This window comes from Crotalus tigris, unplaced genomic scaffold (genome assembly GCF_016545835.1).
Source record: "Crotalus tigris isolate CLP2741 ecotype Arizona unplaced genomic scaffold, ASM1654583v1 scf7180000018317.730465, whole genome shotgun sequence".
NCBI classification, from domain to species: domain Eukaryota; kingdom Metazoa; phylum Chordata; class Lepidosauria; order Squamata; family Viperidae; genus Crotalus; species Crotalus tigris.
The window spans coordinates 396,745-466,538 of NW_024096938.1; the positions used below are offsets into that span (position 1 = coordinate 396,745).

General features: G+C 46.0%; 4 protein-coding genes across 13 annotated transcripts in view; 1 reads left to right on the forward strand and 3 right to left on the reverse strand.

Annotated features, from left to right (window-relative positions):
• LOC120311132 (major histocompatibility complex class I-related gene protein-like) overlaps positions 1 to 2,886 on the forward strand; it is a 16,918-nt gene extending 14,032 nt beyond the window's left edge. Inside the window, exons 5-6 of the mRNA XM_039350306.1 lie at positions 1,486 to 1,575; positions 2,472 to 2,886. Coding sequence (XP_039206240.1) covers positions 1,486 to 1,575; positions 2,472 to 2,521 — 140 coding nt within the window. The 3' untranslated portion in view covers positions 2,522 to 2,886. The remainder of the gene's footprint in view (positions 1 to 1,485; positions 1,576 to 2,471) is intronic.
• Positions 2,887 to 11,050: 8,164 nt separating this feature from the next.
• LOC120311115 (major histocompatibility complex class I-related gene protein-like) lies at positions 11,051 to 24,910 on the reverse strand. Of its 6 annotated transcripts, none has more exons than XR_005557531.1 (9): positions 24,655 to 24,906; positions 22,764 to 23,039; positions 20,369 to 20,644; positions 17,593 to 17,874; positions 16,961 to 17,050; positions 16,416 to 16,448; positions 14,670 to 14,702; positions 14,356 to 14,510; positions 11,054 to 13,206 (listed from the first exon to the last, which is right to left on the reverse strand). XR_005557531.1 is itself a non-coding variant. In XM_039350288.1 (9 exons), the coding sequence occupies exons 1-8, from the start codon at positions 24,722 to 24,724 to the stop codon at positions 14,370 to 14,372; spliced, it is 1,080 nt and encodes a 359-aa protein (XP_039206222.1). In that variant the 5' UTR covers positions 24,725 to 24,905; the 3' UTR covers positions 11,054 to 13,206; positions 14,356 to 14,369. The 6 variants fall into 6 exon arrangements, 2 of the variants coding, with proteins under 2 accessions (XP_039206222.1, XP_039206220.1); XM_039350288.1 differs by having other exon boundaries at positions 14,356 to 14,389; positions 24,655 to 24,905; XR_005557528.1 differs by having other exon boundaries at positions 11,051 to 13,206; positions 14,356 to 14,389; positions 16,345 to 17,050; positions 24,655 to 24,910.
• A 5,390-nt stretch (positions 24,911 to 30,300) lies between these two features.
• Positions 30,301 to 48,867, reverse strand: LOC120311116 (patr class I histocompatibility antigen, B-2 alpha chain-like). The gene is made up of 8 exons (XM_039350289.1): positions 48,727 to 48,867; positions 45,603 to 45,878; positions 42,302 to 42,577; positions 40,287 to 40,568; positions 37,370 to 37,648; positions 34,157 to 34,246; positions 31,584 to 31,616; positions 30,301 to 30,892 (listed from the first exon to the last, which is right to left on the reverse strand). Exons 1-7 carry the CDS (start codon positions 48,788 to 48,790, stop codon positions 31,600 to 31,602), a joined length of 1,284 nt encoding a protein of 427 aa, XP_039206223.1. The 5' UTR covers positions 48,791 to 48,867; the 3' UTR covers positions 30,301 to 30,892; positions 31,584 to 31,599.
• A 6,945-nt stretch (positions 48,868 to 55,812) lies between these two features.
• Positions 55,813 to 69,794, reverse strand: part of LOC120311114 (major histocompatibility complex class I-related gene protein-like) — an 18,819-nt gene continuing 4,837 nt past the window's right edge. The window contains exons 3-9 of one of the 5 annotated variants that reach the window (XM_039350283.1): positions 68,553 to 68,828; positions 63,941 to 64,222; positions 60,949 to 61,041; positions 60,403 to 60,435; positions 59,473 to 59,600; positions 58,652 to 58,685; positions 55,815 to 58,260 (exon numbers count right to left, since the gene is read on the reverse strand). In XM_039350283.1, coding sequence (XP_039206217.1) covers positions 59,503 to 59,600; positions 60,403 to 60,435; positions 60,949 to 61,041; positions 63,941 to 64,222; positions 68,553 to 68,828 — 782 coding nt within the window. In that variant the 3' untranslated portion in view covers positions 55,815 to 58,260; positions 58,652 to 58,685; positions 59,473 to 59,502. Of the gene's footprint in view, positions 58,261 to 58,651; positions 58,686 to 59,472; positions 59,601 to 60,402; positions 61,042 to 63,940; positions 64,223 to 68,079; positions 68,165 to 68,552; positions 68,829 to 69,794 lie in introns of those variants that run through there. The other 4 variants (XM_039350285.1, XM_039350281.1, XM_039350284.1 and 1 more) reach the window with 4 other exon arrangements.

Consider the following 69,794-nt stretch of genomic DNA (forward strand, 5'->3'; position numbering starts at 1 on the left):
TCTAACATGTTAACTATGGAATTATAGAAATTAATTACTATTAATCATTGTTAAGTATGTGAACCCAGACAACACGTTGTTTACTACAGGGCTTTTCAACCTTTTCACCGATTGTACCACTTTTAGGATATGGCAATATCCGAGTACCACCAGTCGCCTAGCAAGGTGTCAAAAACTTGATAACCAAAAAAAAAAAGGAAAAAAGTGATAAAGTAGTCTTCCACTTACAACAGTTCGCTTAGTGACTGTTCGAAGTTACAATGGCACTGAAAAAAGTGCCCCCCAAGCCACAGCCGAGCAAGACACCTGCCTGCCCGCCCGGTGGCATTCTCATTCCCCCTCCCTTGCTACCACTTTTCTAGGATGGTCACGTACCACCTGCCAGGTGCCAATGTACCACAGGTAGTACCCGTACCACTGGTTAAAAAGCCCTGGTTTACTAAGCAACAAAGATAATTATTGTAAAAAATCAATTACAAACACACACACACACACATATATTTAACAAATTGCTGCTCTAAGAAAGAAATGTAGACATTTATGTAGAAAAAATGTAGACAAATGTAGAAATGTAGACAGGGGGGGGGGACATGATAGCAGTATTCCAATATCTCAGGGGCTGCCACAAAGAAGAGGGAATCAAGCTATTTTCCAAAGCTCCTGAAGGCAGGACAAGAAGCAACAGATGGAAACTAATCAAGGAGAGAAGCAACCTAGAACTAAAGAGAAACTTCATGACAGTGAGAACAATTAATCAGTGGAACAACCTGCCTCCAGAAGCGGTAAATGCTCCAAAACTGGAAGTTTTTAAGAAGAGACTGGATAAGCCATTTGTCTGAAATGGTATAGGGTTTCCTGCCTGAGCAGGGGGTTAGACTAGATGACCTCCAAAGTCCCTTCCAACATCATCATCATCATCATCATCATCATCATCATCATCATCATCATCATCATCATCATTATTATTATTATTATTATTATTATTATTTACATATTCACAGATATTCACCACTATTGCAAACATTAATTTGTAACCAGGGATTTATTGAAACAATGGTTAGCAAGGTGTCTTCATGCTACCATTAGAGGGACATAAAGAGGAGCCCCTTTGATAGGGATGAGAGGAGAGAAGGTGTAGAGAGGAAGTAGGGTATTGAGAGGAGAGGGGGAGGGGAAAAGAGTAGGAGGGGAGGAGAGAAAGAGGAGGGAAGTAGGGAATGTTTTAAGAAAGGGTGGACGCAGCCTGGGGGGAATGGGCGGGTCGCACCAATGGTTATGAATTTATCTTATTTTAAAATTGTATTGTATTTTTATAATGTTTAAATGGAAAAAATAAAAAAATTTCAATTAAAAAAAAAAGAGGAGCCCCTCAAAATTTTTAATTTGAGGAATTCCCAGTCTTTTGGCTGCATTAAGTCTCTCCACTAATAGAGATTATTGTTTGGGGTTCTCCTTCAATTATCTGCTCTTTTTTTCCCAATTCAGTTCCAGAATCCAACCTGGGGCTCATCGTCGGCTGCGTTGTGGCTGGTCTTGTCCTGGTGTGTGTGATGGTTGGGACTTTGATATTCTTCAGTAAGTATCCTTTTTTGGGTGATTGAAGGAAGATGGAAAAAGCCTTCTGAGTCTCTCCCTTTAGGGAGCTTCTTTTGGGCTTCATTCTCCCATGTTTTCCCAGCCCCCTTGAGGAGCTTCTGAGATCTGGGCTTTTGGGGGGACTTCAGCCTTGACTCAGCTTTAAGTCCTCAAGGTAGCAAGTGGATGACTTCTGATCTTTAAATGTTAGTCCCAGTTCAGAGCTGGGATCAGAGGTTGCATCAGTTTTCTGTGTATGTGTGTGTATGTGTGCCCAAATACAAAAGCAGCTCCTGAAGCTGCAATTTGTGCTATAGAATAGAATAGAATATAGAATAGAATAGAATAATGGAATGGAATGGAATGGAATGGAATGGAATAATGGATGGAATGGAATGAATATAATGGAATGGAATGGAATGGAATGGAATGGAATGATGGAATGGAATGGAATTGGAATGGAAATGGAATGGAATGGAATGGAATGGAATGGAATGGAATAGAATAGAATGGAATGGAATGGAATGGAATGGAATGGAATGGAATGGAATAGAATAGAATAGAATAGAATAGAATAGAATAGAATAGAATAGAATAGAATAGAATAGAACAACACAGTTGGAAGGGACCTTGGGGGTCTTCTAGTCCAACCCCCCTGTTCAGGCTGGAAACCCTATATCATTTCAGACAAAGGTTTGTCCAGAACTTTTGTTCTTTGTGGAGATATATAAATGATAATAATTCTTTCCTATGTCCCTCAAACGTATCTGTTTGTGTGTTTTAGTTTATATGTGAGGGAAGGAAGGAGAAACCTAGATTCAGAAAGAGCTGAGATTTTCCATCTATTCCCCTCTAGCCAAGAGACTGACCTCCCAATTTTCTTTTTCTTTTTCCAGGAAGTCACAGCTCCGGCCAGGGTAAGATGGAGGAAGCTGCTTCTCTATGAACAATTTTGCCTCTTACAGGAGTACTTGGGAGATGGACGAATGACAAGGAATTAATGTTTTTTAAATACACCTCATTGTGCCTGATTCTGGTGAAACCAGGATTTCTTTGGAAAGACCTGGAAGAAAGGATAGATACAGGTAGTCCTCAACTGATGACTATTTATCGAATGATGGTCTGGAATTACAATGACCTCAGAAAGGGTCATACGGTCCAGCACTAATTTGTCACCACTCTATGGCCTCATGGTCATGATCTAGATCAGTGGTTCTCTGTGGATCAGGACCCCATTTGGGGTCAAACGACCATTTCACAGGGGTCGCCAAACAACGCAATCCGCCATTTTTTCCCCCCTTTTCCTTAGCTGTGCTACTCCCTTTTATTCTATTGGCTTTTGAAAGCCAATAGAATAGACTCTCTTGAATAGAGTCTAATTCTATTGGCTTTCAAAAGCCAATAGGAATTGTCCAGGCTGTCTCTGCCCTGCTGAGCCCGCCAACAGTCCCATTCTGCAAACGGTGCTGCACGTAGTCCTCGACTTACGACCGGTTGAGTAGTCCTCGACTTACGACTGGTTTGGGGTCGCGGCATTAAAAAGGTTGAGAACCACTGATCTAGATGCTTGCAGCCTACTTGTATTTATGATCAGTTGCCAATTACCCCACAATCCTATGATCACCATTTGCAAACCTATTACTGCCTTCCCCCCAGAATCACTGGGCAACCCGGCAGGAAAGGTTGCAAGCTGCCACCACCTGCCAAGAGGACTCCCTGTCATCTCTGGGAGTCAAATGAAAGAGCTGCAAGGCAAGGAGAGTTGAACCCCTTCAGATCTGAGCTCCAATCCTGCAGCCTGTGGGAGGAATTCCCTTCCATGCATGGAGGGGAGCTGAACTGGGGAGGCAGTTCTTTGTCCATTTAACCAGCTGGGAGACTGCTTAATGATTGCAGCTGGGAGTGCCAGGATTTAAATTGTTAAACAAAGCAGTCACATGAGCATCTCAGTTAATGAGTGCTTCACTCAATGACTGATATTTTGGTCCCAACTGTGGTCATGAGTCAAGGACTATATTCAGGGTTGGATTCAACCGGTTCACACCGGGTAGCTAAATTTATCTGAATTTGGGGAATTGGCTGGCTTCTGGAAGTCCAGTCTAGACCTCAGGAGGCCTCCCAGGCCTAGAACAGCCCACCAGAAGTGCATGGATACCACTTCCGGAAGTCCATTCTAGGCATCGGAGGCCTGGAGGAGACCTCCCAGGCCTAGAACGGCCTACCAGAAATGTATGATGCCACTTCTGGAAGTCTGTTCTAGGCATCGGAGGCCTGGAGGAGACCTCCCAGGCCTAGAACGGCCTACCAGAAATGTATGATGCCATTTCTGGAAGTCCGTTCTAGGCATCGGAGGCCCAGCCCTGCATCACATAATAGAACTGGCTGTTCAGGTATTGGAATCCCACCAGTGACTATATTTAAACCCGTTAAGAATGGAATTTTAATTGATATTGTCACCCCTATTATGATGGTTCTCTGCATGGATTAGTATCTTAAATATGGATGGGACAATTGTGTTTTTTTTCTACTGTTTACTGATAGGACAAGTTGTGCATGAACATTTATTTTACATCAGCATATGAATAGTGTAGGATTGGAGAAGGGGGGGTCCACATTAAAAAGGGGCATTGGTAAAACTACGATTTCTTTTTTGTTTCTCTTGACAAAAGTCTCCATTTCCCTTCAAGTTTTAATACTTTTGTTCTCTTCTTGTTCCTTCTTTTACACTGCACAAAATCAACTGCTTGTACAAACTATAAAATAAAATGTAAGTTTTTCTACTGGGCTCTCTTCTCTACTTTCTTAGAGAGACCCCTCTTTATTAAAGTATTCTAATGAATTGCCTTTAAATGATCTTCCAACTCAGTTGCTTATTGGAGAAAGCAGAATCCGAGGCCAGATTTTGGCCATCAGTCTGTCTGTGAAAAATTGTTGGAAGGGGTTAAAAGAAGAAGACAAAATTCCTATGAAAAGGGAGCTACATTTCCTCTTCTCTGAAAATGAGGGGCTAGGCCAGGGGTAGGCCACCTTGGCTCTTTTAGGACTGGTGGACTTCAACTCCCAGAATTCCTGAGCCAGCCATGCTGAGGGGAAAGGGAGAGGTTTCCAAGCTGAGCCCTGCTGACTCAGGAATTCTGGGAGTTGAAGTCCACGAGTCATAAAAGAGCCAAGGTTACCTATCTCTGGCCTAGGCCTAGGCCGCTTTATGACTCGTGGACTTCAACTCCCAGAATTCCTGAGCCAGCATGGCTCAGCATGGAAACCTCTCCCTTTCCCCTCAGCATGGCTGGCTCAGGAATTCTGGGAGTTGAAGTCCACCAGTCATAAAAGAGCCAAGGTTGCCTACCCCTGGGCTAGGCCCTGGAGATTTGCCAATAATAATATATGATATTTATGTCCTGCTGTACTCCCAGTGATTCAGATGCCACAAAATTGCTGGGAAAATTAAGATCCTAGCAAGGCATTTCTCAGTCTTGGCAACTTAATAATGTGAAATTCAGAACTTCAGAATAACAGAGTTGAAAGGGACCTTGGAGGTCTTCTAGTCCAACCCCCTGCTCAAGCAGAAGCCCCTATACCCGGAGTGGTGAACCTATGGCACGCATGCCAGATTGGGCACGCAGAGCCCTTTCTGTCAGCACGTGTGCCAGAGGGACGCTCCCCTCCCCCTCTCCACATGCGCCTGACTAGTGGAAACTGGAGAGGGTAGGGAAACCGAATCCAGCAGCGCTCTCGCGAGAACAGTTGCGAGAGCTGGGCGGGGAGAGAGGAACCTATAAAAGCAGATTTTGGTGGGAGTGCAGCGAGTAAGCAAGCAGACAGCCTTTGGAAGCGATGGTGGGCATGAGTTTGGAGAAGACAAGTAGGACGCGGTGTCCGTTTGCGCTTTGCAGAAGGCTAGCAGGGGAGGGACACATAAGAATGACTTTGGAGAAAGAGAGAGAGAGAGAGAGAGAGAGAGAGAGAGGAAGGAAGGAAGGAAGAGAGTGAGAAAGAAAGAAAGAAAGAAAGAAAGAAAGAAAGAAAGAAAGAAAGAAAGAAAGAAAGAAAGAAAGAAAGAAAGAAAGAAAGAAAGAAAGAAATAAAGAAAAAGAAAGAAAGAAAGAAAGAAAGAAAGAAAGAAAGAAAGAAAGAAAGAAAGAAAGAAAGAAAGAAAGAAAGACAGGAGGGAGGGAAGGAAGGAAGGAAGGAAGGAAGAAAGAAAGAAAGAAAGAAAGAAAGAAAGAAAGAAAGAAAGAAAGAAAGAAAGAAAGAAAGAAAGAAAGACGGGAGGGAGGGAGGGAAGGAAGGAAGGAAGAAAGAAAGAAAGAAAGACAGGAGGGAGGGAAGGAAGAAAGAAAGAAAGAAAGAAAGAAAGAAGAAAGAAAGAAAGAAAGAAAGAAAGAAAGAAAGAAAGAAAGAAAGAAAGAAAGAAAGACGGGAGGGAGGGAGGGAGGGAAGGAAGGGAGGAAGGAAGGAAGGAAGAAAGAAAGAAAGAAAGAAAGAAAGAAAGAAAGAAAGAAAGAAAGAAAGAAAGAAAGAAAGAAAGAAAGAAAGAAAGAAAGAAAGACGGGAGGGAAGGAAGGAAGGAAGGAAGAAAGAAAGAAAGAAAGAAAGAAAGAAAGAAAGAAAGAAAGAAAGAAAGAAAGAAAGAAAGACAGGAGGGAGGGAGGGAGGGAAAGAAGGAAGGAAGGAAGGAAGGAAGGAAGGAAAGAAGGAAGGAAGGAAGGAAAGAAGGAAGGAAGGAAGGAAGGAAGGAAGGAAGGAAGGAAGGAAAGAAGGAAGGAAGGAAGGAAGGAAGGGCCCGCCAGCACCGCTGGCCAGATGCGTGGCCAGGCCTGCCCAGGTGACACCGAAGCCAGCCAGCCCATCTGCGGGACCGCGGGGGAAGGGGGGGACAAAGAGCTCAGTAGCTCTGAGGTGGGAGATAGAAAAACCATCAAAAATTTCATGAGCTCCAGTGGTTAGAGATTGTTTTGGTGGCATATCCTGATCTCCTCTGAGAAATTCATGAAGCTGAGAAGTTGAATGATGAAGAGAGAGGGCCAGGACAAGGCAGAGACTCACTCTGTGCCTTTCTCTCCAATGCAGGGAGCACCCAGGCCATTTAGCAGCCCCCCCCTCCCAGGTGAGTTACTCAGTGGGGGCTGCATGGGGGGAGAGGGAGGGAAGAAGGGAGCTTTGAGGTCCAAAGACCAATTGACGGTGAAGATACTTTGGGAAATCCCTCTTCTCTCCACTATGCATCTGAAGCACTGAAGGATGAGGAATCTGGGAGAGAGACTGAGGGGCTCTGAAGAATCTGAAAACTCTTTTTCTGCAAGGCCAGATGATGACCCCTATAAGGATCTGATTGCCTTGAATCAGGAGGCTCAGAGACCTGCAAAAAGGAGATTGGAGTGTCCCCAGTGCATGAGGGACAGAGGGGCAGATGAGGGGCTTTCTGAGAGTCCTGCAGCTTTGGATGGAGAGAGAGCTTCTCTCCCCTCCTTGATCCCATCTGGGAATCCCTCCTTCCAGATGCTGAAGGAAGACCTGGACTCTCTGGAAGCCATGAATCCATTTGCACTTTTTCCTCTGAGGGCAACAAGAACTAAAATTTGGATGCGTGTACAGGTAGTCCTCGACCTACAACAGTTTATTTAGTGACCAAAGTTACAACAGCACTGAAAAAAGAGACTGATGACCATGTTTCACACTTACGACCATGGCAGCACCCCCATGGTCACGTGATTTACATTCAGATGCTTGACCACTGCAGTGTCCCTGGGGTCACACCATCCCCTTTTGCAACCTTCTGACAAGCAAAGACATGCTGGGACATGCTGTGTGAATGTATTCATTTTTAATTGTTATACTCATTGTTTTAATTTTGTACGCCGCCCTGAGTCCCTAGAGATTGGGCGGCATATAAATTTTACTAATAAATAAATAAATAATGGGGAGACCAGATTCACTTAACAACCAGGTGACTAACAACACTTAGCAGTGGTTCCTTTAACAAACCTGACAGGAAAAGTCGTAAATGGGGCAGAACTCAACCAATTTTCTCACTTAGCAACATACACTTTTGGACTCAATTGTGCTTGTCAGTTGAGGACTGCCTGTATTTGAGGGGGGACATTGATGCTTGTTATATAACTTATGGGGCAGGTTCTCACCCATCTCAGGAGCCAGTTCCAGCCCTGGCCCTCCCCACCCGGCGGATCCCTCCCTTGAGGCTGCTCCTTCTCCTCCTTCCCTGGGCTGATCTTTGCTGATCCCCCAGCCTGGATGGTGGGATTCCTTCTCTGGGCTCCCTCCCAGGCTGACCCTGCCTGCTTTTTCCCTCCTCTCTGCAGCACGACTGGACACTCCCAGCATAAGGAGAGAGGGAAACTGTCAGGAAATTGTGCAGCCAGTGTCTAAATGGAGTCAGAGACGCTGACACGAACTTGTGGTTTTGTATAAATAAATATATTTTACATTTATACTTAACAACAAACAAGATAGTCAGGCATATCACTACACCACGAGGTAAATTATCAGGTAAATCACTGAAGAGCATAACAGAGCACATAAAAGGAAAAAGGCGGGAAAAAGGGAAACACCTCTTTTACACCCAGCAACCAATCATAACGCAGATTGCTTCATGCAGGAGCCCTGCACTCTCCAGCCAATCAACTACAACTGTGTTTTCTGACCCATTGTACAATTTTACTCTTCCAGCTATTAAATTAAATGTCTTAATGAAAGAAAAAGGGATCAACCTTCTTCTGAATTAGGCTGGACTCTTAGGGCTCCTTAGGCCCTTCCAGCATGCTGGAACCAGGATATATTTGATTTTATCAATTAATGAATAGCACTAATATGATGACTGAGGATCAGAGCAATAAAGAAAATGTTGTGCATTTCTAACTGTAGAATCGAAAGGATTCAAACTGGATTTTAGTACTGTAGATATAGTTTGTAATAATTATGTTGTTATTTTTGATCGTCACAGTGAGCTTTCGCTGATGAACATGGAGAAATGGGGAACAGGATTTCAATGACAAATATGAGTGTCGTCTGGGCAAATCTAGGAAGGGCTTAACATGAGACATTACTGAATCTGGACCAGTTGTAACTTTTTGGGTGGTCTTCAAGGGCAGCCTCATGTCAAGCACAGTACAGTTATGCAAACGGACTGATCATAGCATGAGAGACCATGACCAAGGCCTCCTGGTCCAGGAAAGGGTGTAATTGCTGCACAAGATGAATTTGGGCAAAGTCCCTACCCCAAGCCATGGCTGCCACCTGCTCTTCAAGCAGAAGCCTTGAGAGCAGGACGATCCCCGAATTGCGTAGCAACTGAATCTGGGGGAGCACAACACTATCCAGAGTCAACCCACCAGTTTTGGGGGGGGGCGTGTGTGCAAAACTCCAATGCCACTCGGTCATGCTAGAGTTGAGTTGAATTTGGTTCTTCCTCATTCAGACCCTCATAGCTTCCTGGCACTTCAGTCAGCACCAGAACAGCATCATCTTTCTAGCTAGGGGTGAAGAATAAGAATAGAATAGAATAGAATAGAATAGAATAGAATAGAATAGAATAGAATAGAATAGAATAGAATAGAATAGAATAGAAGCTGCCCCTAGGGCAGGGGTAGGCAACCTTGGGTCTTTTATGACTCGTGGACTTCAACTCCCAGAATTCCTGTGAGTTGAAGTCCACGAGTCATAAAAGAGCCAAGATTGCCTACCCCTGTCCTAGGGGATGCTGGACTCCGAAGTGCAGCTGCTGAATGGATGGTCTCCCTCCATGATAGCGCCCCCTAGCTGTGGAACTATGACCACTTCATGGCAGCCTTTCACCAACAGTTCAAAGACCCAGAGCACAAGGTTCAAACCCAGATCAACCACCTCACCCAAGGTTGTCGGTTGGTAGCCACATATACCCAGGAGTTCCGAGAGTTGGCATGCTGGCTGGCCTCATGACCTGAAGACATCCTGAAGATTACTTCAAAGATGGTCTCAATGATGACATCTAGCACACCTGCATCTCACACGGAGCCCCACGCACCCTACATGTCAAGGGGATGATTTAAGAGCTGGCCAGCTGATGCAATGATGGGAATGAGTCAGCAGGGTTTTTGGCTGTTCTATTTTCTGGAGTAAAGAAAATAAAATGAGAGCTCCTCACCGATCAATGGTTCAAAGATAATCACACCTCCCTAATGTGCAGGGATGGCCTGGCTTACAAAGGGGGGAAACTGTATTTGTCAGAAGCCTTCCGTCTTAATGCTCTCAAACACAGCCATGATGTAAAACAGGCTGGACACTTTGGATATTTGAAAACCCTACACCTCACCCGCCGGCAATTTTGGTGACCGGGGCTGAAAAGGGATGTGGAAAACTATGTAAAAAGTTGTACTGTATGTGCCACAATGAAAAGAATCCCAGGGAAAACCCCTGGTTACTGCAACCTGTGGCAGACCCTTCTCAACCCTGGGAAGAAATAGCTATGGACTTTATAGTAGACCTACCTGAAAGTAGTGGAAATACTGTCATCTGGATTGTAATAGAGCCTGTGTAAAAAGGGAGAGGGGCTTTGCTACTGCCCCCTTCCCATCCCTTTCCTGCTGTACTTCATGCTTGTTAGATTCTGCTCGTAGCATGTGTATGCATTTTGTTCCTAGTGATACTTGTATAGCATTGTAGATGTTGTAGATAAACCACCATTTGTTACAAACCACTGTTTGCAGTGTCTGCTGCTGGGTTGTGGCACATGATAGGACTGTGCACGCCCTGACACTACAACACTGGTACGTGCTGGCAGATTAAGTGGAGATCCACCTAGTCCAGGGGTAGGCAACCTTGGCTCTTTTATAACTCGTGGACTTCAACTCTCAGTGTCATGTGTCTGATTAACGAAACACTTCAAAGAACTTTCAGGCATTTTTTTAACCTAAAAAGCCTTTATTAGTGTTACAGAGTGTCAGCACTAAGATCTGAATTTCCCTTCCTTTGCACATAACATTCCAGGCATTTCCCCCTCCCCTGTTTTGGGGTCATGATTCACATCTTCCAATTAACTTGGAGGGCAAAGATCCACTTCAGTTTCTTTTCCCTCCACCCTCTTCTGCCCTGCGTTAACTCTAAAAATACCAGACAGGTCTGCATATTGTCAAAGCAAGAATATACAGTATTTGCAGCGTTGACACCCAGAAGGTTGCCTATCCGACATAGGCTGAGACACTTACTCTATGATGGGCCATGGAGGGTGCAAATCTCCCCCCCCCCCCGGAGGCATAAGGAACCCCTGCAGTTGGCGAAGGGTGAATCTGGATCCAGACTGCAATCCACGGCGTGCTTCAAGTGTGGAAAGAGGGACACTCAGCCACGGAGTGCCAATCCACTAAGCCCAGCCTTAAAGCGACCCAGGAAGAAAGGTGGAGAAGCCAACTCCAAGAACCCACGAGACGGTTCTGAAAGGAGTGGAGGTCATTGAGTTCACACCTCCTGATTATGAGGGGCTGTGACCAGCCCAGGTGAGAGACCGACTCCAGCACATTAAGAAATCTATTGCAACAATAAGAGCTCCCCCGCTTGCAAAAGAGGTCCAAAATTTATAATCTTGTACATCTATTTGCAACCAAATTGACCTATCATGGATTATCTATGTGAAAGGAAAAATAGTTAACAGGTTGAACAACAGGGAAGTTAAAATTCAAAGCACTCTAGTACAGTCTGTTATTATAATTTATTCATAGAAAGTCTACAGAGTTTCTTATTTACTGCAAATCACCCCGATCATGAGTCCAGGGTCAAATACCCTCATTTGGTTCTTAACAGTGAAACCGTTCCTTAGGTTTTTAATTAGGAACTTGACCAACAATTGCATCTAATTCCCAAAGTTCAGAGGTCTCTGTGGTAAACATCTCTGCAACATCCATTGTGGAATTATTCTCCTCAACAACACAGCATTTCTCTTGCCGAGAAAATGCAGTCCATCCTTCGTCTTTTCTCTGTTGTTTCAGAGTTTCTTATATTCATATTCTTTTCAATCTTTTCTGGCAAACCAAAATACATTCTTTGCATATGACTTGCAATAAATCAAATTCCAATTCCTCAAATTGCAAATCAGGTCCAACTGTTATTTCCTGCTTTTGGGTATCATCTTAATTTTACAGAACCGTTCTTGACCCATCACATTTTTTGTTTATATTTTCAAATACAACCTGTTACCGTTGGAAAGCTTTCTTTTCTCAGTTATTTGCAAAAATAATTTATCTCCTTTCAAAACATGAAAAACTTTGTTTTTTTCTTCAAAGACAAGAAAAGCAGATAAGCAACGGCTTCCACAGGTAAAGGAATTTTTTTCCCTTCAGGGTTAAAAAAATGGGAATTTTTCAATCAAAAATTAAGAGCTAAATATTGAGGCCCTTAAAAAAAGAAAGAATGAAAAAAGCTAGAAAGAGCAAGGTTTATAGTATAATCCTCTGTAAAGGTAAATGTAAAACCTACCTCAACCTCCTTATGGCAATTTTGGTAAACAATGAAACAGCAGGAAAAAAAGTTGTAAAATCCAGCAAGATTAGAAGTCAGCTACTCATAAATCAAGAGATTGTAAAGCTTGAAAAATGGCAATTAAAACCCAGGTATGCTTATGAAAACTTAGCAGCTGAAGGGAAAAGATGGTAACAGACCAGACCAAGAATTGCTGGCATTCAGCCCCTCCCCTCTTCCCCATTTGTGCATGATTGTCCAAAGGTTGGATGTCATCTTGGCCATCGGTAAAATATGGATATCATCTTGGCCATCGGTAAAATAAGGACCTAGTTTGTTGGGGGCCATATGCTGGCTCTGTAAACGGCTTAGAGAGGGCTGTAAAGTACTATGAAGTGGATATAAGTCTAAGTACTATTGCTATTCTTAGTGTCTCCTTTGAAAAACTGGGAGCAAAATAGGAGAAAAAAATAATCTCCTGTTTGCTCAGCATGTCATGATGGGGAGGGCTCCTGTTCCATTTTTCTAAACCATGAACATCCATAAATGGCAACATATTGTACATTCTTTCTATTGTATTATACAACTAATACAAAGAAAAATAAAAACACAGAAAAAAAAACCCTCCACTTTCAATCTGGGCATGTATAATGAAGATTAACAGTTTATCACTCTCCCTTAAAGTAAAACCAGCAACTCTGCATCCTATTCGTCTCCTCATTTGCTATGAAATCTTCTCCAATCAGCAGAAGCCCATTAAAGGTCATCAGAAATAACAACGTAGCTGCTACAAGCTATGTTACAAAGCTATTACAAGCTGTACAAGGCAGTTTAGTGGTTAAGGGATCAGGTTAGAAAGCGACTGTGAGTTCAAGTCCCACCTGAATACCTTTGATATCTTCAGCAGCTAATACAAACAAAATAATAATAATATCTACTAAACCCAGATTGAATCCTTTTGATTCCACAATTATAAACACATAAGATTTTCTTTTCTTCTCTGTTCCTCAATAAAACAAGGTCACTGACTCAATGATAAAAGCAGTGATGAAAGACCCCAAATACATCCTGGTTCCAGCATGTTGGAAGACCCTGAAGGGCTCCTCCTGAGAGTCTGGCCTAATTCAGAAAAAGACCGATCCCCACTTCTCTCCTCTCTCCTCATCCTGGGAGTGTCCACTCGTGCTGCAAAATGGAGGGAAAAAGCAGGCAGGGTCAGTCTGAGAGGAAGCCCAGAGGACGAATCCCACCATCCAAGCTGGGGGATCAGCAAAGATCAACCCAGCGAAGAAGAAGCAGAAGCAGCAGCCTCAAGGGAGGGATCAGCGGAGTGGGATTTACAAGAGGGGAGGGGCAGGGCTGGAACTGGCTCCTGAGGTGGGTGAGAACCTGTCCCACATATATGGATTCCTCCCCTCAAAACACAAATCCAATTTTAGTCCATTCTGCCTTCAAGAGACAAGTGCACATGGATTCCTGGTCTCCAGAGATCCAAGATTGTCAGATACTGAGAAATGCCACAATCTGGCCTTCAGGATAAAAATTTGGAGGCAGGCTGATCCCCCCACCTTTCCAGAGCCCCAATGAACAGAAGAGGGATTTTCCAAAGAATAACAACAACAATAATAATAGACTAGACTTGAATAAACAGAGTTGGAAGGGACCTTGGAGGTCTTCTAGTCCAACCCCTTGCTTAGGCAGGAAACCCTATACCCATTTCAGACAAATGGCTGTCCAGTCTCTTCTTAAAAACTTCCAGTGTTGGAGCATTCACAACTTTTGGAGGCAGGTTGTTCCACTGGTTAATTGTTCTGTCAGGAAGTTTCTTCTTAGTTCTAGGTTGCTTCTCTCCTTGATTAGTTTCCACCCGTTGCTTCTTGTCCTGCCTTCACGCATTTTAGAAAATAGCTTGACTCCCTTTTCTTTGTGGCAGCCCCTGAGATATTGGAACACTGCTATCATGTCCTTCCTTATCCTTTTCTTCATTAAACTAGACCTACCCAATTCCTGCCACCGTTCCTTATATGTTTTAGCCTCCAGTCCCCTGATCATCTTTGTTGCTCTTCTCTGCACTCTTTCCAGAGTCTCAACATCTTTTTTACATTGTGGCGACCAAAACTGGATGCAGTATTCCAAGTGTGGCCTTACCAAGGCATTATAAAGTGGTATTAACACTTCAGAGGATCTTGATTCTATCCCTCTGTTAATGCAGCCTAGCAATGTGTTGGCCTTTTTTGGCAGCTGCAGCACACTTTGCCATAAGTTGGTTCTTTATGTTTATCTCCCTTCCTCCCTCTTCCCCCCCCCCATACAGCCCCCAGTAGGGCCACTCACCTTCAAAGGGGCTGCTAAATGACCTGGTTGCTCCCTGCATTGGAGAGAAAGACACAGAGTGAGTCTTTGCCTTGTCTGGATCCTCTGAGGAGGACAAATCTCTCTCTTCGCCATTCAACCTCTGCAGTTTCACGAAATTCTCAGAGGAGACCAGGCTAATTATTTCAAAAGAATCAGACACAGAGAGAAGACAGGAAGGATGGATTAAGAGGCTCTTTAAAAAGTGGGGTCCTTTCCCTCTTTTCTTCCCCCCCACATCTTGCAAAGGGACAAAATGGCTCCTGAAGCAGCAGCAGCAGCTCCCTCCGACTCACCCTGGCTGGAACTGTTGGATCCTTCCTCACTTGCTGGAAAAGAGAGAAAGAAAAAGAGAGTAAAGAAGTTCACTCTGTTGGCTGATAGATGGAGAAACTCAGCTCTTTCTGACTCCAGCTCCCTCCCTCCCTTTCTCTCTCGCTCACAATCACAGGAGCAGAAATACGTGGGGAGAGTTAATAATAATAATAACAACAACAATAAAGTTGGAAGGGACCTTGGAGGTCATCTAGTCCAACCCCTGCTCAGGCAGGAAATCCTATACCATTTCAGACAAGTGGCTGTCCAGTCTCTTCTTAAAAACTTCCAGTGTTGGAGCATTCACCGCTTCTGGAGGCAGGTTGTTCCACTGGTTAATTGTTCTAACTGTCAGGAAGTTTCTCCTTAGTTCTAGGTTGCTTCTCTCCTTGATTAGTGTCCATCCGTTGCTTCTTCTCCTGCTTTGGAGAATAGCTTGACTCCTTCTTTTTTGGGGCAGTCCCTGAGATATTGGAACGCTGCTATCATGTCCCCCCTTGTCCTTCTCTTCATTAGACTAGACATACCCAATTCCAGCAACTGTTCCTTATATGTTTTAGGCTCCAGTCCCTTAATCATCTTTGTTGCTCTTCTCTGTACTCTTTTTAAAGTCTCAACATCTTTTTTACATCGTGGTGACCAAAACTGGATGCAGTATTCCAAGTGTGGCCTTACCAAAGCATTGTAGAGTGGCATTAATACTTCATGTGATCTTGATTCTATCCCTCTGTTAATGCAGCCTAGCACTGTGTTGGCCTTTTTGGCAGCTGCAGCACACTGCTGGCTCATATTTAGGTGATTGTCCACTAGGACTCCGAAATGGAGTTTGAACCAAACTGCTTTGGTTAAAAAGCATCAGAAAGAATTCTTAAAATTTATATCTACAGCCACATGGAACAATATGTAACGATTATCCACCCAGAAGGCACAGCTGATCTGAGGATCCAGAGGGATCCAAAGTTTCTTTTTTTCAACTAGTTCATACTTACAGAGTCTTCTGGCACGAGACCAAGAATAGATCCAGCTAGCATCCCCCAAAGCTCCTTTTTTCTCAAAATGCCTCCTCTTGATCCCTAATTTTGTTAGAGAATTTTAATTTCTCTATTGGTGAAAAATAAATCAGAAGCTCTCACAGCTGACTGCATTTAGTTGATTCAAATAACTTTATATGTATATAAAAATATTTACAATAGCATTCTTCTTTACAGCAACATAGCTTAATGAAGACTTCTTACAGAGACAGACCAGAGACAAAACTTTGAGACTGGAAATCCAGCTCCTAACTCAATACTCTTTTGCACAGACTCAGTAGCACTTTCTTCCCATTGGCTGACTGAGTTACCACATGACTCTTCCTGTTCATGAATATTCCAACAAATTTTAGGGAGCTTCTGACTGTCATTTGGCCAAGACTTTCCTTTCCGCCCACTTGGGAAACAGAGCAGCTTCTCAGCCAGAGGGACCTTCCACCAGCTGGGTCTTCTCATCTTCTGGAAGGTTCCCTGTCCCAGATGTTTCTCCTTGAGAACTCCAGCCTGGCTGTTTTAAAAAAAGAGTCCTCATTCTCCAGATTAGTTCTTGAGGAAGAGGAAGATAGCACAACTCTACAGCTTCCTGAGATTCTTTTTGTGTTTAAAAACACACACATATACACACCCTTCAAGTGATGGCATCTCTGGTCCCTGCTCTAAGTTGGAGATTACATGTAAAGAGGACAAGTCACTCACTTGGTACTGCTCTGTGGCCATCCTGATGTCTCTCTGCAAAGACAAAAATCAGTGAAAGCCCAAAAGAATCCACCAGAGATCATCCAATCTCTCTCTCTGCAAGAGGAAGAACCCCAGGAGATATTTCACAGTCAATCTGACCCATTAACAAAGACACAAAGATTTTCAAAAACCAAAAGTATCTCCTGATTTGCCCCAAGGGAGACCTGCTGCCTCCGAGATGAGGGAGGGAAAGGGGGGAAGCAGCAGCAGCTGGGAGGGGAGGAAGATTTTCATGGAAATCCTTCTCTGCTGCTCTTTGACCAAAGACTTTGAAAGGGACGGAACTGGGATGCCTCTTCCCAACACAGAAGAAGGCAGGATTGTCCCAACCTCAGACTCAGCCAAGTCAAGACTGGAGTCCCAGAAAGAGGCTGAGATCTCAGAGGCTCCCCAAGAGGGCTGGGAAAACAGGACAGGAGAAAGCCCTGAAGAAGCTCCCCAAAGGAAGAGACTTGGGAGGAACCTCCCCATCTTCCTTCCATCACCCAGAAAAGGATACTTACTAAGAAATACCAAGATCCCAACAATCACACCCAGCAGGACAAGGCCAGCCACAACGCAGCCGATGATGAGCCCCAGGTTGGATTTTGGCTCTGAAGTGGGAGGAGGAGCAGATAATTGAAGGAGAACCTCAATCAATCATCCCAATTAAATTCCCCAAATTAAAAACTCCATGGGCTCCTCTTCATGTCCTTCTAAGGAAAGCATGAAGGCGCCTTGCTAACCATTGTTAGGACGTGACCTCAAGTCGCTGCCTTCTTCTCACACCAGCCCAGCATGAAGGCAACTGAATTCATCTTTAGCTCTTCAGCTCAAAAACAGCTGTTTGCAACCTTGTGACTCTCAGCAGCTTACAAAACAAAAACTTCACCAGCACAATAATATAAACAAAATGTGTTAAACAACAGTTTTTGTTCTGTTTATAGGCTGCCTCTATATGTCATGACTCTGGGTGGAATTTGGCAGCCTGAAGCCAATTTTGTTTATTGTTCCCTGCAGGTACACCAACCTCAAACATGGGAAAAACCGAAGACTCAGGTATGCTCACATCTGGACACAGCTGGAGTGAGATTTCCCTCCCACATCCCTCCAGCCTGCCAAAGACCCCAGTCTTTCCCTCCCTGCAGACTCTCACCCTTCAGGGCCACGTCCAGAGGCTTCGGTAGGCCGTCGTGCTCCACGTGGCACCGATAGCGGCCCCTCTCTTTGGGATCGATCTGGATGCTGAGCCAATAGTGGTAGGTCCCATCTGCATTTGGGGCCACGGAGCCACGGAGGGTGTCCTGCAGCCAGACCTCCCCGTCCCTCGTCCAGGAGGCCTCGATCTCCCTTGGGTAGAAGCCCTCCAGGCGGCAGATTTGTGTCTCCATCCCATCCTCCACCTCAATCTTCCTGCTGAGTGTCACCTCTGGGGGGTCTGCAGAAACGGCACCCCCGGAATTAACTCTGAGCCCCTCCAGAGCCTGGAAGGTGGATGGGAAACTTGAAGGGGCAGGAAAATCTCCCACTACTTCCCACTCCACACCTGCAGCATCTCCAAGAGTTTTGGGAGATGCTCCAGATCTGGAAAATGCTCAACCGCAAGAACTCCGGATTCTGAGTCCTTCCCAGCCTGAAAAGCCTCCAGCAGCAAATTGAGGATCCAAGGAAATTCCTCTCTGGCTGCTTTGAACTCTGAGTGATCTTGGATTGTTTCCTTCAGGGGAGGGAAAGTGGAGCTGCTCTTTTAAGTTCCCTTTCAACAACAACAACACAGAAGTTTCTCTCTACTTTTGTGGTTTCCTTCTGCACCCCTGAATCTGAGGCTGCTCCAGGCCACTTTCCAAGGGACACAACCACAATTTCAAGAGGAAGAAAGCCAGAACACAACAAAAAGGGGTTCAGGGCTTTTGGACTCTCACCCTGGTTAATTTGGAAAAGAGATTCTGCCTATCAAAGGGAGGCAGCGACAGAGGTGAAGTCCCTGGAAGAGAGAGACAGTCCTTCTAGGCAGGCAGGGGTTGTTGGTTATTGTAAAGCAGGAGTAGGCAACCTTGGCTCTTTTATGACTTTTGGACTTCGATTCCCAGAATTCCTGAGCCAGCATGGAAACCTCACCCTTTCCCCTCAGCATGGGCGGCTCAGGAATTCTGGAAGTTGAAGTCATGAAAGAGCCAAGGTTGCCTACCCCTGTCAATGTACAGGGTGGTTATTCCCTAACGCAGGGGTGTCAAACTCGCAATGTCATGTGACGTGTTGTGACGTATCGCGACTTGTTTCCCATTGCCGGCAATGGGGTGGGCACTGTTTTGGCATGACGCATCCGGCCCGTGGGCCAGCAGTTTGACACCCCTGCCCTAATGCGTGCTGATCTCCCCCAGCTGATCCTGATCCTGGACCTGATCCTGATCAAGGAGCCCGGAGGGGAAGGGGTTGATCTGGTGGGGGGGAGGAGGAGTCTAGATGGGAAAATAATAACAGTAACAATAATCACAGGAAACAATTATGAGTCCCCCTATGAGGTGAGGGGGTGTGCCTGATGGTGGGGAGGGGATTGTTCTGAGGTAGTGGTGGCGAACCTATGGCACGGGTGCCAGAGGCGGCACTCAGAACCCTCTCTGTGGGCACGCGCGCCATCGGCCCAGTCCTAGGCCTTCAGCTGGGTTTTATAAAACCTTTTCACTTTAGGCCTCCACCGCTGTGTGCAAAAAAAAAAAAAAAAGGTTCAATCAATGAGTCAATTTCAACTTCTCACAGGAAAAAAAAGATCTTGCAAAGTTGGAATTGATCGATTGAACTTTTTAGTCCCACCCAGTTTGCCATTACTACCACAGCCACGCCCACCCAATGGGCCACACCCACCCGGCACTCGACGATGCATAAGTGGGTTTTGGGTTGCAGTTTGGGCACTCGGTCTCTAAAAGGTTCGCCATCAGTGTTCTGAGGAAAGGCTCGCTATGTCGGAATTGTGGGGATAAGTTTGAGGTTTCTCCATAGAAATTGTGGGGCTTTCTTTCCCCCCTGGGGAGATCACCATAGGGGAACTGATGATCTCTTATTAATGATAGAAGTGGAGCCACCTAGAGAGGTACCTTCTGGTATGGAAAAGATGGATAGATTTTATACAATATAAGTTGGATATAAAAAAAATATTATTTAGTTTTTGAATAATGTATAACTAAAGTTTAAAATATTTCATCGATATTTTTTTTCTTTTATTTTTTCTTTTTCTGTTTTTTCTTTCCTTTCTTCTTGTATTTTTTTTTTTTACAGATTGTTGTTAATTATTTTACAATTTGTTAAATTAACGTTATCTAGATTTGCTTATGGTTTATATATGTTTTAAGATTCTTTTAAAAATTTTTAAATTAAGCCTGTATTCAGCTCTGGGAAGATCGGGGGAGGGTAGAGGAGGGGTGGAAGGGTGTGGGGGAGGGGAATTTTTTTTTTTGTAAAACTTAAAAATTTTCAATTAAAAAAAAAGAAGTGGAGCCACCTAGTGGTGGGAGTGAGGGGTGCATCATCGGGTGCAGGGCAGGGAGGAAGCCCCCTGTGGGACATGGAGAGAAGGAGAGTTAATGGGGAGAAATTAAGGGAGCCCCTCACACTTGACTACAGTTTGGCTAATGGGAGATTTCCCTGAAGAACACAAAATGCCCTTGTTGCCTCATTGTGATTGTGAAGAGGACACCCCTGAGTGCTTTTGCTGCCCGATCCACACAGACACCTGCCAGGCAGAAGCTGCACTTCCTGGTCCGTTGAATGGCGGCCTGACAGTGGGAACCCAACAGGGCTTGGAGAGATTCTGGAAGGAGAGGAGGCGGATTCTCACCAGGGCAAACAGGCTCTAGACCAGGGACCCAAAGGGGACAAACATATCCAAGAAATCCAGCCATAAAGGAGGAAAGTCCAGCCTGGATCCAGATGGTCACCTGTCCTGAGCAGCGTCTCCTTCCCGTAGGACAGGTGCTTCTCCAGCCACTTGATGCAGACGTCCTCCAGGTAGGCCTTCCGTCTCTGATTATATCCTGGAAGAGCGTCCCATTTCCTCTGGGTGATCCGGGCCTGGGGGTCGGGAGCCACCCAGGTGAGGGTCTCCTTGTCGAAGGTGAGGAAGGTCCTCCCGTCGTAGCCGTATTGCTGAAACGCTCCTTTGCTCCCGTCTCCCCGGAGTTCACAGCCAACCATCCTCTGCCATGTGTGAAGGCCTGAAACCGGGGGCAAAATGATGGTTAGGGGAAACCAGTCAATCCTAGACGAGATCAGCCCGGACTGCTCTTTAGAAGGCCAGATCTTGAAGTTGAAACTCAGGTACTTTGGCCACCTGATGAGAAGGAAGGACTCCCTGGAGAAGGGCCTAATGCTGGGAAAGATGGAGGGCAATAGAAGAAGGGGACGAGAGAGAATGAGATGGCTGGATGGAGTCACTGAAGCAGGAGGCGTGAAATTAAATGGATTCCAGAAGATGGTAGAGGACAGGAAGGCCTGGAGGAACGTTGTCCATGGGGTCGCGATGGACTTCACAACTAACAACAAGATAGACAGAGACACTGCCTCCCTGCAGGTGCTTTGACATGGAGGGAGACACTGACACCCCCATTTCCTCCAGGGAAAAGGACCCCCCTCAAGATTGGGAGGATCCTGGAAATGGCCCTGTGCCCCCCCCCTCCAAGAGCCCCCACCCCACTTGGCCTCCTGGCCTCTCCTTCCAAATGGAGGATGAGCTCCTTTGCTTTTGGGCCCCCTCCTCATCCCTCCAAAAAGGGGGTGAAGGAAAGGGATCTAGTTCCCCCAGGTGGCTCTGCAATTGATCCCTTATTTCTCTGGGGTAGAAACAGACAGAAGGACGACGATCTGCTTCTCCTAGGATTTTCTTAGAATCCATTTACCCTTTTTTTTGGGGGGGGGGAAGGTTTCTATCTATTTTTTTCCTCAGTTTATATCAATGTAAATATAGAGACAGCTAGATAACTTTAAAAATATTGTTATTAACTGCCACTGGCAGAAAACGTCAGCTATGGAGGCAAAGACAATCTTAGAACAGAATAGAGCTGGAAGGGACCTTAGAGGTCTTCTAGTCCAGCCCCCTGCTCAAACAGAAGACCCTATACCGTTTCAGACGAGTGGCTGTCCAGTCTCTTCTTAAAAGCCTCCAGTGATGGAGCACCCACAACATCAGAAGGCAGGTAGTTCCACTGGTTAATTGTCCTCACTGTCAGGAAGTTTCTCCTTAATTCCAGGTTGCTTCTCTCCTTGATTAGTTTCCATCCGTTGCTTCATGTCCTGCCTTCAGGCGCTTTGGAGAACAGATTGACCCCCTCTTCTTTGTGGCAGCCCCTCAAATATTGGAATACTGCCACCATGTCCTTCTTTTTTTCCTAGTCCTTCGTTTCTCTAGACTAGCCAAACCCAAATCCTGCAACTATTCTTCATACGTTTTAGTCTCCAGGCTTTTCATCATCTTAGTTGCTCTTCTCTGAACTTTTTCCAAAGCCTCAACACCTTTTTTTTGTAGTGTGGTGACCAAAATTGGTGCGAGTATTCCAGCTGTGATCTTACTAGGATTTTTATAAAGTGATACTAAAGTGATTCACGTGATTTTGATTCTGTGCCTCTGTTTATACCACCCAGGATTGTATTAGCTTTTTTTTTTTGGCTGCTGCCGTATACTGCCGGCTCATATTAAAGTGGATATGAAGATTAAATGAAGACTAAAGTTTAATAAAGATTAAAATTATCTTATACTAATTTGGAAAAAAAAGAATAAACATATTGAAAACTTTTTAAAATCTGTGGAAGCAGCCTTTCCCTTTGAAGGGGCCTGCTTCCCCTCCCCCCATGGGGAAAAATGCATGCGCAGCAAACTGCCGTGCTTACCCCCCCACAAACCTCATAACCTCTTGATACCCTTTGTCCCAAGGAAGCAGCCAGAAGGTCATCCCCTTTTGACTTAATGCCTCACCTACCTAAACCGATAATACACTTAAGTTCCTTCCTATCTCTTCCTGTCTTTGTCAGTTCTTTCTCTTTTTGATCTACCTGTATTTGTTCTTATCTGGTCTTTGACCATGTAATGTGTTACTAGAAAATAGTTGCTTACATGACGACATTTTCCAATGAAGAAACCTTTGTCAGATTCTAATGGTTAAGCTGATGTATATAATAAGTATATAAGAAGCAATAAACTCAAGAGTTTGTCAAGCTGGGTCCTGCAGCTTCAAACCTCTGCTCAAGACATGCCTGCGTCTTTTTCTTAGCGTCTTACACCCCTCCAGTTCCTGATAAGGGGAATATGGGGCCGGAGGAGCCCCCCGATCGATCACTCACCTTTGCTCTGATTGTAGCGAGTCCTCGCAATCACCAGGTCTCTTGTGAACACCTCCTCTTCCTCACGTGCCATCTGGGTGTTTCTGTCCCAGTACTGGGGGTCCTCCTTCCCCACCTTCTCCATCCAGGAGACTCGAGGCTGCATCTTCCGGCTGTTGCTGTCGTAGGAACTGAAGACTTGACCATCCACATGCCCCACAATGACATAGTGGGGCAGCCCCTGACTGGGCTCCGAGATGGAGGTGACAAAATACTTCAGGGAGTGTGAGAAGGCGCCTGGAAGGGACCCAGAGGGGCAGAGTTAGGAGGCTTCAACTGAGGGACCCAGATCCTATGGTTCAAAATTTAAGGTAAAATTTTTACAAAATGTTTTATAGGTGGCATTTGGATCCTAAAAAGTTGTCTTGTATGTATCCTAATTTACAGCCTAAATGTTGGAGATGTGGTAGTTCTGACGCAACTTATTTTCATGTTTGTTGGACTTGTAAAAATATTAAAGCTTTTTGGATTATGATTTGGTGGAACATTCAAAAGATTTTTAAAAGGAAGATAAAGTTTACTCCTCAACTATTTTTACTAGGGGTTTTTGTGGATTTTGATGTTAAAGAAACTATTTTAATGTTGAATTTAGTAGCAGCAGCCAGGTTATTGGTAGGTCAATATTGGAAGAAAAATTCGTTGCCTACTATAGAAGAATGGACACTTAAGGTTTCTAATTTAGCAGAAATGGCAAAAATTTCTGCTTATTTAAAGGATCATACACAAGAAAGATTATTGTATGGAGAAGATGGATAGATTATATTCAGATGAAATATGGAACTAAAAAGTTCCATTTATTTTATGATTAAATTTTAAATAATAATTATTATTAATAGCATTTTATAATGGAAATTATTTAGTTTATTTATTGTTATTATGGTACTTTATAATAATTGTGTTAAAATGGATTTGTTTATAATATTTGTTTATAAGAGCTGAGGTGGCACAGCACTTAGAGTGCAGTACTGCAGGCCACTTTAGCTGACTGTGTTCAGCAGGTCAGCGGTTCAAATCTCACCGGCTCAAGGTTGACTCAGCCTTCCATCCTTCCCAGGTAGGTAAAATGAGGACCCAGATTGTTGGGGGCAATGTAAATATATATATACATTGCTTACTGGTGTACACCGCTTAGAGAGTGCTTGCACTTAAAGCGGTATTTAAGTCTCATAAATAAATAAATAAATAAAATAAGGGTTAAGTATGAATTTGGTTACTGTATAATTTGTTAAAGTTAATTAGACTTTGCTTAATATGTTTGTAATAACCCTGTACTCGGCTCTGGAAAGTGGGTTGGGGGGGTTTAGGGGATGGGGGGGGCTTGGGGGTTAAAAAATTTTGTTAATTGTTAATAAAACTTTTTCAATTAAAAAAAAAAGAGAGAGAAACAAGCCACGTCCTCCCAGCACCAGAAGCCACAGCGAGCCCCCAACAAGAGCCAAAAGGCAAGAAACACGATCCACGCGGAGGGGTTGTGCGAAGGCAGCCAGGAAGTTTGTGAACTGACCTGGTCACGTGCAAACTCCGCTTTCCGACAACCTCCACTTTCGGGAGGGAAAGAACTGCGCTTGTGGGGGGGGGGCGCCCAGGTAGACTTGACTGAGATCTGGAGGGGCCACCCTTGTCCTTGTTCCCAGAGGGTTCTCTTGGGGGGGGGGGAGAGAGGACTTTGGGGCCCGATCTCAAAGTGGCCAGAGGGGGGGGGGAGGAGGAGCGGACTAGAAAGAGGACCGAATCAGGATTCTCTTTCTGGGAATAACCTTTTTTGGGAGGGGGGGAGGGGAGAGAGAAAGTTTCCCTGGCAGATCAAAGGGGCGGAACCCCCCCCCCCACCGCCACCCCCAAAGGGACTCACCGACGCAGCCCTCCCACAGAGCGACCGCCACCAACGCCAGGAGCAAGACGGGCGCAGAGCGCAGAGCCATCCCGGCCCCGCTCCTCAACCTGCGCCCCGCCCTCCCGAATTCCCGCAGGTGAAGGAAGAGGCGCCTCCCGTCGATCAACCAGCGCAACAATCGACAGCAAGCTGGCGATTGGGCGAACTCAACCAGTAGGGGGAAAAAAAAGGTGTCCTGTCGTCACTGTTGCTAGGCGGATGCCCAGGCGGAACCGGCGACAAGAGGGGGGGGGGGAAGGAAAGCGAAAGTTTCAGGAAATCGCCTTTGATGGATTCCGTGTCTTGCGGGGGGAGGAGGGGCAGAACTGCGGGATTTGGAAAAGCGGGGGGGGGTCCCTCTGAGCCTAGGGGGAGGGGGACCCCACAGATCCCCTCGCAGTGGGGGATCGGGTAGAGCTACCAAAAAAGCCAATGCACTCCTGGGCTGCATCAACAGAGGGATAACATCAACCACCGTGTCAGTTTATAGTGCAGAAGTGAAGCTACACTTGGAATGCTGGGTCTAGTTCTGGTCACCACGATACAAAAGAGACCCCGGAAAGAGTGCAGAGCATCAAAGATGATAAAGGGCCTGGAGGCTAAATGTTATAATGACTGAGGGAGATATTTCTAGCCTATCGCAGTGAAGGGGTGTGTGTGTGTGTGTGTGTGTGTGTGTGTGTCTGTGTGTGTGTCTAGCCTATCGCAGTGAAGGAGTGTGTGTGTGTGTGTCTTCCAGGACTTGAAGGGCTGTCACAGAGAAGAGATGACTGAGGGAAATATTTCTAGCCTATCGCAGTGAAGGAGTGTGTGTGTGTGTGTGTGTGTGTCTAGCCTATCGCAGTGAAGGAGTGTGTGTGTGTTTGTGTGTGTGTGTGTGTGTGTGTGTTTTCCAGGACTTGAAGGGCTGTCACAGAGAAGAGATGACTGAGGGAAATATTTCTAGCCTATCGCAGTGAAGGAATGTGTGTGTGTGTCTTCCAGGACTTGAAGGGCTGTCACAGAGAAGAGATGACTGAGGGAAATATTTCTAGCCTATCACAGTGAAGGGGTGTGTGTGTGTGTGTGTGTGTGTGTGTGTGTGTGTGTGTGTGTCTTCCAGGACTTGAAGGGCTTTCACAGAGAAGAGATGACTGAGGGAAATATTTCTAGCCTATCGCAGTGAAGGAGTGTGAGTGTGTGTGTGTGTGTGTGTGTGTGTCTTCCAGGACTTGAAGGGCTGTCACAGAGAAGAGATGACTGAGGGAAATATTTCTAGCCTATCACAGTGAAGGGGTGTGTGTGTGTGTGTGTGTGTGTGTAGCCTATTGCAGTGAAGGAGTGTGTGTGTGTGTGTGTGTGTGTCTTCCAGGACTTGAAGGGCTGTCAGAGAAGAGATGACTGAGGAAAATATTTCTAGCTATCGCAGTGAAGGAGTGTGTGTGTGTGCGTGTCTTCCAGGACTTGAGGGGCTGTCACAGAGAAGAGGGGATCGACTTCTTCTCCAAAGAACCAGAAGGCAGAAGAAGCAGCCATGGGTGGATGGAAGCTTGTTAAACAGAGATCCAATCTAGAAGTAAGGAGACATTTTCTAAGAGTGAGAACATTTAATCAATGGAACAGTTTGCCTCCCAGCGTTGTGGGGGAGAGGTTTTTCAAAAATAGACTGGACAACCTTTCGCCCAGGATGGTATAAATTCTCCTGCCTTAAGCCGGAGGTTGGACTGGATGACCTCTGAGGTCCTTCCCAGCCCTACGATTTTATGTTGCAGGTCAGAAACTCTGAGTGATCTTCGCTCTGGATGAAAATGCTCAAAGGCTCTTGTGGCATTTTCAAGACATGCTGGCCAGTCATAAATAAATACATTTCTAAAACTTTTGAATCGTTACAAGACACTCAAAATATTGACTGAATTCTCGCAAAATACTTTAAAGCAGGCGTGTCCAATCTTTTGGCTTTCCTGGGCAGCACTGAGTGAAAAGGAATGGTCTTGGGCTGCATATACAGTAAATTATATAATATAGTTAATATACACTTCTATAATTTTTATATTGTTTATTATAACATTAAGCATTTTGTGGGGCTGCGTTACTGGTTGACCAAGGCTGAACGTATCTCACAGTGTGGTGACCCAGGGCCCCGAACAGAAGCAAAGCAATTAGCTGGTCAGAATAATTGTCTTTGTAAAGCACTGCCAACCTTCAGCCAACAGCCCTCACAGATGTTGGCACAAGTTCAATAAAACAGTCAACGGAGTTAAACAGTTCTTTAAAGTAAAACAGATAACAAACGAAGTATGATCTTTTCAACGCCCAGCTTGGCTGTAACCTGCAAACTGCAAAACTGAAGACAGCAAGGAGAACGCAGCAGGAAACAAACTTGATCCAAAATACAAAGAGTCCAGGTACAAGAGCTCACATCACAAGAGTTCACGTTTGTTCCCGGCAAATGCCCCACCCCACAGCGTCTCCTTAAATACCTACTCCCCAGGTGTGCCTTGTGAAGTGGGGCGTGACGCTCTTCTCCTCCTCTCTGCTCTTGCTCTGGGATCTGGTGGGGAGGGGCCTTGCTCCTCGCCTGAGCTCTGCTTTCCCTGTTCCAAACTTGAAGGGCCCTGGCCTGCTTCAGCCTGCTCCTCCCCACAGTCCTCCAAAGCCACAGACACCCCCTCCTGGGCCTCAACAGGGAACTCCATGTGGTCCTCAGAGTCAGGCTCGGACGGAGGCATGACACACGGGTTGTAGGTTGGACACACCTGCTTTTTTAGGCTCTCAAAGATGGCCGCTCTTGAAGGCATCCGGGACACCCCAAAAGGAATTGGGAGGGAAAGTCCCAATGCTTTTCACTCCTCATCCAGAAAGCATCCACTATAATATGGGGGACCTCTTTCCCATCAATGAAGGCTCTCCCCACTCTTGGGCCGGGGCATCCGACTGGGCCCCTGAAGAGCCCAGAGAGGACCTCTCAGAGGCAGGAGAAGCTGCCCTCCTGCAAGGGGGCCAGGAGGGCTCCGGCTGGTCCCTGAGCTCCCATCTCCCAAAGGGCCCCTGAGGAGGCCCAGAGACCAGCCACTCGGCCCTCAGCTTGAGGCAAAGGTGGATCTGAGGGAAAAGCCGCCTCTGTTGCTACCCCCACCAAGCCAAGACCAAGCGGCCATTTTGCAGAAGATCAGCTGGTGATGCTGGAGAAAAGATCTGGACCCAGAAGCAAAATGGCTGCCTCCTCCCCAAGGAGCACAGAGGAGAGCCTCTCCCCACAGTTCTTGCTCCTTCCAGGTTTTGCCTTAGTTCCTCCCCTTCCTACCACTCAATGTGAAATTGGGGTCTCTGAGCAACAAGGAGGGAAAAATCCTTGCTATTTCCAAGTTCCAATAAGAGGCAGCAACTCAGGTAAGAAGAAAGCAAAGCTATTTATTTTCAGCAAACAATTTCCGTATTCTTACAATATGTGTGCGACGGTTAGTGGGGAAGCAGCCAGGCCAAACTGTAGACCTCCTGTTCCATTTTTCTTAGAATTCACCATTTTATTTTATTCCAAATAAAATCCAAAATCCAAAAGAAAAGAATTGAATAGAGACAGAACAAAACTAAACCAAACCATTGCAAAAAATATTCAATTAAAAAAAGAGAACAACATATACTATGTCCCCTTAGTTCAGACATGTCAAACTGGCGATGTCGCACGACGTATCAGAGCTTTTTCCCCATTGCCGGGCGCAGTTTCCTCATGACACATCCAGCTCGTGGGCTGGCAGTTTGAACATTTAGTTGAACACTCTACTGCAACAATAATAGCTTTTCCCCCTTGCAAAAGGGGTCCAAAATTTATAATCTTTTCTATCTATTTGCAACCTAATTGACCTATCATACATTACATATGTGAAATTAACAGTCTGTTATTATAATTTATTCATAGAAAGTCTGCACAAATTCTTATTTGCCACAAATCACTCCGATCATTATCTCTGAGTCCAGAGTCAAATACTCATGTTTGATTTTTTCTTTTTCTTTTTTTTGTAAAAATTTTTATTTTCAATTTTACAATACATAACGATCTTACAAATACTTCAGATAAAAAACAAAACAAATTGATAGACACCGCATTCGGTCTTGCCCGCCCATTTCCCCCCCAAACCGCATCCCACCTCAAACCAACTTACTTCTTTCCCTCTTTTTCTTCACTCACCCCCTCTCCTCCTTCACCTCCACCTTCCTACTTACTTCTCACCTTCTTCTCCTCCCTCTTGATGCGGTCCAGGGGAAATGCCCGAGCAGTTCCTCTCTCAAAATTAAAACATTAATATTATATACAATAAAACTATTTCTACTTTATCTGAACTACTTAAACTTCAACCCATCCACCCCCCACCCCCCGCGACTTCCCAGAGCAAAATACAGGATTATGCAAACATATTAAACATAATCTATTTAAGCTTACTAATTATACAATAAACAATATCATAAAAACCCTTAACTCTCTTCAAACTTTAACATCATAAGTTTATAAACAAAATCATTACTCATAGAATAAGTGAAACTTTGTAGTTCCATATTTCTTCTGAACATATTCTATCCATCTTCTCCATACATTAAAATATCTCTCTTGTGAATGGTCCTTTAAGTAAGCAGAAATTTTAGCCATTTCTGCTAAATTAGAAACCTTAAATACCCATTCTTCTAAAGAAGGCAGAGCATCCTTCTTCCAATATTGACTCACCAGTAATCTTGCTGCTGTTATTAAATTCAACATTAAAATAGTTTCTTTAACATTAAAATCCACAAAAATTCCCAAAAAAAACAGTTGGGGAGTAAACTTAATCTTCCTTTTAAAAACCTTTTGAATGTTCCACCAAATCATAATCCAGAAGGCTTTAATAACTTTACATGTCCACCAAACATGAAAATAGGTTGCATCCAAGCAACCACATCGCCAACATTTAGGTTGCAGGTTCGGGTACATACAGGACAGCTTTTTAGGATCCAGATGCCATCTATAAAACATTTTATAAAAATTTTCCCTCAAATTCTGGGCCATGTTTGATTCTTAATAGTGAATCCTTTCCTTAGGATTTTAATTAGGAACTTTACCAATAATTGCATCTCATTTCTAAAATTCATAAGTCTCTGTTGTAAATATCTCTGCAACATCCATTTTGAATAATCTTGGAGTTTCTTATATTTGTATTCTTTCTGATCTTTTATCATAAACCAAATACTTCTCCACATCTCTCAGTCACAAACTAAATTCCTCAATTCCTCAAATTGCAAATCAGGTCCAACAGTTATGGGAAATAAATATGAAATTAATTAAAGCAGTGGCATATAAAGAAAACTTATATTAAATGTTTCACAGGTGGCATATGACACCAGTGAGATAAGCAAAAATGTTTAAAAATACTTCAAACAACTGTTGGAACTGCAAAGACCAGGTACTTATTATCATATCTGGTGGACATGCCCTACAGCAAAAAGATTTTGGGTTAAAATACATTTAAGGTTGGAGAAAATGACTTAAAAAACAAATAAATTTTAAGCCAGAATTATTTTTGTTAGGAATAATAGGAGCTAATTATGAGAAAGATTGCAAATATTTAATACTACATGTACTAACGGCAGCAAGAATTGTATTCGCCCAACATTGGAAAAATGAAAACTTACCAACTGAAGAAGTATTAATCAAAGAAATTCTAGAATGTGCAGAAATGGATAGATTGACTTTAGAGATTAAAGAGAAAGAAGACTCAGTTTACCTTAGAACATGGGATAACTTTTATCAATGAAAAACGAATTGGAGAGAAAAGAATGTGATATGTAATTCTGAATACATATTAGTAAGAAGGATGTTATGGATTGATTAATTAATACTGCTTATGATAACTTAATCGTATTTACTATTGTTATCTATTATATGAATTATTGTTATTTAAATATATGTGCCCAGAAAATATTCTGTTTGCTAAATACTGAAAATGTTACTGGGGGATAACCCCAATCCTGACCCCAACCCCGCCCTAACCCCAACGCCAGCCCAAACAGGCCAATCCCAGGTGTTAAATCCATTGTGGGAAAAAGGAGATAACATCAGGCCTCTCGGCTCCTCAATCATAACAAAACAAAGTCACTGATTCAATGGTAACAGCAGTGACGGAAATTCCAAAATATATCCTGGTTCCACATGAAAATGAAGCCTGATTGCCCTCTTCTTTCCTCTCTCCTCATGCTGGATGGTCCACTTGGGCTGCAAAATGGAGGGAAAAAGCAGGCAGGGTCAGTCTGAGAGGGAGCCAAGAGGAGGAATCACCCGTCCAGGCTGAGGGATCAGCAAAGATCAGCTCAGGGAAGGAGCAGAAGCAGCAGCCTCTAGGGAGGGATCAGCCGTGTGGGATTTACAAGAGGGGAGGGACAGGGCTGGGAACTGGCTCCTGAGGTGGGTGAGAACCTGCCCCACAAGTCTGGATGCCTCTCCTCAAATACGCATATCCAATTTTAATTTATGTTGCCCCCTCCCCCAGACAATCTCAAATGGGTTCATGGCCTCCAGAGAGTCCAGGTCTCCCTTCAGTATCTGGAGGGAGGGATTCGCAGATGGGCTTAAGGAGGGGAGAGAAGCCCCCTCTCCATCCATGACTGCAGAAGACCCTCAGGAAGTCCCTCCTCTGCCTCCTCCCTCCCTTCCCCTTTGCACCGGGGACACTCCAATCTCCTCTTTGTAGGTCTCTGGACCTCCTGATTCAAGACAGTCAGATCTTGAGAGGGGCCACAATCTGGCCTTGAAGAATAAGAAGGTGGACAACAGGCAGACCTTCCCCACAGCTCCAATGCCAATACTTTTCTCAACAGTATTTTCACCATCACCTGGTCCTTCAACCTCAAATCCCTCCCCTCCCTTCCTCCTCCCCTCCACACAACCTCCAGCAGGGGCCACTCACCTGTGAGGGGGGGCTGCTAACCACGGATTCTCCCTGTATTGGAGAAAAAGACATGGGAGTGAGTCTCTGCCTTGTTCGGGTCCTCTGAGGAGGACAAATCTCTCTCTTCGCCATTCAATCTCTGCAAGTTCAAGACATTCTCCGAGGAGACCAGGCTGTGCCACCAGAACAGTCTCTAACCCACTGGTTCTCAACCTGTGGGTCGGGACCCCATTTGGGGTCGAACGACCATTTCACGGGGGTCGCCAAACAAGGCTGTCCGCCATTTTTCCCCCCTTTGGCCACACCCCTGGCACCCGGTGATGTATAAGTGGTTGGGGGTCACCACAACATGGGGAACTGTATTATGGGGTCACGGCATTAGAAAGGTTGAGAACCACTGCTCTAACCACTGGGGCTCATGGCATCGCTGTTGGTTTTCCTATGTCCCTCTCCAGAGCTGAGGGGCTCTAAAGCGCCAAAGGTGGAAAAGCAGCCATAAAAGGGTAGACCAGTGGTTCTCCACCTGTGGGTCGGGACCCCATTTGGGGTCGAACGACCATTTCACGGGGGTCGCCAAACAACGCAGTCCGCCATTTTTTTCCCCCTTTTCCTTAGCTGTGCTACTCCTTTTTATTCTATTGGCTTTTGAAAGCCAACAGAATAGACTCTCTTGAATAGCGTCTAATTCTATTGGCTTTCAAAAGCCAATAGGAATTGTCCAGGCTGTCTCTGCCTTGCTGAGCCCACCAAAAGTCCCATTCTGCAAACGGTACTGCACCAGTTGAGTAGTCCTCGACTTACGACTGGTTGGGGGGGGGGGTCACGGCATTAAAAAAGTTGAGAACCACTGGGGTAGACAGTATCAATTTGAGACACAATCTCAATAGATTTTTCTATCCTTTCTCTGACTTCCTTCCGAGTAAAGTTATTTATTTCCCCCCACCACCACCTTTCTGTTCTTTTTACCAAAACCCATTTATTTATCGCAAAATGCCAGGGCCGCATCAGTATTGTGGTGTCCTCGGGGGGTCAGGAAGGCGCCTCTGAGTGCCCTCGGGGGGTCAGGAAGGCGCCTCTGAGTGCTGCACGCAAAAACCGGGGTGCAAAAATGGGCCACTGTGCTGCAAGGTGCAAAAATGGCCGCCGCCATGCCCTGGGGTACAGAGACAAGGGGCTGCACCATGCAAGAATGGGGCAGGGCTAATGGATATCACGCAGGCACTAGCCATTCCCCATTTGCAGTGGGGGTGAATTTAACTAATAGTCCTTCCTTCTCCTATTTTCCCCATAACAACAACCCTATGAGGTGAGTTGGGTTGAGAAAGACTTGTCCCACCCAGCCAGTTCATCATGAATAAGATGGGGCTAGAACTCACTGTCTCCTGGATTCTGCCAGGTGCCTTCACTATGAAGCCAAACTGTACCCAATCTATTCTGCATTCTCCAGAACCAGACACAGAGGGAACACATGGAAGGTGTATTACAGTGGTTCTCAACCTTTTTAATGCCGCAACCCCCAACCGGTCGTAAGTCGAGGACTATCCAACCGGTCGTAAGTCGAGGACTTTCCCTGCCCGGGAGCACCACGCATGCGTGGTACCGCCCCCTGCACCGGCCGAGGCGTAGCTAGCAAGGGGCAGCAACGGCGCAGGGTGACCACCGGCTGGGCCACCAGCTGGCCCAGCCCAAGGGAGGTAAGGCACCCGCCGGGCCCCACGCGCGCCAGCAACCCTCCCTGCGCCCGCCGGCGTCCCACCTCCCACCCCTGGCCCTCTTTTACTTACATTTTTAGTAGTTGCTCAGCAGGGAGGGGTGGAAACTTCCAGACAGCTCGCCTTCGCTGCAGACAACTTGCAGCACCGTTTGCAGAATGGGGCTTTTGGCAGGCTCCCACCCCCTTCTTCCAGAGACCTTCAGATCTGTCCCACTCCTGCCCAGGCCCCCACAGGCACCCTTGACATGAACAATGTAGAGCTGGCCACACCCACCCAGTAGGCCACACCTACTCCATCCACACACACCCAATGGCCGCACCCACCCTGGCCACACCCACTCAGCCCCCTGAGGGCAACTGCAATGCTGATGCGGCCCTCAATGAAATTGAGTTTGACACCCCTGCTGTAAGAGGAAGAGCGCTAGGAGAGGTTTTTACAGTTGTTTAGACACAGCCTCTCCTGGCTACTCTCATTAACCGTCACAGGAAGACCTTCAGACTCCAAGCACATCCTCTGATTTACTCCAAGGGAGACCTGCTCCTCTGAATTGGAAGGAGGGGAATTGGGGGAAGTAGCAGCAGTTGGGAGGGGAGGAAGATTTTCATGGAAATCCTTCTCTGCTGCTCTTCCACCGAAGCCTTTGAAAGGGACGGAACTGGGATGCCTCTTTCCAGCTCAGAAGAAGACGGGATTGTCCCAACCTCAGACTCCGCCAAGTCAAGACTGGAGTCCCAGCAAGAGGCCGAGATCTCAGAGGCTCCCCAAGAGGGCTGGGAAAACAGGACAGGAGGAAGCCCGGAAGAAGCTCCGCAAAGAGAGAGAGACTTGGGAGGAACCTCCCCATCTTCCTTCCATCACCCAGAAAAGGATACTTACTGAAAAACCAGATCCCAACAACAATCACACCCAGCAGGACAAGAACAGTCACAATGTAGACGAAGATGAGCCCCAGGTTGGATTTTGGTTCTGAATTGGGAGAAAGAGTAGATAATTGAAGGAGAACCCCAAACAATCATCCCAATTAAAGGAGAGTCTCAATTCAGTCAAAGGAATGCAAATTCCTCGAATTAAAAAGTCTACGGGGCTGGCTCTCTTCGTAGGCCTCTAACTGTAGCATGAGGGCTCCTTGCTAACCACCGTTAGAGGACGTGTCCTCCTGATGCTGCCTTCTTCTCTCCCCAGCCCAGCATGAAGGCAGCTGAGATCATATTTAAAAAAAAAATTGTGAAACAAAAATGTCTTTGTTCTTTCTGTAGGCTGCTCCTGTATGTGATGACTCTTGAGTGTAATTGGATAGCTCTGCAGGCTTCCTTTTTTCTTCAGTTTGAGTGTTTGAATTTTATTATTTTAAAGGAAAAGAGTTCATATCAACTATCGTTTTTTAAAGTATATACTTGCATATTCTTTGGCCAGTCCAGAAATAGCAAAAAAAAATTGATATTTTGTACTTCCAGAACTTCAGCATAAAAAAAATATAAGATCGCGATATCCAACTTCTGGACAGCCCCACAAATGGCAGAAATAGAATAAAAGAATGACAGAGATGGAAGGGACATTGGAGGTCTTCCAGTCCCAACACCTGCTCAAGCAGGAGACCCCATAACATTCTGGACAAATCCCTTCTTAAAAGACTCCATTGATGGAGCACCCACAGCTTCTGGTGGCAGGTTGTTCCACTGGTTAATTGTTCTAACTGTCAGGAGGTTTCTCCTTAATTCTAGGTTGCTTCTCTCCTTGGTTAGTTTCCACCCGTTGCTTCTTTTCCTGCCTTCAGGCGCTTTGGAGAACAGCTTGACTCCCTCTTCTTTGGGGCAGCCCCTGAGATATTGGAACACTGCTATCATGTCCCCCCCCCCCCGTCCTTCTCTTCATTAAACTGGACATACCCAATTCCAGCAACCATTGTTAGAGGAAGTGATGCTGCCTTGCTGCCTTTGTCTCAGCCCAGCCCAGCATGAAGATAGCTGACATTCATCTTTACTTGATCAGAAAAAAAAAAAAGCAGCCGTTTGAAATCTTGGCTCAGCTGCTTATAGAAATAAAAACTTCCACAACGAAATATGAACATTTTTTGTGAAACGTTAAAATGTTTTTTTGTTTTGGTTCTTTTTATAGTTTGCCCCAATATGTCATGACTCTGGGTGGAATCAGGCAGTTCTGTCTTATATTTTTAAGCTTGGAAATTTGCATTTTATTATTAGAAAATGAAAGGACTGATAACGTCTATCTGTGTTTTAAGAATAGAATTCCATTTTCTTTATCTCTTGTAGGATTGGTCTGTCCCCCTAGAGGAGAAGAAAGGAACTAATCCTTCCTTCAAACACTCTCAGTCATCTGGCCAGGATAGAAATTGTTTCAGCCTTCGCATATGGCGCTTTTAACTTGCCAGGAAGGTAGCCCAGGATGTGGGAATCCTCTTGTGACACACAAACCGGGATTAGGAGGTAGACTCCAGGGAAGGCCCATCACATATCCCACCCCTCATCTCCATCACTCTTTCCTGAAGACTAAACTGGCTAATAATAATGATGATGTTGGAAGGGATCTTGGAGGTCATCTAGTCCAACCCCCTGCTCAGGCAGGAAACCCTATACCATTTCAGACAAATGGCTGTCCAGTCGCTTCTTAAAAACTTCCAGCGTTGGAGCATTCACCGCTTCTGGAGGCAGGTTGTTCCACTGATTAATTGTTCTGTCAGGAAGAGTCAGTTTCCTGTCCCAGATCAATCTCAGTCGGAGTTTTTTGTCGATTATTCTGAATCTATATTAATGGGGCTTGTCCAATATATATCGTAGATTTTCACGGGTACAGATATGCAGATCTTGGCGTATTCGGGTCTTTTCCCATGTAAGATTGAGAGTATCTTGGCAACGTTTCGACGAGGTCCCACTCGTCATCTTCAGGCTGGGGTCTTCGGCTTCGTGCTTGTGCGAGCAAAGTGTGATTGGAGCTGCGTTGTAAAGCTCAGGATGTTACAATACAGCCAACCACCCAGGATGTTGCAACACAGAACTCAGGATATCACTACACTAGATCTCAGGATGTCACCACACAGCCCATTACCCAGGTCGTTACAACACAAAAGACTAATGGGCACACAGCCAGCACCTCAGCTACTCAGGATGTTACGAAACAGCCGAACAATCCACAAACAATAACTCCAACACAGCCAACCAACCCACCTACAGCAACTAAGCCAGCACTCCACACACCCCCACCAATATTTATAGAGAGACGGCAGCTCCGATCACACTTTGCTCGCACAAGCACGAAGCCGAAGACCCCAGCCTGAAGATGACGAGTGGGACCCCGTCGAAAGGGCGCCAAGATACTCTCAATCTTACATGGGAAAAGACCCGAATACGCCAAGACCTGCGTGTGTGTGTGTGTGTGTGTGTGTGTCTGTGTCTGTGTCTGTGTGTGTGTCTCTCTGTGTGAATGTGTATACACTTTATGCTTCTGACGCATATCTGGTCTTCTGTCAAAAGCGAAGTATCCCCCACTCAACACTTGCATCTTTCATTTTTGTTTCCCAAGTGAAGGATGTTGCACTGTAAAAGGAGAAAGCTGTGCTACTTTCTGATGGGAGAAAAATGAGACCAGCAGCCCCTTGTCTAAGTACTGATGCATCAGTCCAGCCACTTTATCCATTTGATGACATCAGCTGCAGTTCACAAATCTTAACAAAATTTGGTACTCAAAACAGGGACTACCAGACCACCTCCTGATTATTATAACAAATCTAAAACGAAAAAAAGTAAATCTATGCTCAACATAACCGGTGCTTCTCTGCTGGAGGCAAGAAACAGGAGGAACAGAAGCTATAAGAGAGGATCTAAGAATATTGCATCAAGATTGGCCAAGTATTGTGATGGGACCTGTTGCTTCCTGCACATCATATAAAGCCAATTAATTGTATAGACTGGTCCCTGCAGACTCACCAACTTCTACTATGGAAAAACTAATGGATTAAAGCTGAGGTATGCTCACATCTGGGCCCAGCTGGAGTCAGATTTCTGCCAGAAAATTACTTTCCCACAATCCTTCAGCTACAAAGAGCCCAGCCTTTCCCTCCCTGCAGCTTCTCACCTTTTATGGCCACATCCAGAGGCTCCTGCAGGCCGTCGTGCTCCACGTGACACCGATAGCGGCCCCTCTCTTCCGGATCGATCCTGATGCTGAGCCAGGTGTAGAAGGTCCCATCTGCATTGGAGGCCACAGACCCATGGAGGGTGTCATTCTGCCAGACCTCCCCGTCCCTCCTCCAGGAGGCATCAATCTTCTTGGGGTAGAAGCCATCCATGTGGCAGACGTGGATTTCCATCCCATTCTCTACCACCGTCCTGTTCACCGTCACCATGGGGGGGTCTGCAGAAACCACGGAATTAACACTGAGCCCCTCCAGAGCATGGAAGGTGGATGAGAAACTTGGAGGGGCAGGAAAATTTCCCACTGTTTCCTACTCCACACCTGCAGTGTCCCCAAGAGTTTCAGGAAATGCTCTAAATCTAGAAAATGCTCAACCACAAGAACTCCCGATGCTGAGTCCTTCCCAGGGACTCAGCCTGAAAAATCTCCAGCAGCAAATTGAGGGTCCAAGGAAATTCCTCTCTGGCTGCTTTGAACTCTGGGTGATCTTGGGCTCTTCCCTGAAGGGGAGGGAGGGCAATAGCATTATAGCACTTAGACTTATATACCGCTTCACAGTGCTTTACAATCCTCTCTAAGAGGTTTACAGAGTCAGCATACTGTCCCCAACAATCTGGTTCCCTACTTTTACCGACCTTAGAAGGATGGAAGGCTGAGTAAACCGTGAGCTGGTCAGGATCGATCTCCTGGAGTGCGCAGTGCGTTAGCTTGCAATACTGCATGCTTAATGGTATCTTTAAGCTTGAATATTTGCATCTTATTATTTAAAAATGAAAGGATTCATATCGCCTATCTATGTTTTAAGTATAGTTTTCATTTTCTTTACCTCTTGTAGGATTGGTCTGTCCCCCTAGAGGAGAAGAGGGGAAATAATCCTTCCTTCAAAGACTCTCAGTCATCAGGATAGAAATTGTTTCAGCCTTTGCATAAGGAGCTTTTCACTTGCCAGGAAAGAAACCCAGGATGTGGGAATCCTCTTGTGACACACACACTGGGATTAGGAGTGTAGCGAGGCTGTCTGAGAGTGTTTGCAGGAGCTTGGTTGGGGAGAGATTGGGACAGCTGCTGCTGGCTTTGGGTGTGGCCGGTGTGGGCGGAAGAAAAAGACAGAAAAGGGAAGGGAAGGGACGGGGTGGCTGTTGCAGTTCGTCAGGTGACGGTAAAGAGGGAATGGAAGTTTTATTTGCTTTTCTTCCTAAGGAGGATATTTTAAACAGAGGCTAGAGAGAGAGAGAGAGTGGAGTTTTATTGCTTCCTTCGGAAGGGGGATATCTCAAATGGAGGCAAGGGAGAGTGTGTAGAAAGGAGTTGGCTGAGGCTCCTAGCCTCGGATTTTAACAATAAAGATAAAGGGGGGGAGGGCTTTGACGCCGAGACCTGACTGAGAAGAAGCAACAGAAGGAGAGGAGGGACTGGTGGTGGCTACTGTTGCTGCAAAGCCTGGAGGCTATTTGGACTGTGACTATTGCTACTGGTACAGGTTTTTAACTTTGTGGGGAGAGTTGCCCTGGGGGGCGAGCTATTGCTATAGCACAGTGACTGTTGTTGTTTCTACTACCGTCTGGAGCCGGGGTTTTCCTCCATCCATAGAGTGCAGTACTGCAGGCTACTTTAGCTGACTGTGTTCAGCAGGTCAGCGGTTCAAATCTCACCGGCTCAAGGTTGACTCAGCCTTCCATCCTTCCGGGGTAGGTAAAATGAGGACCCAGATTGTTGGGGGCAATGTAAATATATATATACATTGCTTACTGGTGTACACCGCTTAGAGAGTGCTTGCACTTAAAGCGGTATATAAGTCTCATAAATAAATAAATAAATAAATCCCATTTGATCGCTGAGGAATCCTTTATTCCTGCTGCTATAACTGCCTTGGGCTGTGGATATCATCATAACGTTGACTATTGTGGCTGGTTATTTCATTCCTGGAAGCCCCTTCTTGACAAGAGCCTGCTACCTCCTAACTCTGCATGAGCTCTGGCTGGAAGAGACATCTTATCAACCCCTAGAGAACACTACTGCAGGGCTTGATAAAGGGGGACGGGGCTGGGACGGCCTGGTTTTTGGCAGCCTCTGCGGAGGTAACGCCTACACGGGGAAGATTCCAGGGAAGGCCCATCACATATTCCCCTCCGTCACATCTCCATCACTCTTTTCTGAAGGCTAAACAGGGTAATTCATATCTTCTATTCATATCCAGAGGATTCAGTTTCCAGTCCCAGATCAACCTCAATTGGAGCTTTTTCAATGACTCTGAATCTGCATTGATGGGGCTGGACATTCTCTTTGAGGATCAGGGCAGAAGACAGGGAGAAAATTACCTTCAACATTGGATATACATACACACACACATACACACACGCACAGGCATGTGTATACTTTATGCTTCTGACTCCTATCCAGTCTCCTATCAACCGCTATTACAAAATGTTTTTTAGCCAGCCAGGTATCCTCCACCCAAACCTTGCACCTTTAACACAATTTGGTGCTCAAAATAGGGGCTACCAGACACCTCCTGATTTTTGTAACAAATCTAAAATTAAACAAGAGTGTATCTATGCTCGGCATAACTCCGCTGCTGCAGGTAGGAAACGGGGGAAAGAAAGGCTAAGGTAGGATTTAAGGGCACTTCATCAGGATTGCCCAACTCTTGTGATGGGATCTGTTGCTTTCTTTATATCATCTGAAGCCAATTCTATGAACCAATTCCTGCAGGTCCACCACCACCTTCTACAGTGGAAAAACCAATGGCTTAAAGCTCAAGTATGCTCACATCTGGACACAGCTGGGGTCAGATTTCCCTCCCACAACCCTCCAGCCTGCCCAAGAGCCCAGCCTTTCCCTCCCTGCAGCGTCTCACCCTTCAGGACCACGTCCAGAGGCTCCTGCAGGCTGTCGTGCTCCACGTGGCACCGATAGCGGCCCCTCTCTTTGGGATCAATCTGGATGCTGAGCCAGGCGTGGAAGGTCCCATCCGCGTTGGGGGCCACAGACCCACGGAAGGTGTCCTGCAGCCAGACCTCCCCGTCCCTTGTCCAGGAGGCCTCGATCTCCCTGGGGTAGAAGCCATCCAGGCGGCAGACACGTATCTGCATCCCATCGTCCAATTCTGTCCTGCTGCTCATGGTCACCACTGGGATCTCTGCAGAAAACGCCCCCCCCCCCAAATTAATTCTAAACCCCTTCAAAGCCTGGAAGGTGGAGGGGAAACTTGGAGGGGCAGGAAAGTCTCCCACTACTTCCCACCCTACACCTGCAGCGTCTTCAAGAGTTTTAGGAAATGCTTCAGATCTGGAAAATGCTCAACCGCAAGAACTCCTGTTTCTGAATCCTTCCCAGGGACTCAGCCTGAAAAGCCTCCAGCAGCAAATTGAGGGTCCAAGAAAATTCCTCTCTGGCTGCTTTGAACTCTGAGTGATCTTGGATTGTTTCCTTCAGGGGAGGGAAAGTGGAGCTGCCCTTTAGGAGTTTCTTTTTTAAAAAAAAAAAGACCACACAGATGTTTCTCACTACTTTTGGAGTCCACTTCTCCAAATCAGAGGCTGTTCTAGGACCCTTTCCAAGGGACACAATCACAATTTCAGGATTATTTACTTATTTAGCCTATGGCAGTAGTGGCGAATCTATGGCACTCAGAGCCCTCTCTGTGGGCACGCGCACTGTCACCCCAGTCCTAGGCCTTCAGCTGGGTTTTATAAAACCTTTTCGCTTTAGGCCTCCGCCACCATGTGCAAAAAAAAAAAAAAAAGTTCAATCAGTCAATTTCAACTTCTCGTGGGAAAAAAAAAGATCTTGAAAACTTGGGATTGATTGATTGAACTTTTTAGTCCCACCCAGTCTGCTGTTACTACCGAAGCCATGTCCACCCAATGGGCCACACCCAGCCAATTGGCCACACCCACCCGGTACTCAACGATGCATAAGTGGTTTTTGGGTTGCATTTTGGGCACTCAGTCTCTAAAAGGTTCACCATCACTGGCCTATGGCAAAACCTTTAAGAGGGGGAGAATGAGAATCAAAGCAAGAGGCTCGGGGCTTTTGGAATCTCACCCTGGTTAATGTGGAAAAGAGATTCTGTGTCTCAAAGGGAGGTTAGAGAGAGGGGATGCCAATGGAAAAGGGGGGCTTTTGGCAATTTGGGGAGCGGGATCCCCCCATGGTGCCTGATCTCCCCCAGCTGATCCAGTTGATCAAGGAAGGATCAAGGAGCCCAGAGAGAAAGGGGCAGGGCTGATCTTGATTGGAAAGTAATCTCACAGGAAAGGAAAAAGGGGAAAATATTACAATATGAGCAGGGAGCCCTATGGGATGAGGATGTGTTCCTGAGGGTGAGGAAAGGATTGTTTTCTGGGGAAGCCACTAAAGTCAAAGATAAGGAAGCTATTTTTGAGGTATAAGACAAAAATCCCCACAGGAACTGTGGGGTTCCCCCCCTTAACCTTGCCCATTTTTGCCCAAGTGGAGGCACTGATAATATTCTATTAATAGTTGGTGCCCCCTAATGGTGCCGGTGAGAAGTGCACCATCAGATGCAAGGAAGGGGGAGCCCCCTGCTGGGAGAAGATGAAGGCCACACATCACACTAGGCTCCGTTTGGGCTAATGGTGGATTCACCGAAGAACTCAAAGTGGCCTGGTTGCTGAATTGTTGTTGTGAACGGGACATCCCAAAGTGCTTCTGCCAGACACCTGGCAAGTCAACACTGCATTTTCTGGTTATTTAATGACTCTCCACATTCTGGAGAGGTGCTGGGAGGGGAGGAGGAGGATTCCTACCAGGGCAGTCAGGCTCTACATTAGGGACCCAAAAGGGACAAACCTATCCAAAAAATCCAACCCTAAAGGAGGAAAGTCCAGCCTGGATCCACAGAATCACCTGTCCTCAGCAGCGTCTCCTTCCCGTAGGACAGGTGCTTCTCCAGCCACTCAATGCATTCTTCCTCCAGGTAGGCCTTCTTTCTCTGATTCAATCCTGGAATAGCATCCACTTTCCTCTGGGTTATCTGGGCCTCGGGTTGGAGAGCCACCCAGGTGAGTCTCTCCTTGTCGAAGGTGATGAAGGTCCTCCCATCGTAGCCATAATGATCAAATCCTCCTTTTCTCCCATCAGCATAGAGCTCACAGCCATACATCCATTGTATTATGTGAAAGCCTGAAATAGGGACAAGATGATGGTTCAGGGAGTCCTCAAAATAGACACAGACCCACTTCCCTGAAGGGACTTTGACACAGGCACTGACACCCCCCTTTTCTCCCTCGCATTCAAGGGAAAGAAAGCCCCCATCACTACCTGCCCTTCTCCCCTCCCTCGACCTGCCTCTCTGCATTCCCCCCCCCCCCAGGATGGAGCCCCTGAACCTCCCCAGGAAAAGGGAAGCTGGAAAAACCAGCGGAGGATCCCGAGGGAGACCGAGAAAAGGAGCAGAAGAAACGGAGGGATGGAGCCTCTCTCTTCTTTCCTTATGCCATTCCTCTGTTGAGGAGATTCTTGGGGGGAAAGGAAAGGATCCCAGAGAGGGAACATTTGCCTGAATCTGCAGCTGCAAAGAGGGACTGACAATCTCATGGCCTCAAAGAGGATCTGGTCGATCTGCAAAAAAGCTTGCAAGGATCTCTGTGACCATAAATCTTGGTCTATGTTCCCAAACAGCACCAAGTGAGGAGGGCTGATTTCCATTTTGGACTAAGCAAAAACAAACCATGGCTTAGTGCAATGTGTGGGAATGAAGCCCTGAAGAGCCATAAAGGAATATTTTCCTTAGCAATATCAGAAAGTGGCCCAATCTGATCTGCACCCCCCAAAGGGTTATTGAGCTTTGAAATGAGTTTGAACTTTACAGGCTCAGCAAGGACCTGGAGAAGATCTTTCAACTTCAAGTGACTGAATTCATGGATTTAAAAGAAAACTGAATGTTTGAAAAAAAAACAAACAAAAGGAAATGTTGAAATATTTCTACTTCTGGTTGGGCTTGAGAGTGAGGAAGGATGCCAGAAACTCTCAAAGTACAGGTGAACTAAACTGACCAGTCCTTTTCCTCCCTTTCCACACCCATGAGTGACCAGGTGAGGGGATCCTTTCTCTGCAGCTTCTGCTCAGCCTGAGACCTTCCCTTTGGAGGGAGAGGGAGATCCTCCTGAGCTGAGTCTGATCCTGCCCTCCCAGAGGAGATTCCCTGATCTGCTCAGGGGAAAAAAAAAAGATTCTGGATTTCTGCCCAAGAAGAATCTCCTGCCATTCACAGGAAGGCACTGAAAATCTGGCTGCAGTTTTCAACTTCTGACACACGAGAACAAGCTCTGTCTTATTTCACAGGCATCAAAAGCTAAGGCAGAAATTGTCTTATTTCAGTTGAAGATGAAATCTGTGTGTGCTCCTCTCATGTTTGGCACAGAAAGCAGGATTTGTGCAGCAAAAAAAGCACAGGGATCACATTGAAAACCATGTTTCACCTTTTATTATTTAGTTATTAATTGTTAATGCATCTCTACAGGTCTATGCATTAAACAATTCTGGTCTATTTTTGAGCCTGGATGTTCAGGGGTTCCCTGAGGCCTGAGAAATGTTTCAAGGGTTCCTCCGGGGTCAAAAGGTTAAGGAAGGCTGCTTTAGAGAAGTTAAAATAGAATATCAAAAGCCACTTCTCATGGCTTTCTTTTTTCTTTGATTTCTTTCTTTTGTCTCCTTTACATTAGTTTTTATCTTCTTGGTGAAAAGTTTTAATAAAAATTATATAAATTATATAAAAGTTTTTAAAAGGCCACCAGTATGTCAGGGATCATTAAAATGATACTGAAAATACAGAGGCTAATGTCAGAAAGCCTTTACATAAATCAAGGGAGGGACCACATCTGGAATATTGTGGGCAGTTCTGGTCACCAGACCTCCCAAAAGGGGCAGGAGGGAGGTGGGGAAGGTCCAGAGGGGGCGACCCAGAGGATGGGGGGGTGGAAGCAGCCTCCCTTGGAGGAAAAGTTGGGACATTTGGGGCTGTTTGGCCTGGAAAGAGGCTCCCCTCCACTCTGGCCCCTCTCCTTCCCCCTTTCTCCACCAGGGGGAGCCCTCTGGGTCCAGCTCTGCTCCCCTGAGAGGCCAGCAGGGGGCCTGGAGGGATCTGGAGGGATCCTGGGGATCAGGGGCAGAACAGGGAGATCTCTGGGGTGTCTGCCTGGGGGGGATGGGCAAGGAAAGGGCAGAAGAAGGGGGGCTGCCCCTCCTTGGGATGAAAGGAGGGAAAATGGCTGATGTCTGTGGAGAAGGTTTACCTCAGCCCAAAGCAGCCTCTGGTGACACAGATATTTGCTTGCAATCTCTCCCCTAAATCAGGTTCCTTGAAGGTGAATCTTGTGCCCCAAAGATGGCAGAAGGTGGGGGGGGCTGCTGAAGAAGGCCTCCCCCCTCCAGGGCAGCCCCACCAAGAGGGCAGCGCAGGAGTTCAGCCTGAGGGACCAAGGATGGGAAGCCATGACGGCTCTGAGGGACTCAGAAAGTGCCCCAAAATGTTTTTTTTTTCCCGTCATTCTTATTTTTCTGTCCTTTTCTCCTCAAGATTGGGAGGATGCTGGAAGAGGCCCTGTGCCTCCCCCTCCAAGAGCCCCCCATCCCATTTGGCCTCTCCTTCCAACTGGAGGGTGAAAAGAAACTCCTGGCATTTGGGGCCCCACTCATCCCTCTAAAAAGGGGGTGAAGAAGGGGATCTAGTCTCCCCAGGTGGATCTGCGCTTCATCCCTCATTTCTCTGGGGTGAAAACTGATAGAAGGACGAGGACCTGCTTCCACCAGGATCTCCTTAAGATCCACCTGCTTTTTTTTTAAGGGGGGGGAACCTGTGATTCCCTTCCTCCCCCACGGCAGGAGGTCACCAAGGCCAGAGCGAAGATTGCGGTCTCTTTTTACCTCAGTTTCTATCAAGCTCCATATCCTATCAATATTCAGACAGATAGAGGGATAACTTGAAATATGTTTTCATTAACTGCAATTCGCAGAAAGTGTCAGTTATGGAGGCAAGGGCAACCTTATACTGATTTTTTAAAAAAAGAATAAATATATTACAAAATCTTTTTTAAAAATGTGTGGAAGCAGCCTTTCCCTTTGAAAAGACCCCCTCCCTCTCTCCCCCCCTTTCTGTTCCTGGGGAGGGGATTATGGGGCAGGAGGAGCCACCCGACCCATCACTCACTTTCGTTCTGATTGTAGCGACGCCTCAGAGTCTCCAGGTTTCTTCTGAACGCCTCCTCAGTGCCACGTGATATCTGGGTGTTTCTGTCCCAGTATTGGGGGTCGTCCTTCCCCACCTCCTCCATCCAGGAGACTCGAGGCTGCTCCCTCTGGCTGTTGCTGTCGTAGTAAGCAAAGACCTGACCGTCCACGTACCCCACAGAGACAAATTGGGGCAGCCCCTGACTGGGTTCCGAAATGAAGGAGTAGAAATACTTCATGGAGTGCGAGGAGGCGCCTGGAATGGACCCAGAGGGGCAGAGTTAGGGGGCTCCTGCTGGGGGACCCTGTTGCTCTGGGACACAGCTGGCCCCATTTTCAGATCCGGAAGGAAGACAGAGGAAGAAGAGACCAAGAGGGGCAAAGAAGAAATAAAGGGGGAAGTGATGGAAGAGAAAGAAAAAGCGGAGGGTGAAAAGAGGAAGCGACCGAGAGACCAAGGAGCAGAGAGGTTGGGGGGGGGGGGAGAGCAGGATCCCCAAAGTTTCCGTGATCCCTTCCAACTGTGCCCTTCCCCCCCCATCCAGCAAGGCCTCCCTATAACCCCCTTCTGGACTGCTCAGTCTCTGCCCCGAGGAGGCTGCAGTGGCCCCACAGGAAGAAAAGGGGAGATTCCACCACCAGAAGCTCCACCCGGTCACCCCAACCTTCCCTTCACAGACCAAAAAAACCATTCTGACCTCACTGAGGGCAGATCTAATAAGTGCAGATCTGAGGGAGGGATTTTATAAAATGGGGGAATCCTGAGATTTCTTCATTGCAGCAACCCAATTAGGGTCTGAAACCCCAATTCTCAGGTGCCAGAAAGGAACCAGATTTATTCTGAATCTCAAGCGCTTCCTTCACCTTCTCTGAAACTTGTCCTCTTTTGAGGTACTTTGTCAGCACAAAGAAAGGCAGAAATGCTTCCCCGCCAGCTTGGGAGGTGGGTTGATCGTGACTGTCCAATTCTTCACAGGATCAGGGACTCTCAATGTAAATTAGAGTTTCTCAGACTCAGCCATTTGGACTTCAATTCCCAGAATTCCCCTCACCCCGCAGAACCCCATGGGACCTCTCCAGCCTGGCCTCACCCCCTGCCCTCCCTGAGGCTGCTTGGAAGTTCCTGCTGCCAATGCCCATTTGTGGGGGAGGGGGGAGCTCAGCTGGGATCCTCTCCCTAAACTAGCCTGCCTGTCAAAAGTCCTGTTACCTGGTGAATCAAAGAAATATGTATAAAAATATTTCAGCCTCTATCCTGCAAACGCCTGACCGAAGATCATCAAAAGTCTTGTTCAGCCCTGCCTTGGAGGACAGAGTAAATTCACAAGCCGTGAACTAGGCTGAATTTTAGTAACAAATACAAAACAAAAACAAAAAAAAACACATCAAATCACGATTTAGTTTTAATTGTCAAAATACAAACAGGGAAGAGACTCTTAAGGCCGCCCAAAGAACAAAAAAAGCAACAGCTTGTTAAAATAATCAAAAGAAAATAAGATGCTCCTAGGAAATCAATTCAGTTGGAAAATCTCCAAGGCTACAGTACTTGTTGGGGTCCATTCTGAAAGCTCTTCAGATCAGAAATTCTGCCAGGGCACCAAGGATTTTAAAAATCATTTTCAAGATCGTTTCACGGGACTTATTTGGGCCTAACTTGCGAAAGAACAGGACCTGCGCAGCCCAGGGAAAGAAACAGTCCCACTGCCCAGACCCTCCAGTATGGTCTCCCAGCCCTTCCCAGTCTCCCAAGGCAAAGGCTTCGGCCTCCTTCCTGCTCCTCCCCACAATCCCAGCGGCTTCTCGGAGCTTTTGGGGAGAGGGATCCCCAGATCCACTTCCTGTTCCGGGGAGATTTCAAACAGATCAGAGCTTTTCTCGACAGAAGGAGGGGGGATCGGACCCGCCGTGATCCAGAACCCGCTCCTTCCCCTCGTGGGGCTGAGCAGTGAGGGAGACTGAAGTCTGCCTGAGAGGAGAAACATGTGAATTTAAAACAGGTTGGGCATCCTCACAATCCTGAATCCTCCTCAGATCAGGAAGGGCTGGTCAGTTGGGGCCTGTCTGTGTCCAAGCAAGCCCTTCATTTCAGGCTCCCCATCCAGAGGGGCTTCTCTCCTCCTGCCTCCAACCCAGACTATCTAATCCTTCAGATCCTGACTGTTTTTGAAAAGCTGCTGCATTGATAGTTTCTCTGAGGAGCAACGAGGGACACCCCAAGACCCCCCTTTCTAACGGCTAAGGAATAATAAATTTTAAATATTTTTAGTTTTGCAAACTGTCCCATGCCGGTGGCTTCTGAAATGGAAGGAGGAGAATTTGGGGCAGCAAATCCTTCCCTGTCCTAGAAAAAGGGGGGGGATATTTGGGTTTAGGACTGGTGGGGGGAGATGGAAGAGAAAGTGACAAAAGATTATTCAAGGATTGTTTCTCTCCAAAGCAGGGGTGGGGAACCTGGGCCTTTGTTATGACTTGTGGACTTCGACTCCCAGAATTCTGGGAGTTGAAGTCCACAAGTCATAGAAGAGCCAAGGTTCCCCATTCCTGCTCTAGACTCTTAATGCTGTTGGATTCACATGGCAGCCTTAACCCAAGCGCTCAACTGCAGCACCCTCTGCGCCTCCCAACACACAGAACAGAGCTGAGAAGCAAGCCGGGTCCTCCAGCACCAGAAGCCACAAAGAGCCAGAAAGCCTCTCCAAAGGCAGGACCCAGGAATTGCGCGAACGCAACAGGAGCTTTGTAAATTGACCTGATCACGTGCAAAAGCCGCTTTCCGACAACTTCCACTTGGAAAGGGGGAAAGAACTGCGCTCGGGGGCGCCCAGGTAGACTTGACTGACCTCTGGAGGGGCCGCCCTTGTCCTGTTCCCAGAGGGGCTCTCTGGGGGGGGGGGAGAGAGAGAGTGGAAGCAATGTCCCATCTACGCTTTGGGGTCCCTTCTGAGAGTGGCCAGAGGGGGAGCGGACTAGAGAGAGGACCGAATCGGGATTCTCTTCCTGGGAATAATCTTTTGGGGGAAGAAGGGGGAGAGAAAGATTCCCTGGATGGATTCCCACCAGGAGATAAAGGAGGCGGAACCCCCGACGCCCCCAAAGGGACTCACCTTGGCAGCTCTCCCGCAGAGCGACCGCCACCCACACCAGGAGCGACAGAGAGCGCAGCGCCATCCCGCCACGGTTCTCCAGAAGTCGCAGAAAGAGAAAGACGCGCTCCGGGTAATCAACTATGCAACCACCCAGAACAAAAGCGGGTGATTGGCCAAACCCAACCAGTAGAAAAAAGGCATCGCCATGTCGTCATTGTTGCTAGGCAGACGTCCAGGCGCAACCGGCCGGACAGGCGGGGGGGAAAAGGAAAGTAAAAGTTCCATCAGGAAATCCCCTTCCAGGCATTCCGCCTCTTGGGGGGGGAGGGGCAGAAATGAGGGGGGGGGCTGGGAAAAGCAGGAGGATTATCTAGGCCTGGGGGGAGGGGCACTGGGGAGGGGGAGGGGAGACCCCGCAGAGACCCTCCCAACCACAGATCAGGTGGAGCTGCCAAAAAAAGGCGTCGCAGTCAATAACATCAAGATCCCCAGAAGCGATAATGGCGGTTTATATTGCATTAGTGAAGCCACACTTGGAATACCGTGTACAACTCTGGTCACCACGATACAAGAGAGATACTGAAACCCTGGAAAGTGTGCGGAGAGGAGTGACAAAACGATAAAGGGACTGGAGGCTAAATCGTATGAAGAGACTGAGAGAGTATTTCTAGCTTATCGCAGAGAAGGATGGAGGGGGGGGGGAAAGACGTGATAACTGTCTGCCATTACTTCAGGAGTTGTCACAGAAAAGAAGGGATCAACTTCTTCTCCAAAGCCATGAGGGCAGGACAAGAAATAAGGGATGGAAGCTTGTTACGGAGAGATCCAACCTAGAAATAAGGAGAAGAATTTTTCTAAGAGTGAGAATATTTATTCAATGGAATAGTTTGCCTCTCAGAGTTGTGGGAGTTCCATCACTTAATAATTATAATAACAAATCCAGTCTGAACATCTGGCTGACTGTGCGATGATCCATAATAATGGATGGAGGGCATGATTCATTGTCATTATTTTTCTGGTCTTCCTATCCATTGCTTTTAGTTCTGCTTGAGTCCAGTCCACTATTCCAGCTTTGTGAAAGTCATAGAAAATGATAAAATTAAACTGCTCTGGGACTTCAGAATTCAAACAGACAAGCACCTGCAACATAACACCCCAGACTTAACAATTGTCAATAAGAAAGACAAAAAAAGTCTGGATAGTGGACGTGGCAGTGCCTGGAGACAGCAGAATAGACGAGAAAGAACTGGAGAAGATAACAAAATACAAAGACCTACAAATAGAAATAGAAAGACTGTGGTAAAAGCAAGCAAGGGTAGTACCAATAGTAATAGGCACCTTGGGTGCAATCCCAAAACAACTGGAGCACCACTTGAACACCATTGGCACTGACAAATTCACTATTAATCAATTACAAAAGGCAGCCTTACTAGGAACTGCTTCCATCCTGCGATGATATCTGTAACACCATCAAACATCCACATCTGCCTATCCCAGGTCCTGGGTAAGGACTCGATAGGTACACAAAATGCCAAATCCAGTCTGAACATCTGGCTGACTGTGCACTGATCAATAGTAATAATAATAATAATAATAATAATAATAACAATCCCCCAGTGAGGCACTACCTTGACGTGGTTGTGGGGCTTGTGTACTCTGAGGAAGATGAGAGCTATGCCAGAGGTTCAACCATACTGGACAGGTCTCATCAGAGGAGTCAGACAAAGAGTGTCTCTCCCATAAAAAATATGGTGAGACATAAATTTCAGAATGCCATACCGGCTCGGACGTCGCCCAGGGTTAACAAGGTCCGCACTAGATATTGGAGTTCTTGGATATCTGGTGAAAAATGGGTTACAGGACTCAGGACTGTTGGCTGAGCAACCAGGGCCAGCAGCTGCAGAACTACTGGAAGAAAAGGTGTTTACCCGTCGCAGATACACAGTGATGGAAAACAAAGAAATAATGATCTGTTACTACAGATCAAGTCCAACAAGAAGAGGATATCTAAAACGAATGCACCAGTTCTGGAAAGAACAACATCCAGAATCAGAAATAACAGAACAGAGACTAGCAGATCAACGCCGATTTATAACACGAAATAAAGTATTCACAGAAACAGAATTGGACGAACTGCAAAGGTTTACCCAGGGCAAAGAAATCAAAGCCTTACCAGAAGTAATTCAGAATGTAGAGGCAAACCAGGGGGAGTTGGCAGTGAAGGAATCTAGCAGAGATATACAACTGTTCTCATTTGGAAACCAGGCACCTCTACCTCAGGAAGAACAAAACCCTCTAACTAAAGAAATAAAAGAATTGAAACAAAGAATAACTGAGCATCTAGAACAGCACAAAAACAACAGAATAAGGCTACCTGCATTGAAGCTTGTTCCAAAGAAACAGCTAGCACAAGCATTAAAAGATGCAAATATTGCAATATCAAGTATAAGCACCAATTCACTGCAAGAAACAAACCAACTAATGTACAGCACAGCTGCAGTTATAACAGAATACCTGGGATGCAAAATCAACAAAAAAGAAAAACAAACAAACAGTGCACCAGAAAAATGGAAGGTTAGACTAGAAAATAAGATCAGCAAGTTAAGATCACATGCAAGCAAGCTAGAACAGATGAAAGAAAAGAAGCTGAAGAACAAGAAGACCAAAGAATACCTAATCAAGAAATACCACTTAGAAACAAGGAAGATCAAGGAAGCACTGGAAATAATAAAGCAACAAATAACAGCTATAGCCAGGAAAATCAGTAGATATGAAGCTCGAATTGCAAACTATAGGCAGAACCTCCAATTTCAATCAAATCAGAAATGTTTCTACCAATCCATCAATGGAGAAACTGCAAGGAATCAGTCAGTACCTGACAAGGAAGAAACAGTGCAGTTCTGGAAGCAGATATGGGATAACCCAAAGAAATACAACAAGGATGCGGCTTGGTTAAAAGAGGTGGATGCAAATAAAACAGAAGTTGAAATGAAAGAACTAGTAATAACAACAAAAATGGTAGAAAAAAGAGCAAAGAAAATCAAAAATTGGTCAGCACCAGGTGAAGATGAACTGCATGGGTTTTGGTTGAAACATCTAACTGTTATACACCCACTCATTGCCAAGCAGTTCAACAATATACTACAAGGAGGAGAAATTGAAAAGTGGCTAACAACTGGGAAAACCTACCTAATAATGAAAAATCCAGCAAAAGGGGCAACACCAGGTAACTACAGGCCAATTACCTGCTTACCAACAACTTTCAAATTACTAACTGGTGTGGTAGCTGATGCAGTACAACAGCATCTAGTTGAAAACAATCTCTTTCCACCTGAGCAGAAAGGAAACCGCCCCAATAGCAGAGGAACAAAAGATCAACTCCTAATAGACAAAATGATCTTGGAAAACTGCAAGAGAAGGAAGACCAACCTGAATGTGGCATGGATTGACTACAAAAAGGCATTTGACTCTCTGCCACATGATTGGATAATAAAGTGCCTAGAAATAACAGGAGTCAGTAGAAACATCAGAAAATTTGTGCAAAGATCGATGGCACAATGGAAGACACAGTTGCAGATCAATGGTGAGAGGCTGGGAGAGGTTAATATCAAGAGAGGAATATTTCAAGGAGATTCATTATCACCATTACTATTTGTTATTGCACTGTTTCCTCTGTCAACAATACTGAATAACTCAGGACATGGCTATCAAACATCAAAAACATCTGCCAGACTATCCCACCTCCTTTATATGGATGATCTGAAGCTGTATGGAAAAACATCATCTGAAATAGAATCGCTGCTCAACACTGTCCGTATATATAGCCAAGATATTGTAATGGAGTTTGGCTTGGACAAATGTGCCACACTTACTATCAAACAAGGAAAAAGAGTGAAAACTGAAGGAATCAAGATGCCCCACGAAAATAACATTAAGAGTCTGGATGAGGAAGAATACTACAAATACTTGGGTATCCTTCAAGCTGACAACATCAAGCACACTGAAGTCAAGAAAAAGATTAGAGGTGAATACATCAAGAGAGTGAAGAAGCCTTAAAATCCAAACTCAATGGAGGAAATACCATAAAGGCAATCAACACCTGGGCAATCCCAGTAATTAGGTACACAGCTGGAATAGTTGACTGGACTCAAGCAGAACTAAAAGCAATGGATAGGCAGACCAGAAAAATAATGACAATGAATCATGCCCTTCATCCACGCAGTGACATTGATAGACTTTATCTACCAAGGCAAATAGGTGGGCGTGGAATGCTACAATTACATCAGATGGTTGAAGAAGAAAAAATGGCTCTGGAAGAATATCTGAAGAACAATGATGAAGATGCACTGAAATTAGTATATCAGGAAGGCTTACTAACTACTGGAGAGACCAAACTGGCCTACAAGAAAGACCAAATGAAGAACAGAATAGAGGCCTGGGAAGACAAAGCACTACATGGCCAATACATTAAAAAAATAGCTGGGAAAGCAGATAATAATAAAACCTGGCAATGGCTAAGATCAGGAAAATTGAAGAAAGAGACCGAGGGATTAATTCTGGCTGCACAAGACCAAGCCTTAAGGACAAATGCATACAAAGTCAAAATTGAGAAGACAGCAACAGACAGTAAGTGCCGCCTATGCAAAGAAGCTGAAGAAACAGTAGACCATTTGGTAAGCTGTTGCAAGAAGATTGCACAAACTGATTACAAGCAGCGGCATGACAAAGTAGCAACAATGGTGCATTGGAAGATCTGCAAAAAATATCATTTGCCTGTAACAAAAACTGGTGGGATCATAAAATAGAGAAAGTCATAGAAAATGATAAAATTAAACTGCTCTGGGACTTCAGAATTCAAACAGACAAGCACCTGCAACATAACACCCCAGACTTAACAATTGTCGATAAGAAAGACAAAAAAGTCTGGATAGTGGACGTGGCAGTGCCTGGAGGTAGCAGAATAGAAGAGAAAGAACTGGAGAAGATAACAAAATACAAAGACCTACAAATAGAAATAGAAAGACTGTGGCAAAAGCAAGCAAGGGTAGTACCAATAGTCATAGGCTCCTTGGGTGCAATCCCAAAACAACTGGGGCACCACTTGAACACCCTTGGCATTGACAAATTCGCTATTAGTCAATTGCAAAAGGCGGACTTACTAGGAACTGCTTCCATCCTGCGACGATACCTGTAATACCATCAAACATCCACATCTGCCTATCCCAGGTCCTGGGTAAGGACTCGATAGGTAGACAAAATGCCAAATCCCGTCTGAACATCTGGCTGACTGTGCGATGATTGATAATAATAATAATAATAATAATAATAATAATAATAATAATAATAATAATAATAATAATAATAATAATAATAAGTTGGAAGGGACCTTGGAGGTCATCCAATCCAACCCCTTGCTCAGGCAGGAAACCCTATACCATTTCAGACAAATGGCTGTCCAGTCTCTTCTTCAAAACTTCCAGTGTTGGAGCATTCACCGCTTCTGGAGGCAGGTTGTTCCACTGTTCAGAAATAGATTGGACAACCTTTTGACCACGATGGTATAGTCTCCTGCCTTGAGCTGAGGGATGGATTAGAAGACCTCTGAGGTCCCTCCCAGCCCAATGAATCTTATGTTCCAGGTGAAAGAACCCAAGTGATCTTTGCTCTGCATGAAAAGCTTTTGTTGCATCTTCAAGGTGTCTCGTCTTTCTAGAGGAAAAGATCAGAGGTATCAAATATAGTACATAAATTCCCTATTTCCTTTTATTCTCTGGGGGAGACATGAATCTTTGGGAAGTTTCACACTCTTCAGTTTTCCCAAAATAAACTAAGATGGCTGCTCTGTCCTTTGGCGGTTCTTCTGGGGAATCGTTGGAGTAAAATAATCTCTCTCTCTTCCGGTTATGATCATTGTTATTATCAGGGCCAAATTTAGTCAATAATGAATTGATGCTGCTGCTTTTACACTTCCCAGGATGAGCAAAGTGTGAGTAAGATGCAATGATTTCTTCAAGGCTTGAACCATATTCTGCTCTCTTCTGTAGTTAAAGTAAAATTGGTCTCTCTGAGCAGCAAAATCCCTATTTTCAACCGCCCCAAACAGACAGCAACTCAGGTGAGAAGAAAACAGGATCATTCATTTCAGCAAACAATTTTGACAAACTTACAATATATGTGCAATTGTTAAGGAGGTAGCATCCTGGCTGTGCAATCGATCTCATGTTCCATTTTTCAAAAGCATGAAAATCCATAAGTGGCAATCTGGAAAAATTCAGTGTTTTTGAATGCTGTGCTTATTTGTCAAACTCTGGATGATCAAATATTTGGTCAACCTAGTTGAATGCTCAGAAATCTATTGCAACAATAGATTAGTTTCCCCCCCCCCCTGCAAAAGAGGTCAAAAATGTATAATGTTGCACATCTATTTCTAACCTAATTGACTGTCATAGATTACATAAGTCAGACATGTCAAACACAAGGTCCGGGGGCCAGATGCAGCCTGCGAAATGGTTTCATGTGGCCCGCAAAGCCATCCTGGAAACAGTGAGGGAATGGCCCCCTCTGCCTTGGCCCTGGCCCAGACCACCCGCGAGCCAAGGTACAATTTTGTGGTAGCCATCTATGCTGAAATGCATTCAGTCATAGCTCCACAAGGCCGTCTGGAAACAGCGAGGAACCGGCCCCTGCCGCGTTGGCCCCGCCCCCTGGGTGCATGCTGGGGAGGTGTTACCCTTTGTGAGGAATGAAGAAATGCACCATCGCCTGGAAGTGGCCAGCAAATGGCCCTCGCCTACTTCACATATCCGGCTTGATGGGCTCTGCCCTGGTCCCACCCCTTTCTGCCAGAGACCCTCAGATCTGTCCCACTCCTGCCCAGGCCCCCACAGGCCCCCTTGACGCGAATGATGTAGAGCTGGCCACGCCCACCCCGTAGGCCACATCCACTCCATCCACGCCCACCCAGTAGGCCACACCTCCCCATCCACCCCCAGGGCAACTGCAATGCTGATGCGGCCCTCAATGAAATTGAGTTTGACACCCCTGACATAAGTGGAAGGATAAATAGTTAATCAGTTGAACAACAGCAAAGTTAAAAATTCAAAGCACTCTGTTAACAGTCTCTTATTATTATTTATTCATTGAAAGTTTACACAGTTCCTTATTTGCTGCAAATCACTCCGATCGTTATCTCTGAGTCCAGGGTCAAATACCTTCATTTGGTTCTTAATAGTGAAACCTTTCCATAGGTTTTTAATTAGGAACTTTACCAACAACTGCATCTCATTTCCAAACTTCATAAGTCTCTGTTGTAAGTATCTCTGCAACATCCGTTGTTGAATAATTGTCCTCAACAACACAGCATTTCTCTTGCCAAGAAGATCCAGTCCATCCTTGGTCATGTCTGTTGTCTCAGAGTTTCTTATATTCCTATTCTTTTCAATCTTTTCTGGCAAACCAAATACGTTCTTCTTGGCATCTTAACCAGAACAAATCAAATTTGGCCCAATTCCTGCATTTGGAAATCCTCTTAGCTTTGCAGAATTGCTCGTTGAATTTTTTTGTTTATATTTTTAAATAAAACCCCTAAGTTGGAGAGCGTTCTTTTTTCGATTATCTCCCAAAATAATTTATCTCCTTTTAAAGATATGAAAAACCATTTTTCGTTTTCTCTTCAAGGACAAGAGAAGCAGATAAACAGCAGCTTCCACAGAGAAAGGGTTTGTTCCCCCCCAGAGTTGAAGAAAAGGGAATCTTCCCATCAAAAATTAAGAGATAAATATCGAGACTCTTAAGAAAAAGAAAAGAAAAAAGCTAGAAATAACAAGATTTATAGTATAATACTGTGTAAATGTAAATGTAAAATCGACTGCAACTTCCTTACAATTAAAAAAATAATAATTTGAATTTAACAGTAAACAGTGAAAGAGGAGAAAAAAAGTTGTAAAAGTCCAGGTTATAAAATACCTCAGAAGTAAAACTAGTCACGAGTCAAGAGATTGTAAAGCTTCAAAACATGCAATTAAAACCCAGGTGTGCTTAAGAAAGAGGAGCAGCTGAAGGGAAAGGATGGCAAGAGATTAGACCTTCCGATTAGTCCTTACTGAGAATTGCAGACATCCAGTCCCTTTTCTTCTCTGTGCATCATCGTCCAAAGGTCATCTTGGGTCATTCCTAGTCTTCCCTTCCAAAAAACGGGGAACAAAGCCATCAAATAACCAACTTTGGTGGCAAAAATCAGCTTTTCAAGATGGGGGAGGGCTCCTGCTCCGTTTTTCTAAGCCATGAAAATACATAAATGGCAACACATGGTACACATTATCTTTATACAACTAATATAAAGAAAAATAAGGAAAAAAAACTTCCACTTTCAATCCAGGCAGTTATGATGAAGATTAACATCTCTCTCCCTTAAAGTAAAACCAGCAACTCTTCATCCTATTCCTCTCCCCATTCGCTATGAACCCTTCTCCAAAACCTGTTCATCAGCACAAACCTATTAAAGGCCATCAGAAATAACAACGTAGCTGCTACAAGCTCTGTTACAAAACTATTGCAAGGTATACAAGCCAGCTTGATCTAGTGCAGGGGTAGGCCACCTTGGCTCTTTTATGACTCGTGGACTTCAACTCCCAGAATTCCTGAGCCAGCATGGCTCAGCTTGGAAACCTCTCCCTTTCTCCTCAGCATGGCTGGCTCAGGAATTCTGGGAGTTGAAGTCCACGAGTCATAAAAGAGCCAAGGTTGCCTACCCCTGGTCTAGTGGTTTTAAGGCACCAGGCTAGAAAGCGACTACGAGTTCAGGTCCAGCCTTAGCTTAGCCATGAAAGCCAGCTGGGTGAACCTTGGGCCAGTCACTCTCTCTCAGCCCAGCCCACCTCACAGGGTGAATTGTTGTGGGGAAAAATAGGAGGAGGAAGGTGTGTTGGATATCTTCGATACCTTCGGCAGGATCCAAATAATAAATAAATAAATAAAAATAAAAAATAAAATAAAAATAAATAAAATAATTAAAAATAACATCTACTACAGGTGTGTTGGATATCTTCAATACCTTCGGCAGGATCCAAATAATTAATAAATAAATATAAAATAAAATAAAAATAAATAAAATAATAAAAAATAAAAATAAAATAACATCTACTACAGGTGTGTTGGATATCTTCAGTACCTTCGGCAGGATCCAAATAATTAATAAATAAATAAATATAAAATAAAATAAATATAAAATATAAAATAAAATAATAAAATAAAAAAATAAAAAAATAAAATAAAAGTAAAGTAATATCTACTACACCCGCTCGTTTGAATCCTTTCGATTCCACAATCCTAAACACATAAGATTTTCTTATCTCCTCTGTCCCTCAGTCGTAACAAAATACAATATAATACTGAGGTAGCGACAAAAGCGGTGATGAAAGACCCCAAATACATCCTGGTTCCAGCATGGTGGAAGGGCCTGAAGGGCGCCTCCTGAGAGTCCGGCCTAATTCAGAAGAAGTCTTGATTCCCGTCTTCTCTCCTCTCTCCTCATGCTGGAAGTGTCTACTCCGGCTGCAAAAAAGGAGGGAAAAAGCAGGCAGGGTCAGTCTGAGAGGGAGCCCAGAGGAGGAATCCCACCGTCCAGGCTGAGGGATCAGACAAGATCAGCCCCGGGAAGGAGCAGAAGCAGCGCCTCAAGGGAGGGATCCGCCAGGTGCCTCTTGCCCTGGTGACACTCAAATCTCCTTTTTTGCAGGTCTCGTGATCCAAGGCAGGCCCCTCCCCAGAGCCCACTTGAATCGCCCCCAAATTCCTCACCCTTGCAGTGTTTGAGTAGATTAGGAGAGAAGAGGAATTCCCCAATGTAGCTTCACCGTCAATTGGTCCTTGGACCTCAAAGCCCTCAACTTCCATTCCTTCCTCTCCCCCCCCCCTCCATACAGCTCCCACGGGGGCTACTCACCTGCCAGGGGGCTGCTAAATGGCCTGGTTCCTCCCTGCATTGGAGAGACAGACACAGAGTGAGTTTTTGCCTTGCCCTGCTCCTCCCTCCCTCCCTCCCTCCCCCCCCCTTCTCTCTCTCTCTCTTCCCCATTAAATCTCTGCAGCTTTGTGAATCCCTCAAAGGACCAGGTTGTTCGTTTATTTTATTATTAGCCTTCTATGCTATCCATCTCTCTATTCATGACTCTAGGAAGCGCACGATACGAGTCTAAAAAATGCCATGTAAAATATTAAAACGTTACATTGTGAACTCGATTCCCCCACCAGATCACATTGCCATTGCTCTGACAACAAGATCATACCTGGTGTGCGACCACGGTCCCAAGCCGGGTCCAAGATGATCTGGCAGGGGTCCAGATCCACCCTGGTGGCCATGAACTCCTGGGCCCCTCGCGAGACCAAACACAGGGATGGCAGAATGAAGACTCCCAGGACCATAATCCTGAGACACTCCACTGCACTCAGGCAGGGAGGTGGCCACGCAGCAGGGAGGCTAGTACAGCAGCCACAATCCCAACTGATCCCGTGAGCCCAGATTCAGAAACGGGGAGTCACAACCAGAAACGTGGGGATTAAGGCCTCTGAAAACCGGCGGAGATTCTCAGAGGACCACTGCCACCCCACCTCCCCTGTCCTGGGGTCTCGGTGGGGGCCAAACCCTAAACCCAGCTGGGCACACCTCTAAGAGGGGAAACCCACCCACCGCCCACTTTCCAGATTCAGCCTGGTCTCAGCTATGCCACCAGAAGAGTCTCTAACCGCTGGGGATCATGGCATTACCAGTGGTTTGCGTATTTCACACCAAGGAATTCAGGGCTCTCTCTCCTCCAAAGGGGGCCAGGCTCCACCATGCAGACTCTGGGTTGCCTTCCCTGCCTGGATCCAACAGGGAGATTTTCCCTTCTCCTCTACAGGAACAAACCAGAGCAAGGAAAGTGATTTTTGTAAGTTCCTCCTAGTTCTGACATGTCAAACACAAGGCCCGGGGGCCGGATGCGGCCCGCAAAGTGGTTTCATGTGGCCCGCGAAGCCATCCTGGAAACAGTGAGGGAACGGCCCCTGCTGCCTTGGCCCTGGCCCAGGCCGGCCGGGAGCCAAGGTACAATTTTGTGGTGGCCATCTTGGCACTTGCCCCGGTGGACCATGCCTTGGCGCTTGCCCCGGTCCCACCCCTTCTGCCAGAGACCCTCAGATCTGTCCCACTCCTGCCCAGGCTACCACAGACACCCTTGACGCGAATGATGTAGAACTGGGCACGCCCACCCAGTAGGCCACACCCATTCATCCACACCCACCCAGTAGGCTGCACCCATTCTGGCCATACACACACACACCCCGGGCAACCGCAATGCTGATGCGGCCCTCAGTGAAATTGAGTTTGACACCCCAGTCCTAGTTGGAAAACAAAGCAGCTTCTCAATGAGAGAAATCTTCCACCCAGGTGGGTCTTCTCACCTTCTTGAGGGTTTCCTGTGCCCGATGTTGTCCTTTGGGGGGGGGGTCTCTAGTCCCAAGAACAGCCTGGCTGTTATAAAAAGGAGCCCTCTTTCCCCAGACTAGTTCTTAGGAGGAAAGAGCATGACTCTGTGGCTTTATGAGCTTCTTTTGTGTTTAAAACCACCCATGTATACACGCACAACCGTCAAGTGATCGTGCCTCTGAGGCCTCTTCTGAGTTGGAAATCACATGGAAAGAGGATAAATCGCTCACCTGATGTTGCGGTGCCGTCATCTTGACGTCTTTCTGCAAGGACAAAAATCAGTGAAAGCTGGAAAGAATCCACCAGAGACCATCCAATCTCTCCCTCTCTGGAAGGAAGAACCCCAGGAGATATTTTGCAGTCACTTTGCCTCATTAATAAAGACAGAAAGATCTTCAAAATGCAAATGTATCTCCTGATTTGCCCCAAGAGAGACCTGCTGCCTCCAAGATGGAGGGAGGGAAAGGGGGGAAGCAGCAGCAGCTGGGAGGGGAGGAAGATTCTCATGGAAATCCTTCTCTGCTGCTCTTCCACCGAAGTCTTTGAAAGGGACGGAACTGGGATGCCTCTTCCCAACGCAGAAGAAGGCAGGATTGTCCCACCCTCAGACTCAGCCGAGTCAAGACTGGAGTCCCAGCAAGAGGCCGAGATCTCAGAGGCTCCCCAAGAGGGCTGGGAAAGCAGGACAGGAGGAAGCCCTGAAGAAGCTCCCCAAAGAGAGAGACTTGGGAGGAACCTCCCCATCTTCCTTCCATCACCCAGAAAAGGATACTTACTAAGAAATACCAAGATCCCAACAATCGCACACATCATCAGGACAAGGCCAACCACAACATAGCCGATGATGAGCCCCAGGTTGGATTTTGGTTCTGAATTGGGAGAAAGAGCAGGTAATTGAAGGAGGAGAACCCCAAACAATCATCCCAATTAAAGGAGAGTCTCAATTCAGTCAAAAGAATGAAAATTCCTCAAATTAAAAAGTCTACAGGGCTGGCTGTCTTCGTAGGCCTCTAACTGTAGCATGAGGGCTCCTTGCTAACCACTGTTAGAGGACGTGTCCTCCTGATGCTGCCTTCTTCTCTCCCCAGCCCAGCATGAAGGCAGCTGAAATCATATTTAAAAAAAAAAAGTGAAACAAAAATGTCTGTGATCTTTTTATAGGCTGCTCCAGTATGTGATGACTCTTGAGTGTAATTGGATAGCTCTGCAGGCTTCCTTTTTTCTTCAGTTTGAGTGTTTGAATTTTATTATTTTAAAGGAAACGCGTTCATATCAACTATCGTTTTTTAAAGTATATACTTGCATATTCTTTGGCCAGTCCAGAAATAGCAAAAAAAATATATGATATTTTGTACTTCCAGAACTTCCGCATAAAAAATAAAAGATGGCGATATCCAACTTCTGGACAGCCCCACAAATGGCAGAAATAGAATAAAAGAATAACAGAGATGGAAGGGACCTTGGAGGTCATCTAGTCCAACTCCCTGTTCAAGCAGGAGACCCCATAACATTCTGGACAAATCCCTTCTTAAAAGACTCCAGTGATGGAGCACCCACAGCTTCTGGTGGCAGGTTGTTCCACAGGTTAATTGTTCTGTCAGGAAGTTTCTCCTTAGTTCTAGGTTGCTTCTCTCCTTGATTAGTTTCCATCCGTTGCTTCTTGTCCTGCTTTCAGGCGCCTTAGAGAATAGCTTGACTCCCTCTTCTTTGGGGCAGCCCCTGAGATATTGGAACACTGCTATTATGTCACCCCTCGTCCTTCTCTTCATTAAACTAGACAAACCCAATTCCAGCAGCCTTTCCATCTCATTCAAAGATGATTAGGGGACCGGAGGTTAAAACATATAAGGAAAGATTGATGGAATTGGGTATGTCTAGTTTAATGAGGAGAAGGACAAGGAGGGACACGATAACAGTGTTCCAGTATCTCAGGGGCTGCCCCAAAGAAGAGGGAGTCAAGCTATTCTCCAAAGTGCCTGAAGGCAGGACAAGAAGCAACAGATGGAAACTGATCAAGGAGAGAAGCAACTTAGAACTAAGGAGAAACTTCCTGACAGTGAGAACAATTAACCAGTGGAACAACATGCCTCCAGAAGTGGTGAATGCTCCAACACTGGAAGTTTTTAAGAAGAAACTGGACAGCCATTTGTCCGAAATGGTATAGGGTTATCTGCCTAAGCAGGGGGTTGGACTTGATGACCTCCAAAATCCCTTCCAACTTCTTCTTCTTCTTTTCTTCTTCTTCTTCTTCTTCTTCTTCTTCTTCTTCTTCTTCTTCTTCTTCTTCTTCTTCTTCTTATTATTATTATTATTATTATTATTATTATTATTATTATTATTATTATTATCATCATCATCATCATCATCATCATCATCATCATGGATCATCGCACAGTCAGCGATATTCAGACTGGATTTGGCATTTTGTCTACCTATCGAGTCCTTACCCAGGACCTGGGATAGGCAGATGTGGATGTTTGATGGTATTACAGATATCGTCGCAGGATGGAACCAGTTCCTAGTAAGGCCGCCTTTTGCAATTGATTAATGGTGAATTTGTCAATGTCAATGGTGTTCAAGTGGTACTCCAGTTGTTTTGGGATTGCATCCAAGGAGCCTATCATTAATAATTATAATAATAATAATTATATTATTATTATTGTTGTTGTTGTTATTATTATTATGATGATGATGATGATGTTTTAGCCTCCAGTCCCCTAATCATCTTTGTTGCTCTTCTCTGTACTCTTTCTAGAGTCTCAACAACTTTTTTACATCGTGGTGACCAAAACTGGATGCAATATTCCAAATGTGGCCTTACCAAGGCATTGTAAAGTGGTATTGCTTTGGGGAGTCAGCTTTGCGGAGGGAAACTTTAAATTTAAATTTCTCTTGCACAAAATTCAGGACTCCTACTGAAAGCAGTTATGCCAACCGTGAATTGATGCTTGCTTAAAAGCCACAAAAATAAAAGGAGTATTGTGTTTTGCTTGGGATAGTAGCATAAAAATTAACTTTGAACATTTTTGGTAGTGTGGTGACAATCGTTAATAAAAGATTTGAATTTGATTTCTGCAACATTAGAAGTCCAGTGTAAAAAAGGTCAGGGACACTTATGAGCCTGTGCAGAGGTCTTTGAGAGAGGGCTTTTTTTTCTGGGGTTTTATGCTGAGCCTCAGGAATTCCCATATCGGATCATAAAAAAATGTATAATTTCTGTCTTACTGCAGCAACACACAGTGACATTTTGACCTTTAAAGCGGAAAACCATGTTAGTCTCTGAGGGCAAAAACTCAGACTTAGTAGCCCTTTTTCTGACTCCTGGTGCACCAAGTCCAGCCAGTGTCTGCATTTCAGCTGCAGTTGATCAATTTTAGTTAAAATTTGTCTTCAGAAAAGGGGCTACCAGACGCCTTCTGATTCCTGTACTTTAAGAATTTTAAACAAACATCTGTTTCTGGCGCTCAGAACAACTGCTGTTTTTCTGCTGGAGGGAAGAAACAAGAGAGACAAAAGCTAAGAGAGGATCTAAGAGGATTTCATCAGGATCTGCCAAATCTTGTGATGGAATTAGGGAGTTTCCTTTATATCCCCTGAAGCCAGTTCTATGGTCTGGTCCCTGCAGGTTCACCAACCTCAAACATTGGAAAACCCAATGGCTTAAAGCTCAAGTATGCTCACATCTGGACACAGCTGGGGTGAGATTTCCCTCCCACATCCCTCCAGCCTGCCAAAGAGCCCAGCCTTTCCCTCCCTGCAGCGTCTCACCCTCCAGGGCCAGGGCCAGAGGCTCCTGCAGGCCGTCGTGCTCCACGTGGCAGCGATAGCGGCCCCTCTCTTTCGGATCGATCTGGATGCTGAGCATGGTGTGGAAGGTCCCATCCGCGTTGGGGGCCACGGACCCACGGAGGGTGTCCGGCAGCCAGACCTCCCCATCCCTCGTCCAGAAGGCATCGATCTCCCTGGGGTAGAAGCCATACAGGCGGCAGACGTGCGTCTCCATCCCATCCACCACCTCTGTCCTGCTGCTCATGGTCACCACTGGGGGCTCTGCAGAAACGGCACCCCCGGAATTAACTCTGACCCCCTCCAGAATCTCAAAGGTGGGTGGGAAACCTGGAGGGGCAGGAAAACCTCCCACTACCTCCCACTCCACACCCGCAGCGTCTCCAAGAGTTTTGGGAAAAGCTCCAGATCTGGAAAATGCTCAACCACAAGAACTCCTGATGCTGAGTCCTTCCCAGGGACTCAGCCTGAAAAACCTCCAGCAGCAAATTGAGGGTCCAAGGAAATTCCTCTCTGGCTGCTTTGAACTCTGAGTGATCTTGGATTGTTTCCTTCAGGGGAGGGAAAGTGGAGCTGCTCTTTTATGTTCCCTTTCAAGACAACAACAACACAGAAGTTTCTCCCTACTTTGGGGGTCTTCCCCTGCTCCCCAGAATCTGAGGTTGCTCCAGGCCTCTTTCCAAGGGACACAAACACAATTTTAGGAGGAGGAGGAGAGACTGACAATCAAAGCAAAAAGGGGCTCAGGGCTTTTGAAATCCCACCCTGGTTAATCTGGGAAAAAAATATCCTGTGTCTCAAAGGAAGGCAGAGAGAGGGGATGCCAATGGAAGCGAGAGGGTGTCCTCCCTGATAGGGAAGAGCTGCTGGCAATTGTGGGGAGGGGGATTCCCCCAGGGACCCTGATCTCAACCAGCTGATCCTGGAGGGATCAAGGACCCCAGAGGGGAAGGGGCAGAGCAGGGGTGTCAAACTCAATTTCACTGAGGGCCGCATCAGCATTGCGGTTGCCCTCGGGGGGGGGGCAGGGTGGGGAGGGAGTGTGGCCAGGATGGGTGCGGCCTACTGGGTGGGTGTGGATGGAGTGGGTGTGGCCTACTGGGTGGGCGGGGCCAGCTCTACATCATTCGCGTCAAGGGGGCCTGTGGGGGCCTGGGTAGGAGTGGGACAGATCTGAGTGTCTCTGGCAGAAAGGGGTGGGACCGGGGCAGAGCCCATCAAGACGGATATGTGTGAAGTAGGCGAGGACCATTTGATGGCCACTTCCAGGCGATGGTGCATTTCTTCATTCCTCACAAAGGGTGACACCTCCCCAGCATGCACCCAGGGGGCGGGGCCAACGCAGCAGGGCCTGGTTCCTCGCTGTTTCCAGACGGCCTTGTGGAGCTAAGACTGAATGCATTTCAGCATAGATGGCTACCACAAAATTGTACCTTGGCTCCCGGGTGGCCTGGGCCAGGGCCAAGGCAGAAGGGGCCATTCCCTCACTGTTTCCAGGATGGCTTTGCGGGCCACATGAAACCACTTTGCGGGCTGCATCCGGCTGGCGGGCCTTGTGTTTGACATGTCTGGGGTAGAGCAAGGGGGAAGTCTAGATCAGTGGTTCTCAACCTGTGGGTCGGGACCCCATTTGGGGTCGAACGACCATTTCACGGGGGTCGCCAAACAATGCAGTCCGCCATTTTTTTCCCCTTTTCCTTAGCTGTGCTACTCCCTTTTATTCTATTGGCTTTTGAAAGCCAATAGAATAGACTCTCTTGAATAGAGCCTAATTCTATTGGCTTTCAAAAGCCCATAGGAATTGTCCAGACTGTCTCTGCCCTGCTGAGCCCGCCAAAAGTCCCATTCTGCAAACGGTGCTGCAACAGTTGAGTAGTCCTCGACTTACGACCGGTTGAGTAGTCCTTGACTTACGACCGGTTGGGGGGGGTCGCGGCATTAAAAAGGTTGAGAACCACTGGTCTAGATGGTAAATGAATAACAAACCATAGGAAAGCATTATAATGTGAACACCTTACGGAGGAACCTTAATGACGGAGATTTTTAGAGATATTGACTGGTTTAATATTTAGGATTTAGATTTATAATGGAAATGAAAAGTAACTATTAGATTATAGCTTGGAACTGTAAGATGGAAATGGATTTGTGAAAATGAAAAGATATTTTATCAATAAATGAGGACCTATCAGGACGAGAAATAGAATATATTTGTGAAAGAAAGCAAGAGTGTAATTTTTGGAATAATATATGTACTCTAGACACGATAATGACCTTGTAATGAAATGAGGGAAATTAGGGTTACCCGAAGTTTAAATACTATGGCTATGAAAGGCTAAATCGGAATATGGTAATTGGAATTAAATAAAACTTAACTTATTTTTCTGGGCTCAAAGATTACCTCAGATGGGGACTGCAGCCAAGAAATTAAAAGACGCTTGCTTCTGGGGAGGAAAGTTATGGCAAATCTAGACAGCATACTAAAAAGCAGAGACATCACCCTGCCAACAAAAGTGCGTATAGTCCAGGCCATGGTTTTCCCAGTTGCAATGTATGGCTGTGAAAGTTGGACCATAAGAAAGGCTGAGCGCAAAGAATTGAGGCCTTTGAATTATGGTGCTGGAGAAGACTCCTGCGAGTCCCTTGGACTGCAAGGCGTTCAAACCGGTCAGTCCTAGAGGAGATCAACCCCAACTGCTCTTTAGAAGGCCAGATCCTGAAGTTGAAACTCAAATCCTTTGGCCACCTAATGAGAAGGAAGGACTCACTGGAGAAGAGCCTAATGCTGGGAAAGATTGAGGGCAATAGAAGAAAGGGACGATAGAGAATGAGATGGCTGGATGGAGTCACTGAAGCAGTAGGTGTGAACTTAAATGGACTCCAGAAGATGGTGGAGGACAGGAAGACCTGGAGGAACATTGTCCATGGGGTCACGATGGGTCGGACACAACTTCGCAATTAACAACAACAACAACAACAAAACTTAAAAGCAGGACTTGGATAGGTATAAGTAAAATGGTATTGGTAAATGTATTGATTGATTGCGCTTTACCTAGAAGTGTATTAATCTGAATATGATATAATAATTAAGGGAAATACAGAGGGAAATTTTAACGACGTAACCTGGCAGATATGAATGATTTTGTTGTTCAATTATTGATTGCCCTATCACAGGGGTGTCAAACTCAATTTCACTGAGGGCCGCATCAGCATTGCGGTTTCCCTTGGGGGGGCTGGATAGGTGTGGCCAGAGTGGGTGTGGCCTACTGGGTGGGCATGGATGGAGTGGAGTGGGTGTGGTTTCAGCAGGCAGCGGTGCGCTTTCCTCACAGCGCCGAGAGGTTGAGTCGGGCGGTGCGAAGCTCGTCAGCTTTGCACCTTGCTACCTGCTGAAACTGGGCAGGCTGAGGGCTAGGCGGCATTGCACTTCTCATCAGATTCGCGCCACCCGGCTCAGCTCTTGGCGCTGTGAAGAGAACGTCCCACTGCCTGCCAAAACCTCTCCCCTAGAGCCCATCAAGCCAGATCTATGAAGTAGGTGAGGGCCATTTGCTGGCCACTTCCAGGCGATGGTCCATTTCTTCATTCCTCACAAAGGGTGACACCTCCCCAGCATGCACCCAGGGGGTGGGGCCGACACGGCAGGGGCTGGTTCCTCGCTGTTTCCAGACGGCCTTGTGGAGCTAAGACTGAAAATGTTTCAGCATAGATGGCCACCACAAAATTGTACATTGGCTCCCGGCCAGCCTGGGCCAGGGCCAAGGCAGCGGGGGCCGTTCCCTCACTGTTTCCAGGATGGCTTCGCGGGCCACATGAAACCACTTTGCGAGCCGCATCTGGTCCACGGGCCTTGTGTTTGACATGTCTGCCCTATCACCATGCTGCTTCCTAATTATCTGGATGTAAAAACTGAAAATTTTAATAAAACGTGTTTAAAAAAATAATAATAATGTGAAACCCCCTGTGAGCTGAAGGTGTGCTCCTGAAGGTGGGAAAGGGGTCGTTCTGTGGAAAGGCTCACTAAATCAGAGCCATAGATATTTTGGAAATTTCCCCCCTCCCCCACCCAGGAAGGAAAGAAGCTCTCAATCTTGGCCTTTTTTTGCCCAAGTGGGGGCACTTACAATGTCATTTCAATGGTAGACGTGGAGCCCTCTAGTGGTGGGCGTGGGAGGTGCGCCATCAGGTGCAAGGCAGGGAGGGAGCCCCCTGTGGGAAGTGGGGTGAAGGAGAGTTAATGGGAGGAAATTAAGAATGCCCCTCACCCTTGACTACAGTTTGACTAATGGGGATTTCACTGAAGAACCTCAAGTGCTCCTGTTGCCTCATTGTGGGCTGTGAACAGGACACCCCCAAGTGCTTCTCCTGCCTGATCCACCCAGACTCCCGCCAGGCAGAGGCTGCATTTCCCGGTCCATGGAATGGCAGCCTGGCAAGGGAAACCAATCAGGGCTTCCCGCGTCATGGGGAGGGGCTGGGAGGGGAGGGGAGGGGGAGGATTCCCTCCTGGGCAGCCAGACGGCAGACCAGGAACCCAAATGTGGACAAGAAATCCAGCCACAAAGGAGGAAAGTCCAGCCTGGATCCAGAGGCTCACCTGTCCTCAGCAGCGTCTCCTTCCCGTAGGACAGGTACTTCTCCAGCCACTCAATGCAGAATTCCTCCAGGAAGAACTTCGTTCTCTGATTATATCCTGGAAGAGCGTCCCATTTCCTCTGGGTGATCCGGGCCTGGGGGACGGGAGCCACCCAGGTGAGGGTCTCCTTGTCGAAGGTGAGGAAGGTCCTCCCATCGTAGCCATGCTGTTCAAAACCTCCTTTGCTCTTGTTTCCCCGGAGCTCACATCCGTCCATCCTCTGCCATGTGTGAAGGCCTGAAACAGGGGCAAGATGATGGTTTTGGGAAATCCTCAAGATAGACGGAGACCCCTCTCCCTGCAAGGACTTTGAGTTCCCACATTTCCTCCTCAGAGCTCAAGGGAAAGAAAGCCCCCATCACTACCTGCCCTTCTCCCCTCCCTCAACCTGCCTCCCTCCATTTCACCCCCCCCCCCAGGATGGAGCCCCTGAACCTCCCCAGGAAAAAGGAAGCTGGAAAAGCCAGCGGAGGATCCCGAGGGAGACCGAGAAAAGGAGCAGCAGAAACGGAGGGAGGGAGCCTCCTCCATCTTTCCTTCTGCAGTTCCTCTGTTGGGGAGACTCTTGGGGGGAAAGGAAGGGATCCCAGTGAGGGAACAGTTGCTGAATCTGTGGTTGCAAAGAGGAACTGATCGTGGTCTCAAAAAGAGGATCCAGTATATCTGCAAAGAAGAGTCTCCTGCCATTCACAGGAAGGCACTGAAAATGTGGCTGCAGTTTTCAACTTCTGAGAACCAGCTCTGTCTTATTTCAGAAGCATCAAAAGCCAAGACAGAAACTGTCTTATTTCAGCTGAAGATGAAATTTGTTTTGCAGAGAGTTGAATATTTGTGCAGCAATAAATAAGTACGGGGATCACATTGAAAGGGCGAGTTTCATTTTTTATTATTAGTTATTATTAATTATTATTGTTAATGCATCTCTACAATTCTACGCGTGAAACAATTCTGGCGTATCTTTGAGCCTGGATGTTCAGGCTTGAAAAATATTTCAAGGGTTCCTCCAGGGTCAAAAGGTTCAGAACGGCTGCTTTAGGGAGGCTAAAATATATTTATGTTTATAAGTGCTGTGAAGAAAATCAGAAGCCACTTCTTTATGTCTTTTTTCTTGACTAATTTTCTTCAGCTTGTTTTCTTTTCTTGCACTTTTTGATTTTTTTCTTTGATTTCTTTGTCTCCTTTTTATCTTCTTGGTGAAAAGTA

Coding starts and splice junctions, on each gene's coding strand:
- LOC120311115 (XM_039350286.1), bottom strand. CDS start 24,724: ATGGCTCTGCGCTCTGCGCCCGTCTTGCTCCTGGCGTTGGTGGCGGTC. Junction 17,875..20,368: donor GGAGACGCTGCTCAGGACAG/GTGACCATCTGG, acceptor CCGTTTCTGCAG/ACCCCCCAGAGGTGACACTC. Junction 17,051..17,592: donor TCTGGACGTGGCCCTGAAGG/GTGAGAGTCTGC, acceptor CTCCCACTTCAG/AGCCAAAATCCAACCTGGGG.
- LOC120311116 (XM_039350289.1), bottom strand. CDS start 48,790: ATGGCGCTGCGCTCTCTGTCGCTCCTGGTGTGGGTGGCGGTCGCTCTG. Junction 42,578..45,602: donor TCGCTACAATCAGAACGAAA/GTGAGTGATGGG, acceptor TCCCTATTTCAG/GCTTTCACATAATACAATGG. Junction 40,569..42,301: donor GGAGACGCTGCTGAGGACAG/GTGATTCTGTGG, acceptor CGTTTTCTGCAG/AGATCCCAGTGGTGACCATG.